Below are 70,256 nucleotides of genomic sequence, written 5' to 3'. Positions count from 1 at the left end.
ATGAGGCTCTATCCACCAGTTCCGTTCCAGCGCAAGTCTCCTATAAAATCAGATGTACTTCCAAGTGGGCACAAAGTCGATGCAAACTCTATCATTATCATCCCTATCTATGTGTTAGGGAGGATGAGATCTGTATGGGGAGATGACACATTGGAATTCAAGCCGGAGAGATGGATTTCAGAGACAGGAGGGTTGAGACATGAGCCTTCCTTCAAGTTCTTAGCGTTTAACTCTGGCCCAAGAACTTGTCCTGGTAAGCATTTAGCTATGACTTCAATGAAGGCCATAATTGTGGAGATATTACAACACTATGACGTTAAGCTCATCGAAGGACAGAAGATTGAGCCAAAACCTAGACTTGTTCTTCAGATGAATCATGGGCTTAGAGTCACGCTTACTAAGAAATATTCATCTTGAAATAATAATCTTATAGTTGCTCCAAAAATCTATCTTGTGTATTGTAAAAAATAAGGTAAATATGTAATGTCATGTTGCCCCCGGTCTTTGGATCATTTTATATGTTCAAGGTCTTGTTTATATAGTTTCCCAAGGTCAGCCGTACGTATTGCCATTTTTCTGTTGATTTTGAGCTCCTATGTTTCCGTATTTCCTCCGATCTTTCCTTGTTATTATTTTTTTTTTGACAACGAAAGGCTATTCTATTACTCAATCTTGAGGTGGTCTGGGTAGCTAGACCGGAATAGAACAACCAATAAAACATAAATCTCTATGGAACGACCTCGCAGTCTTAGCTATAAAGTCTGAAATATGGTTTGCGCTCGTGGGATGTGAGTGATCTTGAAGTCCGGAAAGTATATCTTCAGAGTCTCTATCTTTTCCAATTCTGTTGCAAAGCTTGGCCAGACGTGAGGCTCCTTAATCATAGCGATCAAATCTTTGCAGCCTGTTCCAAAACTCTGACTTGTTGAATGCTGAATCATATTCTCCATCGCCCATCGTAGCGCTTCCACTTATGAATGCAATGCAGACTCTCGTCTCGGGTGATTCCGGGTGCCCATAAGTTGAACCTTCTCCAAACTATCCATCAATACACATCCACATCCACTGAATTGTGATGAAGATGTCCAAGACCCATCTATCATGCATATATTACCCAAGCTTAAGACTTGGGGTTCCTCAACATTTTGAACTTGTGGAATAGGTGCACCGTCTCATTAGCGTCGAACCATGCTTGGCATTCACTCTCTGCATAGCGAACTAGCTCAAGTGGGTCTCGGTCTATTCCCCTAAAGAGCTTATCATTTCGGGCCTTCTAAATATACCAGATTATCCAAGGATAAGGGTCCATGTCTAGTCCTGGCTCGACAATGCTTTTCTTCCTCCAGAATAGATAATCCATATTAGCATAGACACTCGGCACCGGAAAGATATTTGGACTTGTTGGTGTTGCTGATAGGGCCCAAGCATGTATGGCTGGTGGGCATTCGAAGATTGCATGAGTAATAGATTCTTCTGGTTCTCCACATCTCGGGCAATAGTTATGACATCTCGTATTGCGCCGTATCAAATTTCTCGTTACTGCCACATGACCTGTTATCAATTGCCATATAAGATGACATATTTTCTGAGGCGCTTTTATCTTCCAAGCAAAGGCTTGAAGCTTTGTTATGTTGGGCTCCATTACTTCCTTCTCTTCTTCAGCCTTCAATAAATTTCGAGCTACCCAATATCCAGATTTAACGGTGTACTGACCATTTTTAGTGTAGCTCCAACAGAAAGTGTCCCGACGATGAGCTGAGCTTATGGCCAAGCTTCTTATAAAAGGTATATCCATAGGGGCAACATAATCCTCCAATAGTCGAATATCTCATTCCTTCGATTCCTGATCAATAAGATCGCTGACTCTCATATTCGGATGCAAAACTGGGGCTGTAGGGCGAGCCGGTCTAACTGGTATTGTAGGGATCCAAGGATCCTCCCACACCTTGACCTCATATCCAGAATGTACCTTATGTCTAATTACCAATAGCAGTAGCTTCCGAGCAGCTGAAATACTGGTCCACACATAGGATGGGCTGCTTACAGAGATTATTCTCAAAGGAGAACTCATGTTGTAGTACCTTCCCTTTAACACGCGAGCCACTAACGAATCAGGGTATTGAATTAGCCTACATAGTTTTTTTGCTAGTAAAGCCAGGTTGAACTCATGGATCATACGGAAACCAATCCCACCCTCCTCCCTTGGTAAACAGATCTTTTCCCATTTGGCCCAATGAATTCCTCTCTTTGGGGGATTTGAACTCCACCAAAATTGTGCAATGGCACTTGCGAGATTTTCACATATCTCCAGCGGTAGCAGAAATGTAGACATAACATATGTCGGAAGAGCTAGCAAAATGGATTTAATCAAAACTTCATTTCCTCCTTTGGAGAGCCATCTACTCGTCCATCCGTTCACTCTATTCATCAGTTTGTCTTTGAGAAATGCAAAGAGTTTACATTTAGATCCGCTAATATCCTTTGGAATTCCTAAGTACGTCCCCATACCTCCTTCGTTTTGTATTCCAAGCGTATCTTTGATCTACTGTCTAACATTTGCTCCAATCCTCTTACCAAAGAGTAGAAAGGATTTGTCAAAATTGATACATTGACCTGAGGCTTGTCCATATATCCTGACTACTTTCATCACTTCTCCGCATTCACGGGGCTCCGCCTTACAGAAGAAAAGGCTATCATCAGCAAAGAAAAGGTGTGATACCGAGGGACACGCGCGTGTAACGCGCATGCCCGTTATCTTCTCTTGGTTCTCTGCATGATTAAAAAGGCGAACGAGCGCTTCCGTGCATAGAATAAAGATGAAAGGAGACAAAGGATCTCCTTGTCGAAGACCTCTCCCAGGAACAATATTTCCCCTTGGTTGATCATTCATAAGAACTTTATACTTAACCGAAGTATAACAGCGATGAAGAGGAGTCAACAGGTGATGTATAAACAATACTATTTTTCTCCAACACCAGGAGTGATAAAACCCTTCTCTTCACTACAAGAAAAATGGGCTTTACTAGCGGACGAAAAACGTTATCTAACGATTCAACAGCGGTTTAAGGAACGCTGTATCATCGCCCGTCATAGTAGGTATGGCACATTAGATAACACTTTTTTGCGGTGCTATCGTTTCTTCGGAATCGATAGCGCTTTTGTATTTGCAATAGTACCTATTTAATAGTGCGTCATTAATGTTATTAGTTATATTATTAACAGCGTTTTTGAGAAGTTATTTTTAATTCATATATAGCAATTAATAGTTCATGCTATATATATTACTTTGAAATTATAGCAGCTAATATTGATGCTATTATATAGCATATTTAAATAATTATAATATTTATATATTTCATTTTATAATTTATATATATATTTATTTATTTTTATATAGACTCGATTTTTTTTTTCAGATTCAACATTAAAACATTCTTGTCAAATATTACAAAAGTAGAGAAATCAACATTGGTAGTTCAATGTGTGCTGCAACTAGCATAATAGCATAACAAGTTCAAAACCAACAGATCTTTCTTACAATAAAACAAGCTTGTCATTTGGCCAAGCCACCGTGCTTCCAACTGCATCACCAATGAATTCAATTTCTGAGTTTGGCCTCCACACTCGTGCCCCATCGTACTCGGAAACCTCTACCCAAACCTTAGAAGCATTGGGACCTAAAGGGACGAAATGCACCTTCTCTGCTGGATCAGTTGAGAACACACGACCTAAAGCTACTCTGTGTCCAAAGTTATTACAGTCCAAGAGAGCACACTTCTGTTTACCACCTTTGCTGCTACAACCACTGTTGTTACTACCACTCTACAATGAAAGACAATAACAAAGAAAATCAACACAATCATCGTTGAATCCAACTATCATCTAAACAGATGTTCATATACCAACAAGAATCACACTACTTTAGTTAAGTAATAAATAAGATGTTTCAGAAACAATACCAATTATCCCATGTAGGGCATCACCCATCTTGGTCATTTCAGGAGTAGGTCTCCAAATAAAAGCATCAGATTTCACAACCAAATCCACTCTAAGAATTGCAGCATTCGGTCCTAGCGATACTTGGTTTACTAGTTCAACAGGATCAGTCGACAACAATACACCCTCAGCAATTAATTCTTTTTCTGATTTCCAGTAGTCAAAGATTTGAACTTTTCCAAAAGACGCATCAGTAGGCTGAATCATTAAAAAATGATAAATTTCAGTAGTCATGTATTCAATGTATATTAGGGAAGATCTTAACAATATATAATTACCTCTGATCCGGTGATGTTACCATTGCTTGATAAGTCAATATCATCGTCCAGGATTATCTTATAAGCTGGCCATGCAATTTTCACTCCAACTGCCTGAGCAATCCTAGCACAAGTTGTTGTAGGTCTCCATATAGATGTTGTTTCTACTGAGACAGACTTCACTACTACAGCAGCCGCATTTGGACCCAATGGAATTCGACCAATCTTATAATAAGGTTCACTAGAGTGGTATTCTCCTTCAGCAACAATGACATCATCATTTGAAACCCAATCAAGTAGTTGGCACCTTATTCCTCCCTTGCTAATATCACTTACTTCATAACTAGAACGATAATCGTTTTTTTTCTAACACAGACAGAAATAAACAAGATTCTTAAAACCAGATAGCACTTAAAAGGCTATATAGTCAAAACTCTATTGTAAGGAAATTACCTTTTGGCCGGCTAAGTCTTTGACCACATTTTGCAAATCTTCAATCTTGTTGATTAGTTCTGCTTGCGTATCTTGAAGCTTCTGAACATGGGAGTCTCTAACATGTAAGAATGCCAACTTGGTTGCAGTAACCCCTCTCCCCTAACTTCAGTATGCAAGTTGCTTCTAATACTCATGTCTTCTAAATCTTTTCTTGCTTTGAGGCCATCCTTTGATTTCCCACTATGCATCAGAATAGATAGCAATGCATCAGAGACATTCTTCTCCACGTGCATAACATAGAGATGTTATGCCTAACAGGCATATCCTGCCATATATTTTACAAGTCTGTATGAGAACAATTATTCTAAATAACCACGAGAAGTAAAATGTTGAAAGAAAAACATACCTTTCAATAAGGTAAGTCAAAGAAAATTGATTTTTTCTTCCACCACCAGAGATCATCATCTTCTTCGTACTCGTCAGCTGAAACAACATCATCCTCATCTCCTGTTGTCCTTTTTCGCTTACTCTTCTTACTTAACTTTTTCCCAAAGTTTGTTTTTAAAATCCTTAAAACTATCACAGATTTCAGCACCACTCTGAATCCTATTTGCAGTACCAAGCTCCACCGTGTTGTCAAACCATCTTTTCCTTCTTCTATAAGGATGATTAGGCATGAGATGCTTCCTGTTCCCCATGTAAACGTGTTTGCGACTAAACTTTAGCCACCTATGCGGTGTATCCTTGCCATAGACATTACAGGCTTGCTTCCCCTTCACTTTACAGCCAGCTAATGTACCTAAACCAGGATAGTCAGTGATACTCCACATCTACATAGCTCTAAGATTGAAACTCTCCTTCTTAAACGGATCACACACTGCCATACCTTTTGTCCACAAACTCTTCAGGTCCTCTATCAGTGGCTGGAGATAGACGTCAATGTTGTTGCTTAGTGCGGTTGGGCCAGGTATCAACATTGTTAACATAATGTTCTCGGATTTCATGCACTGAGTCGGACCCATGTTATAGTTGACTAAGAGAACAGGCCATGTGCTATACTTGGTGTTCTGGATGGAGAACGGATTCATGCCATCAGTAGAGATACCTAGTCTTAGGTTTCTTGCTTCAGCAGCAAACTCCGGCCATTTGCTGTTAATCTGACCCCAAGTCACTGAATCCACTGGATGTCGCATAGTTCCATCGGTAGAAGCATTTTAGGAATGCCAACACAAGTCCTCCGCCAAACGCTTTGATCTAAACATTCTTTTGAACCTGTCTTTTATCGGAAAATACCTAAGCACCTTAGCCGGAATCCCTTTCTTCTCTTCACCAGTATGCTTATCTTTCTCCCATCTTGATTCACTGCATCTTGGACAGCTGAACGAATCCTCATACTTCTTCCTGTACAAGATACAGTCGTTCTTGCAGGCGTGGATGACATCATACCCAAACCCAAACTGTTTCAGAAATTTCTTAACCTCATCTGTAGAATTAGGTAGCACATTCTCCTTCGGAAGCATGTCATGAATTAACGCCAATAACTGATCAAAATAGCTCTCATACATCCCACTTTTGACGTTAATCCTGTAGAGTCCCATGATCGCAGCAACCTTCGTGTATTTAGCACACTGAGAGTACAACGGAGTTTCTGCATCCTCCAATTTTTTTCTGAACTCAGCTTCTTCTGGTCTGTCAATACCCGCAAACGCCTTTGCACTCTCCTGCTGAGCTGACTGATGGTCTTCACTTGCCATGAAAGCTGTTCTAAACAACTCATACGCCTCATTCTCAGACGAGTTGATATCACATGGCTTATTAGGCCTTATATCTCCGTGTTTAGACCAGAATTTACAAATCTTGTACTTCGGATCCATCCCTCTAATCACAAGATGCTCAAAAACTGTATCACTAGACTGATGGCAGACATTGCGGCAATCAACACAAGGGCAAAACATTTCAGCTGGAACACCTAAACGGCTCGATGAAGAAGACACAAAGTCACTGGCTCCTTTCTCATACTCAAGGCTATTCATGTCAAGTTACCACAAGTGAGAGATATACAGTTTAGCATAATGAGATATACAAAACGAGAAATTAATAGAGTGTGAAGTGAAGTTAATACCTTGGTAACCAAACCCAAGATTTATCCATGTTTCAGCTCCAAACCAAGTTTACATACAAGAGATTAACTTTATCAACCCACAAAGAACAAAACAGAACGAGAGTTCTTAAATGGTTTTGTTACTAATTTTACCTGATAGATTTCTTGAACTTTGATTTGACCTAGCTACAAAAGAAGACAACGGTGTTAATAAACCCAGCAAATTATAATCTTCATTGAGAAACCTAAAGAGCACAAAAACGATACCTTAATCGAAAACTCTGGAACGATATCTCCCTGCAACAGAGAGCACAAAAACGAATCAATTAAACATGCAATTAAATCACTACTACGAAAGAGATAAACGGTTAACAATCGGAATTGGAGACAATGTGAGAAAACCCGAGTTCACCTTCGACTGATTGGAGATGGATTTCGATCAGAGGGGACGTGATTTTGCCGATTCTTGATGAGATAAGTAAAGAGCTTGATAATTGAGAGTGAGATTTGATGTGAGCTAGATTCAGAGAAATGAGAGGTTTTGGTTTCAGATTATCGATCGAATGGAGGAAATGGGGGAGACACAAACGAGAGATGGGAGAACCCTAATTTTTGGGGGTTTCTATTTTTTATTTGGAGCTTAATTGATTTTAGGAGTCAAAAATTTTCTAAGTGTCGCGGGCATTACCGCGCTAACTAAAGATAACAGTTTTATGTTTCTTTGCTATAATACATAAGCGCCTCCTTCAAAACCGTACGATTATTTTAATTTTTTAAGTCGACATTCGAACATAGCGTCTCGTAAAAGGCAAACGCTATGTTTAAAACACGGGTATCGAAAACATAGCATAATCGTAAAAAACGCTATTCTGGTATGCTATTAAAACCCATTATTCTTGTAGTGCTTATTAAGTTGACTACTTTGTATACTTTCAGAACTATTTCATTTGTTTTATTCAATGTTTCCGCAATGATTTCTGAACATTATTTTACGAAAGATTATCTCGTAGATTTTCTTACGAGAGTTTTCTCACGGAAACTTTCCAAATTTTGTTTAATGGAAGATAATGTCATAAAACTCGTCATTTCACGTAAAAAAACTTCGGAAAGAACGTTTTCCGAGCATCTCATGTATGGATAATGAGTTTTTTTATTCCTTGTCCGGGATGAAATATACGAAGTTTGTTCTTTATCCTTATTCAAATGAACTTTGTTTATGCTGTGTAGTTTCTTCAATATTTTCGGCTCATATTTGCTTAAGACACAATTTTTGGAGAATTTTAACCATTGATTTTTCCATGACCGATTTTGACACAATTGTACTCTAATATTTTCAGCTTCCAATTCGATAACTTCCTCCCTCTGTTAAATTGTTACAATAAAGAGGAATCTGATATCGAAATGCAGCAATTGTAATATGGTTAATTTCAGTGCGATAATTCGAAAACAGAACAAACCAAAAACTGAAAAACCCAACCCTTTTAACTCGAAAAACGAATGCCCAAGACTACTCAATAGAATGGATTGAAGAAGGAAATGATCTTAATAGTCAACTAGGATAAGACCTGCGCTATGCGCATGGTGAATTTATATGAAAATTATTTAAGAAATATCGTATGGAAAAATAAAATTTATATTCTTGATCGAATTAATATTTTTGGCCCTTAAACAATTTTTTTAAAAAATTGTTGTTAATTACATAATTTTTTTAACTGATGAGCTGATCTCATTTATAAAAATATTAGGTCAAAAAATTACTTATCGCATAAGAACCTAACGTTTAGGCCGAAGAATCTCAGACTTACTATTTAGTTACAAAGAAACTATGTCAGCTCGGTTTTATATCATGATTTAGCAATTTAAAAATTAATTATGGTCTTGAGAAGTTTACGTTCACGTGCCAATCCTATATATCTTCAATATTTTTCTCATTTTTGTGTCGTTTTTTTTATTTTGGTTATTGCTCGATATAAATATTGTTTTTTGAGTTTATTCTCATTTCGTTATTTTGTTTTGGTCTGAGATTTAGAAAATGTTTAAGATTTAAAATTATTAAAGAGATACATACTTAGGTTAAAATCTGCGCCTTGTGCAGAATAAATATTTTATATTTATTACTTATTTATATTTTTCTGCATATTATGAAATAATAAAATAATAATTATATATTAAATAACTAAAAAATCAGTTACTATTATGTAATAAATTGGCGTGCACATATAAATCAAACGGTCACTCTTGTTTATTCACAATCATTTTATGGTAAATAAATCAAAACAATCAATCGTATCTATCATATATGATATATATAATTAAATTTAAATGATATTAACATAGATATATAGTATACTTTTAATGTGGATATTTATTAAATGAGATTTCTACTCATATGATTTTATGATTATTTGCATATTTGTGTGACAAAAATTTACACCAACGATTTTTTTTGTAATGTGGTATGTTTAGTGGCTTCAATAATTTATAATCATTTAAAAAAAAATAATGAAGATTTCAAAAATTAAAATATTAAGTTTTCAATATATGTTCAACGAAGATATCAAAATATAAGTATGTATTTTCATATGATGTATAGATTAATTTAAACGATATAAAATATATATATATTAAAATAAACACCTATTAAAATAAAATTAATTATTCATATTATTTTATAATCATTGTATTTTATTATAGAAAAAAAAATTAAACCACAAATGTTTATGTGAGACTTTTAATTGTTTTAATAATTTATACTCGTTTTGAAAAATATAAAAAAAATCTAAATTTAGAAAATGTAAAATTCTATTATGACTAATGTAATTGTGTATTATTTTAATAATAAATAATTAAAAAAATAATAGAAAGTATACAGATTGGTAGGAAATCTTTATTATTTAAAATAATTAATTGTCATATATATCTTAATCACATTGTAATTCCGTAGGTTTTATTTAAGGAAATAATATATAATAATTTCAATTTGAAATGAATGGTCCATAATATATATACTATATAATATAACATTTCCTAGCAATTTAATTTTAGACTAACAAAATTTTCAATTTATTTTCAAGCCGCCACGTAAGCAAAATTAGCGTTATAATCATGTGACAACTCGGTATGACATTTTTTAATTAGTACAAATTACGTGTTATAACTTTTTAAATGTTTCTTTATTAATAAATAGGAGATTATTTCATTGTATTCGCAAGGAAAAAGAATTACAATGGAAAAAGCGGAGTATACGATTTCATCACACAATTAATTGCATGTTGGTCAAACAAACTAGTAAACTTTCCCAATATTTGATATCTTATAGTCAATCTTTCTAAACTTATCTTTTCTTTTGTTTGACCGATGACTAGTACTAGAACTCATTTCACTGCTATTTATCTACCCGAATCAAAGGTCTCTTCAGCTCTTACACAATCCAAACCTACAAAATCAATTATTTTTTAATCTTGTCAAAAAATGAAACCCCAACAAATCAAAGTCATGTTTTTCTTGTTAGCTGTAATCTCAGCCTTAATCGTCCAAATATTGGGAGTCCAAAATGTTCAGCCGAATACGACGTTATTATGTCCCAAGAAAACGGCTTTAGATACAGTGGCTGGATGTTTCGAGGCTGTGAAATTAGCATCTGGTAATGATACCAGATTGCTAACAAGAGAGTGTTGCCAAGCAGTGAAAGCACTTCCTGAATGCCTCTTGATTGTCTATCCTACCAGAGCTTTAAATACATTAATCTTTAAAGCCATATGTGTTAAAAAGTTCCCTGGATCTACTTTATAATCTTTGTGTTATCTTTTTAACGAGATATTAAATAATTAGTAAAATATAATTTATAATTCTATGAAGAGAATCTTACTCCTTCCGTTTCTCCCTCCGTTTCTTATTGTACGTAGTTAAAGAAAAAAAATTTTGTTTCAAAATATAAGTAGTTTTTAAATATTTAGATAACTTTTACATTTATTGGATATAGTGTAACCAATAAAATAATATCAATGTTTTATATAATTGGTTGAACTAATTAATTAAATATTTTTTTTTTAAATACTAATTTTTTTAATATTAGTGTTTTTAATCTAAACTAGTTATATTGTCAAACGGAGGGAGTATCATTTTACAAATCCCAAACAATCATCGGGCTTGATGAATGTTTCATTGTCCTTTCGCTTTCTTCGAGGACCATGTTCATGATCTTATTATACTCCGAATTCTCCGAAACTCTCATGATCTATAAGCAATATTCCGAATTCTTACAAAAACAATAATTAGCAGAGGAAAAAAATAATTCCCCATTTATGGTTTTGGATGCCTTAAGTCTGTAATCATTGCTTTGTTTCTAGTAATTTACTGTCGACCGTGTAAGTTATTATCAAGATTTTTTTTCATCTCTTTACTGTAAAATATTTTTGTGAATAGATGTGATCGTATAATGAATTTGATATTCATGGGTCTAAATGGAAAGGTATGTGAAAATTAGGGGTAGATATGTCGGCTTTTTTTTTGGTTTCTTTAATCTTCAATGTACTATATACTGATTTTTATGTGTTTGAATCAGTGTTTTTAAAACCGGACCGGAAGCTGAACCGGAAATATTTTTGGTCACGGTTCAATATGGTTCGACCGGATCAAATCTGGTTCAATAATATGGTTTAATATTTTTTTTAGTATGTAAATATAAAAGTAATATTAGTAAACATGATGTATAGTTAAAATATAAATCAATTTTGAACATAAAATATTATAAATATAAATTAGTTTCTTGTTTATATGGATGATTTATAGATTTTCGATATTTTTAGTGGTTTTTATTGGTTTAATAACTTTGAAATATAATCCGGCTATGTGGTCGAACCAATTACTAGACCAGCCTGGCTATATAACCGGTTCACGGTCGAACCAGGTCCAACAATCGGGTCGGTCCGGTTTTAAAAACACTGGTTTGAATTAAATTTGGTTTGTTAAATCAAAATCCCCAGTGACGCCTTATTGGCTAAAGTGGCTGGGTGATTGATCTCGAACTCCTCTTCCATACTAGGCCAGATTCTGTTTGGAAAATACTGTCATACCAAGCAGTTTTTGGAAGCCAAAGCGCCAAAATCAGACACGGATGGCACCGAATTTTAGCGGGGCAAAAAATGCTTCAGAAGGTCTAGGATGGACATTTGGTTCGGTTGCAGACATCAAATTGGCAGGAAATGCTCCCAGCTTAAGCAACATGGCTGAGTGGCAGCAGGGCCGGCTAAGTGGGAATAACAAACAGTGGACCCGGGCCCACCTAAAACCCAATAAATTTTAATAACATAAAAGACCCATATATATATATATATATATATATATATATTCTTTTTTTCTTTTTATAACAAGTGCCTAGATTTTTTTTTCTGATACTTAGCGTCTGTGTTCGAAAACGCGCCGCGTTAACCGAGTTCTCGGCCGGACAGGTGCTGCTCGTGTGGCCACCGTAGCGAAAAGGGTCTGATCGGGGTGACCAGGCGGTGACCCGACCCGACGTTTCTCCGAGTTCAACGTAGAACTGAAGAAATCAGCGCACAAAATCTCTATTCCAAACTGTTTGAATCTAATAATATTGACCCCAGATCTCCAAAATCGAAATTAATTGACTAATTTACGCTGTAAACATCAAGAAAAGTAAAAAAAAAATGAAAGACAATCTGTATTTGGAGAAGAAACACGGCTAGGGTTGCAGAAATATTGGGGAAAGAGACAGTGGCAATAATTAATTATAATTTAATAAAGCAAAGTGTAAAAAACGAAAAATGCGATACATGTTCTTCGAACCGGCGACTTCTCGGTGTAACAAAACGTTCCTAACCACCACACCACACGCTATATATTGGCAATAGATAACATTAAATGTATAATAGTGTTAAAACTAGGCGTCGATTAATCCCCGTTTAATCTCCGCTTAATTGATTCGGCGCTAGGCCCAGGTCAACCGCACGCGTTGCGCCTAGCGAAATTTCGAACATGGCTTAGCGATCTAAATTTTTAAAAGTTAAAAATTGAAAAGGAATATAATAAATCTAGTTACTTTGTTTGAAATTTTTAATATTAGTTTTAATAATATTTTATTTATAATATTAAAATTAATTAATTAAGGGGCCTAGAAATGTTACTGTGAAAATGTTCGTTGCAAACACCAATGTGACTCTGGCGTCCTTGTCTCTTCTTTTTGATCTGTAATCGATTTATCAGAGAGAGAGACAGAGACTTTTCTAAACGTGTCATTTTAAGCTTGTTTGGTTAAATTTTAAAACAAAGAAATAGTAAACCAACTTTAGACTGCTATTTGTGAGTTTTAGTTTGTCCTTTAAAACTCTATAGGTGAAATCGTGTTTCGATCTTTCCAATTAAGGAGGGGGAGTAATAGATTTATAGTTAAATTGTGCGTAATTAGGATGAGGTTGAAAAAGATAGTGTAGATTTGTTATTATAGAGAAGTTATGGTGTGTAAATGTGTCATAAATCCTATAGAAAAAGATCTTTGTGTATTTTAAAGACACGAGGTGTTCAAAGAAAACACACATTCATGAAAGGAAAACAAAAATTTACAAATGTTTTGTATATATTTAAGAAGATTTCTTAAAATTTATATTTGTTCATATTATAACTTAAATTTAGGAAGTTACATTCATAAAAAAATATTTTGAAAACAACTTTTTTTATAATAAAAAGTTGGAAAATATATTTGAAATTTTCTAATTTTTTTTTAAAAAATAAATAAATAAATATATATATATATATATATATATATTTTGAAAACAAAATTTATATTTTATTTTTAATAAATACGAGTTAGTATTTCGAAAGATTTTCACTCAATTTTTGAATATTACTATTTAGATTTGACTAATTTTAATAGATTTTATATATTTTTCAAGAATATCGTTTATTTTAATATGAGAAAATCGGACGGACTCTCGATCAATTCCAACAAAGCCACAATTCAGATAATGGATCCAACATTGTAAACATAGCCCATAGGAAACAAATTAAGCCCAATTCACCCACGATAAAAGAAAAAAAAAGAAAAAAAAAAGGTTTTCTCCAACCTTCGTTTCCTTCGCCGTGGTGAAAGATATGGAGGCCGAGAAGATGGAATTGAAGCTGTACAACACGATGACGCAGCAGAAGGAAGTTTTCACTCCGATCAATCCCGGGAAAGTCGGATTGTACGTCTGTGGAATCACAGCTTACGATTTCAGCCACATCGGCCATGCTCGCGCCGCCGTCTCCTTCGACGTTCTATACAGGTATCTTCTTAATTAGGGTTTTAATCTCTTAGATCGATGAGGTTGATTTTGGATATATCCGATCTCTCGTAAACTTAGATTCGTGTTGTTGGTTACGCAGATACTTGAAGCATTTGCGTTATGAAGTTAATTTCGTCAGGAATTTCACAGATGTTGATGACAAGGTATTGTCTTTATGCGATTTTACTCCATTCAATGTAATTCTAACCGTGTGAAGGCTAACAATCTCGGCAGATAATCATACGTGCTAATGAGAATGGAGAGGAGCCGTTAGAGCTGAGTAATCGCTTTTGCGAGGAGTATTTGGTTGATATGGGTGCTCTTCAGTGCCTCCTTCCCACCCACCAGCCTCGTGTCAGCGACCATATGGATCACATTGTAGAGATGATTCAAAAGGTACATTGGTGTTAGTTGAAAGATGAGTAGTTGGAATTTGCAGTTATGTGTATGATCTTTATGGTTTACTGTCACAGATCATTGAGAAAGATTGTGGGTATGATGTGGACGGCGATGTCTTCTTCTCTGTCGACAAATCACCAAACTATGGTAAGTTGTCGGGTCAACTGCTGGAACATACACGAGCTGGTGAGAGAGTTGCCGTTGATTCGAGAAAGCGTAACCCTGCTGATTTTGCATTATGGAAGGTATGAGATTCGAAATCCTTTTAACTTTTTCATCTATGATGAATTGTGGTTTGAACATAATATTGTTGCAGGCTGCAAAACCTGGTGAGCCGAGTTGGGAGAGCCCGTGGGGTCGAGGAAGACCGGGATGGCACATCGAGTGCAGTGCCATGAGTGCTCACTATCTGACTCCGAAATTCGACATTCATGGTGGTGGTGCAGATTTGAAATTCCCACACCATGAAAATGAGCTTGCTCAGACATGTGCTGCGTGCGAGGATGGTGGTGTGAATTACTGGTTGCATAATGGGCATGTCACTATCAATAACGAGAAGATGGCAAAATCAAAGAAAAACTTCAAAACAATCAGAGAAGTATGTTTCTTATTTGTTCTAAAGAATAAATGAATGTTCTCATGTCTTAAACGCAGAATTGTTGACAGGTTCTTATCTTTCTTTTTTCACAATCTTTTGTAGATGACAGAAAGTTACCATCCACTGGCTCTGAGGCACTTCTTGATGAGTGCACACTACCGGTCTCCTCTGAGCTTCTCAGCGTCACAGCTGGACAGTTCATCAGAAGCTTTGTATTATGTTTATCAGGTGCAGTGCTTCAAATATGTTTTCAAAACTACTCATCAGTTTGATTAGCCTCTCTTAAGTTGTAATGATTTATATTCAATTACATCTCTAACTTGTGATATTTGTTTACTAGACATTGCAAGATCTTAATGATGCTCTCTTGCCATATCGAGAAGCAATGTCTGAAGACTCTGGAAAATCTGAACAGACTGCAGAAGCCAAAGACATCATTAACAAGCTCAAAAGTGAGTTTGAAGGAAAGATGTTAGACGATTTGAATACTGCCCATATACTGACGGGTGCCTACCAAGATGCATTGAAGTTCATCAATGCTTCCATCGGCAAGCTCAAGGTTTTCTGCTTTACTTTTCTAATCTTTTGTGCCTCTTGACATTCATAACCATTACATACCGAACTTGTCTGGTTTTGTCAAATTTTCAGAAAATGCAGAAGAAACAGAGGATGTCTCTGCTTGTGTCACTCGTTGAGATTGAGAAAGCAGCCAGGGAAGTTCTTGATGTGCTTGGTTTGCTCACTACCCTGAGCTATGCCGAGATTTTGAAAGAAATGAAACAGAAAACACTAACAAGGGCAGGATTGAGCGAAGAAGACATTTCACAAAAGATAGAAGAAAGGATAATGGCGCGGAAGAACAAAGAGTTTGAGAAAAGTGATCAGATTAGAGCAGAACTGACAGTTAAAGGAATAGCATTAATGGATATTGGGAAAGAAACTGTGTGGAGGCCATGCTTCCCTCTTCAGGCTAATTCCAGTGATTAAGCAAACAAAGAACAGAGAGATGGAGGCAAGTCAACACTTTCTTCATCTCTTTCATTCTTCTTCTTTAGCCTTTGTTTTAGACTCTCTTTATTACTCTGTTTTTAGAGTTGTCCCAGTGACTCCTAATAGACACTTGTTGCTGTTTTTGTTTGTATCTGAATATTCACAATGACAATTATTCAATTGTAACTATGTTACTTTGAATATTGCTCTAGCGCCGAACATGATCTAGATTGTTCACAATGACGGGTGTATTTAAACATCTTTCATTTCTCAAGTTTTCATCTAAAGACATTATTACAAATAAAACTCTTCATGCATGGTCAGATTGCAAGTGTGGATTTGTTCTTCTTGAATAAGGCATAAGCGTCACTGTAAATGGCGATTGCATTGGAGAAAACCGCAAGAACAATCACGAAAATGGCTAGAGACTTGTCCCTCTTTGTTGCTCGGTTATGACGATCCCTGATAAAACACGAGATACATTCAGATCATTTATAGGTTCCAAAACCAATCTATCTTATGAAGCAAATGGACTTTACTTTAAGATAACAGCAGCAGGGAATATGAAACCGATGCAGACAGAAGCTGTAGCTCCAGTGAACTGGAAAGCATCCCAAATGCTTGGAATGAAGTTTGCACCAACGAAGATGACAGCAATGAGACCGGCAGTGATAGAACCAAATCTCAGGTTTGATGTAGTAAGCGATGGAGCCTTAGGGAATAAGAGACCATCGATGTTGACCCTCAAAGGGTAAAAGACGACGGGGAACACAAGCATTAGATGAGCTGCATAGCTGAATCTGACTGCGTCATTTAGGACAGAACCAAAAGGGATTTTAAGATCGGTGTCAAAGTTTGCAAGAACATCATCAAGGGTAGATTCACCGAACAAGAGGTATCCGAAAAGGCTTGTCATTACGTAAACAGAAGAGCACACTGTCAGAGCTGATCTAACAACAGGTTTGATCTGAGTGGCGTCTTCTAGCTCGTTATGTATGTTGTGAACTGAAAACAACCAAATGGATAAGATGAGTTCTTGTTTCATTCTTGAAATGTAAAATTTAACAAGACCCGTTCTGAGTGTACCATTATAATGACAAATGTATGCGTTGACAAGCACCGGAACAACGGTGAAGAGTCTCCAGAAAGATGACAAGTCAGTGACATTTGGTAAGAGTCTAGGCATCATCAAACCACCACTGAAAAACTTCGTGACGACGATTCCCGCAGTGATGACAAGAAAAACAACGGCTAGAGCAAGTGATATTGCAGATGTGAATCTCAAAGAATCTGCAATGAAGCATAAATCAACAATATTACATAGTGTACAACCAAACATAAAGACACATTCTCCCTTGCATTCTAAGCGCATAAAATATCATATAGTAAGTTCTTATGTCAAGAAGCAAAAGCCCTTTAAAAAAGAAAACTTGAAGCTAACATTCTCTATTGCATTCTAAGATGTTATGCCTTCATCTAAGGAACTATATGCAACACAAACACAATGTTTGAAAGTACTTATGAATCTGACTTTTAGAAGAAGATGAAAGATAAATACTTACCAATCCGCTTGAAGGATGTCAATGGAGCAAAGACAAGGAGAGTTGTAATGAGAAGAACAAAAGTTCTTGTGTTCCACCAATATTCCCCAAACCATCCTTCAAGTATACCCGCATGGTGGATTCCAAATTCATCCTTTCCAGCCAATACATCACCTTCAAGCCCAACCAAAAAAAAAAAAAAACAGAGTTAACCACTAAACATTTGGAGGCCTGAGACGAATGTTTCATCTCGCTATGCCCAAGGCCGTCCTGAGATTTATGGCCTTAAAACATTTACAGACTCTATAATCAACACATATATTTTTTTTCTTAATCAGTTTGGGGTCGGTACATATATTAACCACTAAACATTTGGAGGCTGGGGTGAATGTTTCATCTTGCTATGTCCAAGGCCGTCCTGAGATTTATGGGCTTAAAACAATTAAGACCGGAGGCTCTATAATCAACACATATTTTTTCTTAATCAGTTTGGGGTCGGTACATATGTTAACCACTAAACATTTGGAGGCCAGATGCCAATGTTTCATCTCGCAATGCCCAAGACCCACCTTGGTTCTTTAATGTCAAAACCAAAGAGCAAAAGCTATAACACTATCAAGAAACTGAGACCAAGCCCGAATATAAGAAAGATGAGATAAATAATACCAATGATAATCATGTAAACGATCAAAACGCCAATGTTGCTAACAAGAACAGAAAATTGCAACACAGTCCTTCCGGTTTTGCCGAAAGAATCTTCCATCAAACCACCGTAAGATCTCGTTTTCCCTATTCTGCTGAACCTAAGCAAGAACTCAATGGTGGAATCAGTCAATATAGCCATAAGAACGATCATGGCGATTCCGGGAACAAGTCCGAGGATCTTCATCGTTGCAGGCAGTGCCATGATACCAGCACCGATGATCGTCGTTGCGAGGTTGAAAACCGCTCCGGTAAAAGAAGCTCCGTTGAATTCGTCGTGACCAATCTCGCCATCTCTCCCTGATTCCGGCAACAGTGGAGCGGTTTCATTATCTTTCTGGATTTCATCTCCAATCGACATTGTTTCGTTGACTTAGAACTGAGGAAGAAGCAATTAAAAAAGAGAGAGAATCGGAGGTGAAAGAAAAAAAGAGGGAATAGTTTCGTGATTGTTGGCGGTGAACAAATTAAAAAAGACATTTTTTGAACAAAAACATATTTCTATTAATTTTCAGTTATTTTAGATTTTTTTAAAAAATTAGTCTCAAACAATATTTTGTTTCACTACCAAAATAATATGAAAAATCATTGAATCGAGATTTATTTCAATTTTTACTATATTTTTATGGAAACATATTACCAGATAAATACATGAATGAGATTCATCTTATGGTCATTCCGAAAAACAAATTGTATTGGATAATATAATTCCTTAAACAATATCAATAATTTAATATGTTATTATATATTCTCGGTTATATAACATTACATAAACGTCCGGGTCGAAATATGGCTTTCAAATTGATTTGAACATATTTTTATCTGTAAGATGTATTTATGATTTGCTTTTCAAAAGATTTTTTAATCATATTTGGTCATATTCCAATTCTCATTTACTTTTATAGTTATCAAAACTTTGTTGATGGTGTTAACAATATAACACATATTAATTTATAAATATTGTCATGTGATTTATATTATAATATATATAGCTTTCAGTTCATTATTTGTATTCAGATATATGATTTATGTTAGTGTTTATTCGTATAGCTATTTCTAATTATATATATCATATTTGTTTAAAGAATAATATGTAGTTGTCTTAAGACACCCACCTTTTAAAAAAAGCTCAAATGCCATTTCAAATATAGAGTTTGGACTATATATTTATAGGCAACTAGGTGGTTGTCCGCGATTTCGCGGATATAAATATTTATGAAAATTATATATTATGTTTATAATTTTATAATTTTTAATAATAATCATAAATATTAAAAATAATATTTTTTATTTTAAATAGTTTGAAAATCAAAGTCTTGATATTGTATAATCTTAGAAGATTATTGAGATATAGTGTTAATTTCTATAAATTTTATTATAAGTTTTCAAAAGTTTTTTTATGACATAATTTTTGATTAATAAAAAAACAAAGATTAATAAACAAGAAGTTATTTTATAACACATTCTATTTTTTCATTATTTTTCTACCACTTTATTTTATTTAAAAGTAAAATAGTTACAAATAATTAATTAACAGTTACAACACTACGTAAAACATATGTATTTCGGCAAACATATAAAACATTAAGTATGTAAAAATATAAAAAAAACAAAGAATGCAACCAAGAATACAACAAATAAGTTTTATTATTCTTCAGTGATGTTTATATATGTATCCTTTATTTTTTCCTATTACAAAATAAACATGTCAATTTTATTATAATCAAAATAATATATATCAATAGAGTCTTAACTCTAGTCTCTTATTAATATATGTTTCTCATTTTCAATTTTTATATTATAATAAACTTTTTCATTGATTAATATTATTTTAAAAAATTTACCATATAATTTTATCATAATCAAAGCTGTAAGAATTATATTAATAGAGTATATTAACTTTAGTATCGTATTAGTATAATGTTCCAATATTTCAGTATTATATTATAATAAATATTTTCATTCATTAATATTATTTTAAAATAATTACCATATATTTTTCTGTTTTTAAATATACAAATATTTTAATCATTTCTAAAAATAATAACTCAACTATACAATCAACATTTGTCACTGAAACAACTCTTCTAAGCTTTTAGCATATTTTGCCAAAGACATTTGTTGTTAGAAGTGCTAAGATAGCCTTAGACCTGTTAGTAATGATTGCTTCCATATTATTCAACCGAAGACATTTGTTGTTTGAAATGTGTTAGTAAATGAACATTCATTTAGACATAGAGTTTGTTTAGGATCGTGTCTAAGCTTAAGGTTGATAGTTTGATTGTTCGTTTGCCATCCTTAGTTCAAAACTTGATCACCCAAGGTCTAATTCCTATGCCCATGAGTTCTCATTTTCCTTAGTTAAGAAAGTCAACTTATTTACCGTTTTTATTATTCTGAAACTGCATTAGTAATAATCATTAATTTAGAAAACCCTTAAAATCATCGGTTGCACTTAGATTAAGTAAGTATTTGCATTCTCAGTGCTTGAAATCCCTTAGAATTGGTTCGACAATCATTTATACTACAACATTTGTCTTAGGAGCCTTGAAAACTCCTAATATCAAATTGGCGCCGTTTCCGGGGATTCTAAGTAGATTTGAACATTGAGATTTAGTCATTTGCTTGAGACTAAGTCATTTTTATTTTCTTTAGTTACTGATTCTCCTTCTTCACCTCCCTTAAATTTACAGGTGTATGAACTTGAGGAGCAGGGGTCCATCAAACCTAGTTCCAAGAGCCGCAGACATCAGAGCTTTAGAGAGAGAGTGTGCTAGAAAGAGAAGAGAAAAAGAGCAACAGTCTCACTTGCAGAGATTGGATACTGATATGGGAGACATACCTCAAAATGATGCCAACAACGTTCCACAAAACCAACAGCGAGCAGCTCGACCCATTGGCACTTATGACCGCCCCAACATTCATGGTCATAGATTGGGAATCCGAGCACCAGCTGTAGCAGCCAACAACTTTGAGATCAAATCAGGACTCCTCAACGTGATCAAGAACAACAAGTATCATGGCTTGGCTCTAGGGGACCCATTTGATCACTTGGACAGGTTCGACAGCTACTGTGGGTTGTCAAAAACCAATGGTGTGTCTGAGGATGCCTTAAAGCTGAAGTTATTTCCTTTCTCTCTGGGGGATAAGGCACGACAGTGGGAGAAGTCTCTACCAAGCGACTCAATCACCACTTGGGATGACTGCAAGAAAGCTTTCTTGGAGAAGTTCTTCTCTACTTCAAGAACTGCTAAGCTGAGAAATGAGATCTCCAGCTTTCAACAGAAAGGCTTGGAAGGATTCAGTGAAGCCTGGGAGAGATTCAAAGGCTGCCAAGCTCAATGCCCTCATCATGGATTCTCTAAGGAAAGCCTGCTGAGCACATTCCACAGAGGAGCTCTTCCTAAGTACAGAGCCAGATTGGATACAACTAGCAATGGGTTCTTCTTGGGAAGAACAGAAGAGGATGCAGAGCAATTGGTAGACAACATGGTCAAGAGTGATGCAGTTTACAGTGGAGACCACGACAGAGGTAGTCGAACAGATGACAAGCAGACGAGGAGGGAGTTAAAGGCTCTCCAGGATAAGATTGATATTCTCACTGCTGATAAGGCCACCCAGGAGCAGCTGCACTTTGTTGGTAACTCAAACAAAGAAGCCACACCGGTTGTCCAGGAAGTTGATGGTTTGGAAGGGCAAGAAATGTTGTGCTTCATCAACAAAAATGGTAGCTGGTACAAGAAAGAGCCAAACTTTCAGTACAACAACTACCAACAGAGATCTTACCCCAACAACCAACAGAGTGGTTATCAGCCTCGGAACAACTAGCAAGGCAGCTATCAGCCTCAACAAAACCCTCTTCCTGGTTTCAACAACAAAGGACAACAACCTGCCCAACAACAACCTACTACTTCTACCTCTACTTCTCCCGTCAGCAGCACTGATGCCCTACTAAAACAAATCTTGGAGTCTCAGACAAGAAGTGAGAAGCATGTTGGCTATGAGTTGAAAAACCTTCACGCAAAGATTGATGGAAGCTACAATGAGCTCAACAACAAGTTCAGAACCTTGGAGAACCAGTTTGCTGCCATGAACACTCAACAAAATCGCTAACAAAGTTCTTTACCTGGAAAATCTGAGCAAAACCCCAAGGAGACCATGAAAGCTATCACCCTCAGGAGTGGTAAGGAGCTACCTCAGAAAGCTCTCACCAAGGATGCTGAGAAACAAGGTGAGGGGGTTGCCATCAACATAGATGATGAAGTGGTGATTGTTGATGAGAAAATCAATGATGAAATCTTGGAGAAGATTGTGGAAGCGAAAGGTAAAGGAAAGGTTGGGGAAGAGAAGAAAACAGTGAAAGATGGTGAAGTTGTTGCTCCAGCAAGTGAGAATTCTTTTGTTCCTCCTCCCTATGAACCCAAACTACCATTCCCTGGTAGATTCAAGAGGCAGCTGCTAGAGAAGTACAAAGCTCTATTTGAGAAGCAAATGAGTGAAGTTCAAGTCACAATGCCCATCATTGATGCTTTCATGCTAATTCCTCAATATAGCAAGTTCCTGAAAGATGTTGTAGCTGCAAAGAAGAAGGAGATGGAGGGCATGATGATTCTCACTCATGAGTGCAGTGCCATCATCCAGAGGCTTGTTGTTCCAAAGAAGCTAGAAGATCCAGGATGCTTCACATTACCTTGTGCTCTTGGACCTATGGTATTTGATAGATGTCTCTGCGATTTGGGAGCTAGTGTCAGCTTGATGCCTTTATCTGTTGCTAAGAAGCTTGGTTTCACTCAGTACAAGAAGTGTAGACTGTCTCTGGTATTGGCTGATCGTTCAGTGAAGTACCCGGTGGGTATCTTGGAGGACCTCCCCGTTATGGTTGGAAAATATGAGATCCCTACAGACTTTGTGGTGCTTGAGATGGGTGAGGAAGCTGCAGATCTTTTAATCCTTGGAAGGCCTTTCTTAGCTACAGCAGGAGCAATTGTTAATGTGAAAGAGGGCAAGATTGATCTCCACTTGGGTAAAGGGCATGTTCTTCACTTTGACATCAAGGAGGTAATGAAGAAACCAACAGTTCAAGGGCAAGTTTTCTACATTGAAGAGATGGATGTCCTTGCTGATGAGCTCCTTGAAGAATTGTCAATAGAAGACCCTCTACAGCATGCTTTGACGATAGAGAGGCCAGCTGAAGTGATTCAGAACCTGGAGAGTGCTGCCTATGGGATGATGTTGGATTCACACAGAGGATTTGGTAGTAAGGATCAGTATGAGGAGCTGCCTCAAATTGTCCATCAGGAAGCCTCGGTCATTCAACAAGGGGACACCCAGCAAAACGACTGGAGCGAGCTTAAGGCGCCTAAGGTGGAGCTTAAACCTCTCCCCAATGGTGTAAGGTATGCATTTCTTGGTCCTAATGGAACTTATCCAGTCATTGTGAGTAGTGAACTTACTGAAACTGAGCTATCTGAACTTTTGAAAACACTTAAAAGATTTAGAAAAGCAATAGGTTACTCACTTGATGACATCAAGGGAATATCACCCTCTTTGTGTATGCATAGGATACATCTTGAGGATGAATCAATGACTTCTATCGAGCATCAAAGAAGGTTAAATCCTAACCTGAAGGATGTTGTAAAGAAAGAGATTCTTAAACTCTTAGATGCTGGTGTTATCTACCCTATCTCAGATTCTAAATGGGTATCTCCTGTGCATGTTGTGCCAAAAAAAGGTGGTATAACTGTGATTAAAAATGACAAGGATGAATTGATACCAACAAGAACAGTCACTGGGCATAGGATGTGTATTGATTACCGCAAACTGAACTCTGCATCTAGAAAGGATCATTTTCCACTTCCATTTATTGATCAGATGCTTGAGAGACTTGCAAATCATCCATTCTATTGTTTTCTTGATGGATATTCAGGATTTTTCCAGATCCCCATACATCCCAATGATCAGGAGAAAACAACATTCACATGTCCTTATGGTACCTTCGCATATCGAAGAATGCCATTTGGTCTATGTAATGCTCCAGCCACCTTTCAAAGGTGCATGATGTCGATCTTTTCTAATCTGATTGAGGATGTTGTGGAGGTGTTCATGGATGATTTCTCTGTCTATGGATCTTCGTTTTCTGCTTGTTTGTCAAATTTGTGCAGGGTCCTACAGAGATGTGAAGACACCAACCTTGTGCTGAACTGGGAGAAGTGTCACTTCATGGTCAAAGAAGGGATTGTGCTGGGGCACAAGATTTCAGAGAAGGGGATTGAGGTGGATAAGGCCAAAATCGATGTTATGGTTGGTTTGCCCCCACCAAAGACAGTGAAGACATCCGAAGTTTTCTTGGTCATGCTGGGTTTTACAGGAGATTCATAAAGGACTTCTCCATGATCACTAGACCATTGACCAGGCTGCTGTGCAAAGAAGCCACCTTCAGCTTTGATGTGGAGTGTCTAGAAGCCTTCAAGAAGCTGAAAGGTGAACTCATCAGTGCTCCAATTGTCCAGCCACCTAATTGGGATCTCCCCTTTGAGATCATGTGTGATGCTAGTGATTATGCTGTGGGAGCTGTTTTGGGGCAGAAGAAAGATGGCAAGACCCATGTGATCTACTACGCGAGCCAAACCCTGAATGATGCTCAGATGAGATATGCCACAACAGAGAAGGAGATGCTAGCCATTGTCTTTGCCTTTGAGAAGTTCAGAAGCTACTTGGTGGGATCTAAAGTCATTGTCTACACAGATCATGCTGCGTTGAGACACCTTTTGGCGAAGAAGGATGCAAAGCCCAGGCTCTTGAGATGGATTCTTTTGCTGCAAGAGTTTGATTTAGAGATCAAGGACAAGCCAGGAGTTGAGAATGGTGTAGCTGATCACTTGTCCAGGCTGAGAGTGGAGTGTGGCATTCCCATTGATGAAGGACTCCCTGAGGAACAGATCATGGCTATTGGAGCAGTGATAGCAGTTTGTGAGACTGGAAGGAAGCTTGAAGAAGTCAAGGCAACAGAAGAGAAAGAACCTTGGTATGCTGATTTGGTGAATTACCTAGCCACAGGAAAAGAGCCTTTGAATCTTGTGGGTTATGCCAAGAAGAAGTTCTACAAGGATGTGAAGAGATACTACTGGGATGAGCCCTACCTCTACATTCTCTGCAAAGATCAACTTTATAGGAGAGTGGTTGCTAATGAGGAGATTGATGGGATCCTTACACAGTGTCATGGATCATCTTATGGAGGCCACTTTGCTACCTTCAAGACTGTTGCTAAGGTGTTACAAGCTGGATTCTGGTGGCCACACATGTTCAAGGACACACAAGACTTTGTTTCAAGGTGTGATTCATGCCAAAGGAGGGGAAACATCACCAAGAGGAATGAGATGCCTCAGAATCCAATCCTTGAAGTTGAAGTGTTTGATGTGTGGGGTATTGACTTCATGGGGCCATTTCCATCATCACATGGCAACAAGTACATCCTGGTAGCTGTTGATTATGTCTCAAAATGGGTGGAAGCTATTGCAAGTCCCACCAATGATGTAAGAGTGGTAATCAAGATGTTCAAGAGCACCATCTTTCCAAGGTTCGGAGTTCCAAGAGTTGTAATCAGTGATGGAGGGTCTCATTTCATCAACAAACTGCTTGAGGGACTTCTCAGGAAGAACGATGTTAAGCACAAGGTTGCAACTCCTTACCATCCTCAAACAAGTGGTCAAGTTGAGATTTCTAACAGAGAGATCAAGTCCATTTTGGAGAATATTGTGGGGATTACAAGGAAGGATTGGTCAGTTAAGCTTGATGATGCGCTTTGGGCTTACAGGACAGCTTACAAGACACCTCTGGGGACCACACCTTTCAACCTATCGTACGGGAAAGCTTGCCATCTACCAGTGGAGCTTGAGTACAAGGCACTTTGGGCAGTAAAGTTGCTGAACTTTGACATCAAGAGTGCCACGGAGAAAAGGCTTTTTCAGCTACATGAGCTTGATGAGATAAGAATGGATGCCTTCGAAAACTCAAGGATCTACAAGGAGAAGACTAAATCTTTCCATGACAAGAATATCCTAAAGAGAGAGTTTAAAGAAGGAGATCAAGTTCTTCTCTACAACTCAAGACTGAAGTTGTTTCCAGGAAAGCTTAAGTCAAGGTGGTCCGGCCCTTTCAAGGTCAAAGAGGTTAAGCCATATGGAGCAATAGTTTTGTGGAGTACTGATGGAAGAGACTTCACAGTCAATGGGCAAAGGGTTAAGCTCTACATGGCTGATGCACCTGAGGAAGATGGAGTTTCAACTCCACTGTCTGATCCTACCCCAGCCTAATCCAAAAGGAGGCAAAGTCAAGCTAGAGACTTAAAACAAGCTCACTTGGGAGGAAGTCTCATGCGTATCCTTGTACATATTGCATTGGTATTTTTATTTTCATCATATTTCATAAAAAAAAGTGGGGAAAGTGTTGAAGTAGTGTTCAGGTGGTTCATCGATCCGGTCAAGGCAAAGAATCGAGCGTGGGAGTGAGGTTCCGCAGCGACGCCACGAGGTCGCTCCAGCTGGGAGCGACGTGATCAGAGCGACTGGTCCAAGTCGCTCGCATTTTTGTCTCCGGGGCTCGAGAATCGCTCTCGGAGCGACGTCTCGCAGCGACCACGTGAGGTCGCTCGCATTTTCTGTCGATCAGAGCGGCGTGACGCAGCGACCACGTGAGGTCGCTCGCGTTTTCTGCGACCCAGAGCGGCCTATCAGAGCGACTACTCCAGGTCGCTCCCGAGCCGGTCCAGGTAAGTCCCTCTTCGATTTTGTCCGGTTTAATTCGAGTTAACCAGCCCTAAACCTAACCGGACGACCCTAGATCTACCCATACCCACGACCTTCGTCTCTTTCACTCTCCCTTCCTCTCACAAACACTCATACTCTCTCAAACAAAACCACACCAAAAATCTCCTAACTTTCTCAATTCTCACCCAAATCTCCTAGTTCTTGTTTCTAAATCTAAGCTTTCGCCCCAACAGTCTATTCCTCACCACCCATTCCCCATTTCCTTCCATCCAAAGCAAGGTATTGTGTTTTTAAATTCAAATTCGTAGGTCCATGAACCCTAGAATTTGAAAATCGAAATTTGGTCATTTTCTTGCTTGATTGTGGTAAAATAGACTAGGAAAAGCTTATATATCAAGTTGGGTTGTTGCATTGATTGTGAAATTGAGCTTAATTTGAACTTTGGCAAAATTAGGGTTCATGGATTTGGGGTTTTTCGAAATTGATCCTAATTGAGTGTGTTAGTGGGTGGGTTAGTATGTTAAGGTGTTGAAAGGTTTGATTAGAGAACTCTCTCATTCTAGAATTACTTTGATTATTGAATTTTACTTGTCTTGTAATTTTCACATGATGAAAAGATTGAGAATTGTGATTCTTTACGTTGCTTCTTGAAATTTACATTTGCAAAGTCAATCGACTTATCCCTTTCCAAGTTTTGTATTTCTCAGGTACAATGGTTAAGAAAACTAAGGGAAAGTCGGATGCTGAGAGGCAAGAACCTGAAAGACAAGAGTCTTCGTTGAGAGAAAAGGCTTGAGCCTTGGAACGAGCTGGTTCTGGGACACAAATGACTTCTCGACAGCAAACCGTGGAGGCAAAGGAGCAAGAGAAGAGGGCAGGAAAAAGTATAGCAGTTGCCACAGATGAGGAGAGTGGCGATCAAAGTGCAGATGAGCAGGCTCCTACAAAGAGGGCCAAGATGTCCAAGGGGAAAGAGGTTGCTGAGGATAGAGACAGGGCGAAAACTCCATCTGAGGAAGAGTTGTATCATCATTTGCTGAATGGGGTAACTTGGACTCCAACCAGATTCGCTGACCTTGATTTGCTGAAGGAGGTGGGTCTCGATTCTGATATTGAGGCAATGCTGGGGCACCTGAAGATGCCCAAACTCCTCACCATGGCCTACCCCGCCTACCGGGATGTCTCCTGTCAGTTCTTGTCATCCCTTGAGGTCACTTACCATGACAATCCGCACGTGAGGCAAGGATGGGGCAAAATAAAGTTCAAGGTCAATGGGAGAGAGTACAACATGAACTTCAAAGACATTGAGAGAGTCATGGGTTTCCAAGACTTGGCAGATTACTCCCTTCCCAAGTGTGAAAACCTCCCCACTCAGCTTTGGAAATTAATCACTGGAAACAAGCACTCTACCGGGGCTGACTCTTTTTTTATTAGTTTTTTTTTTTTTTGAACTTTCCAAAGGTTTTTCTTAGAACAAAAGATAATCTGTCTGGTGGCTGCCAAAAGTACTTAAAACATAGGTTTTCAGAAGTAAAAACGTGCATAATGAAATGACCAAAAGACCCTTATGTAGAAATGAATTCGAGCAAACAGAAGGCGCGCAGCGACCTCCAGTAGTCGCTCTGAGAGGTCGCTCCAGGCTTCGGGAGCGACCTGGAGGGGTCGCTGCGAGACGTCGCTCCGGGTCGCTCTTCGCAAGCGACCTCGCTGTGTCGCTCCGGGTCGCTCTTCACGAGCGACCTCGTTGTGTCGCTCCGGGTCGCTCTTCGCGAGCGACCTTGCTGTGTCGCTCCGGGTCGCTCTTCGCGAGCGACCTCGCTGTGTCGCTCCGGTCACGTCGCTCCGGGTGATGGAGACGCGAGCGACATCGAGGTGTCGTTCTGGCCAAGTCGCTCTGAAAGGGTGTCACAGCGACTTCACGGTGTCACAGCGACTTCACGGTGTCGCTCCGGTGAGGTCGCTCCCAGGCACTGCTCGTCCAATGATCACCTTTATCACCTCTTTTGAGCTCCAAATGCACCCAAATGTCTCCAAGAACTCCATGTGGTACTCCAATACCTGATAAGGACTCATGTATGCAAAATGCAACCTAAACATGGCTAAATCCTAGTCTATATGATCAAAATGCACATGGGTGAATGGATAAGACAATGGAAATATGCAAGATATCAAGTTATCTAACATTCCTTTCAAATTCCATATGTATTTCATACCAACTAATTTTTTCTATAATGGTGTAGGACCAATGAAGGTGCAACAACCAAGCTGAGGACCGTAATAGGAGCAGATGATCTTGACATGGAAAGCACTGTCGACCAGTGTTTTGGTATTGACGATTTTTCTCCTCAAATCAACGACAAAAAAAAAGGACAACTTCTACCAGCCATGGGGAAGGATGGAAACAACCATATTTACCCTCGTGCTTGGGCTTTTGTTCATGTAGAGAACACTGAGAGTTAGGTGTGGTTCTTCCAGAAACTGAAGATGGATTTGAACCTTGGAAATAGTGATGGTTCACACTTAATTTTGGTAGTCAAAAAGTAAGTTCGTCTTGCAAAATCAAATTAATTCTCAGTTTCAATTTGCTTATATTTCTCACTTGGAACGTTGGTAATTCAAGGATTACTAATTGATGTGGATCAAGAATTGCACAAAGTGAAGCATAGAATGTATGCTAGACACATTTATGGAAATTTGAAGAAGATTTTTCCCAAGAGTCCTCTGATGAAGAAGTTGTTTTGAAAGATAGTGAGAGTTTCAACGAGCCTGATTATAAAGATAACTCTTTGAAGGAGTACGACAATGAAGTATATGTGGCATTGATGGTTATGAGGCCTAAAACGTGTAGTCGCGCATTCTTCAGTATGTCATGTACTCGTAAATTATTGATATACCATGGATTTTACCAGTTTTTAGCTATTGTATATAAGTGTTTTACGAGCTATTTATTATGTTTTAGTCTTTTTAGAGTATTTACAGATTTCATGAGTGTTTTGGAGCAATGTGATGATTTTGGAGCATTTTGGAGATAAAGTTAGAAGAAATTCGTAACTGTCCATCGAACCAGTCTAGAGTCAGACATTCAGAGTCAAACGTCGATCGGCAAACACCCTGTGTCGTCGATCGACAGGGAAGCGCGCATGGCCCGACTTGGTTCCCAGCCGACTTATAGCCCAAGTTTCGCAGCAATTACAGAAATACCCCTGGCCGACTTTAACCTAATATTTACGTGCTCTACCATTGTTTTAGGCAACACACGCTTTTCATACTTTCATATTTTCACAGCAAACATATTTAGGATTTTAAGTAGTGTGGAGAGAAGATCCAAGCCTGCTTCAGAGCTTTGTATCGGAACTTCAATTTTTCTACTCTATTCTATTATATGGTTTATATTCAGATTTATTTCATGTCTTGCTTGAAATTCACATGTTAGATTTAGGGTTTAAGTAAGGTTACGAGGGATTAGCCCAAACTATAGAACTGCTAAGGTGATAGACATCCTTCAAGGAATTGTTTGTAATGCTTGTGTTCTAGAGTAGCTAACTAGAACCCTGATTTTAGAATTGTGAACAACTACGACAGTAGGTTCCGCACTAAAATAGATTCTCTTGAGCTAGGATTGCTAGAAACAAGCGATAGCCGATTTAGTTAAGACTAGTGAACCTATCGATCAACTCGCTAAAGCTTGCCTAAGGAAACATCGATCGACGCTAATCTCATAGCATCAATCTACGTTCGATCCGTATCAACAAGTGGAAGCTAAGATATTGAACTTAGTCAATATGATTGATTCACATGCGGAAGCTGAAATACTTTTTCATTAGAATTCGAGTTCTAGGATTGACAACCTAAGATTCTATATCATTATAATCTTGATTACCTGAAACCCTAGATCTATCTGCTTTCTAATAACTGTTTACAACATCAACCAATCAATCAACTGAACAACTACCTTGTTCGCCTTTGTTGTTTATTGATTTACTTTGTTTGTCTAGCTTAATCATAAACTGATTAGGATCTATTGTGTCTCCTAGCTCCTTGTGGATTTAATCCTTAAGTACTACGAATGAACCTCTTATTTAAGAGAGTAAAAACCACTCCTTGGGTAATTTGAATGATATCAATAACAAATCTGAGTCTTAAAATCGTATTCTAGAGAAATCAAGGTCAACGTCATTAGTTGAGATGTTAGAAACCATGAGGAGGTAAGCGATGGTCCGTTTCGGTCTTAGGAAAGTTAAGTCTACCAACCATAAGAGAAAGTTCAGTAAAAAGTTGGTAAGGTCATTCCTTAACAAACAAAGTATAGGAAAGATTGTCAAATTTACCCTGGATCTACTGGTGAATTTGATGTGACTGAGGGTGGGATCTCTTACTCCGTTAATATGAAAGCAAAGACGTGTATCTGTATAAGTTGGAATTTAACTGGGAATCCTTGTCAACATGCACTCCATGTTGTGCATAATAGGAATAATTACAAGATAGAAAATTTGGTTTCTAACTGGTATTTGACAGAGACTTGGCGGAAGCAATATTCAGAGACGTTGAAACCTGTTAGAGGAATTAAGTTCTGGAAGGCAACCGGTAAATCATCTCTAGAAGCCCCACCAAGAGAGAAATATATCAAAAGGTAAGAAGAAAAAGCCTCAGAAAAAGAATCAAGGGTATCAATGAATCTCTAATTAAAGACAAATTGGTTACAAGGCACTCACGAATAATGCATTGCTCACACTGCAGTAGGGCTGGTCATAACACAACTTCGTGTGCTAGTCAAGGAGTTCCCCTGAAATCTATAGACTTAAATTTAAATCTACTATTGAATAACATCCCCTAAGATACAATCAGAGGGAAAAGAACCTTTACTCAGTTCATTGTTTTGTATCCAATGGCTCATAAAATAATAAAATTATTAAACTATATTTCTGAAAATTGATTTTATTCTTGAAGTAAAGTTGACTAAAAATGACTATAAGTGGCTGTATATAGAGCAACATTTATTAAATGTTTTTTTCACTAAAATCCAATTTTAAAATCAAATGAATATTTATAAAGATAAATATCATAAACTCATGTTTGATATTAAGGCTTTTAGATTTGTTGAAAATATATCAAAGTTTGTCAATAAATATGACATCAATCCTTTAAAATGTATATAATATATTGTTAACACTTTGTACCATTATATTTCTATAGTTCAGTTTTAATTATTATAATGGTCAGTTACGTAGATATAATTAATGAATAAACTTTTTATGACGTAGAAATCCTATAAATTTTTAGTTAGTAATTTTTATTATATAATATTTTTTAGAAACAGAAAAACGAAAAATCTTTTAAAATATTTAATATACTTGCTTCTTACGAATAGCACTTAAGTTAATTTTTCTAAAGCCAGTTATATAAGTATACTCATTAATCAATATCATTATTCTAACAACTAAATTACTATACAAAATAGTCGTTTAAAAATAATAATAAACTATTGTTATAAATATATGTGATTTTATTTATTTAAAAAAAATAATTTTAGATTTTTTCTTTACAAAATATTAACAGATTTGAGTAAAAAAAAATTATTCTTTTTCCAAAATAATTAAATTTTTGGGACTAAAAAATTATAGACAAAATCGGTACTCTCCTTAGAGGCAAACCGAGACAATATAATATAGCTCTTCTTTGGAGAATAGACATATCCCAACGTAAATCGGTACTCTCCTTAGAGGCAAACCGAGACAATATAATATAGCTCTTCTTTGGAGAATAAGAGCATCAATATCGCCGTTTCTTAAAGCTGTTTCTTAGTATTATTAGGATTTAAAGAAAAAGAAAATTGCCTATTATTAGATGAAACGTTCCTTAATTAAGGACAATAACAAACGTTCCTTATGAACACGTGTCTCTTCTTCTCTTGAAAGAAAATTGGACGGTACTTCTCCCACCGCAATCACTCCTACCACCACCGCTTCCCTCCCTTTCCCAGTTCCCACGATTAGTCGCCACTGCTAATGAGAGCTTTACTAATCAATAGCTAGGAGCTAGAATCTGCTTTCCTTCTGGAGATATCGGCGGCAATAATGATTACGGAAACTGCATTGGCAGAGACGATGGTTGGTGGCTTAACGGTGGTGATAAGTCTTGTCCTGCTTCTTCCAATTACGATTAACTCTGATGACTCTTCTTACCACGCTTGATTGAATTGGGTTTTCAGTTTTAATGGAATTTAAGTTTCTGGGTTTGATTGTTTGTCCATAAAGCTTTGATCTTTGATGATATCTCTTTTTGAGTTTTGCTTCAATAGATCTCTGTTCTTGCCTTGTTTATTTACTAAGAGACAACAAAAGTATCTACCAATAATATATACATTTCCTATTGTACTTTAGCATTGTCTCTTAGTCTTCAAATATTAATAGAAAATGCTAAGAGACCAAAATTTTGTCCCGGTGATAATGTTGCTCTAAGGTCTCTACACTATCGCCAACTATGGGGTCTGATCACTAGGCCAACTCAACATTGGTAGAAAAAAACATTAATCATTGATTATTTATAACTTTTATACATGTGAATAAGCCTAGAAGAGTCGCTTAGTATTTTATAAATGTCTTACCTTCGAATGAATGGAAGTCATGTTAATAAATAACTCTTGAGCAAAAATTTCGGTTAGTTTGCAAGACACTTGTTATGCGTGCTGGATGATTTGATATGCCAATTTTTAAAATAAATAACAAAATTTGTAATTTCTTTATTTCGGTTGCACAATGTCATAGACTGGTACTTGGAAAATCGAATAACCTTTAGTTTGGTGCTACACGTTGAAGATATTACCCACGAAACTAAAGCATCGAACAAAGTTCGGGAAGGAAGAACAGAAAATTTTGTCTTAAGGAGCTTTGATGTAAATTTGATTTACTTTTATGTAATATAAGATAAAACAATAATTAGATGCATGTGAATTATTAAAAGTATAAAAAATCGAGGAAAGGAAGTTCTTTTAAAATCCGGATGTAACAAATTATTCTGAACATTGGATCTTTACAAAATAATGATTGGTGAAGAATAGTATAATCTATTGTATCATGACAAACTTAACCACATTATTTTTAGCTTTAATCTGTGAAATATTTTATTAATAAATATTAAATATTAAGTTTGTGTGGAAGAATTTCCATGTTGGTGGCATGTGTTGCGATGGATCCATTCTCTTTACACCCAGACTATTCACATCTTATGGTTTTCAGAGAGTTTTGGCCAAAACACAGAGAGCCTCAATATATATGACAACAAATAATTGAAACTTGTTTCCGAAAATATACATAATTCACGACAACATTTTTATTAGACATCATCATCAGTCATCACAATCATTACATAGTTTCTCTCTCTCAGAAATATCGATTCACAAATTTAAGGACAAGTGACTACTATGGAAAACAAAATTATACACATCAATCAAAACACTTCCAGAATAAAATAAAGTACATAGTAAAAGAATGAACCTTCGTATCCTTGAGACATGAAACCCCCACCACCCCCCCCCCCCCCCCCCCCCCAAAAAAAATAATAATAATGTATACAAACAGTAAGTTACATATATTAAAACAATAATATACAAAGATTAGTCACTTCATTCTATAGGTCTTATCTTCTTTCGTTTTCTTCTCTTTTTTCTTGTATGAACTACCAGTTTTTTTATGATCATTATTACTCTTACTATTACCTTCACTTTTCCCGTTCTTCAAATTGCACGCCTCTCTTCGTCCACTTTTGTTGTTCTTTTGGTGATAGCGCTGATAACTTGGCCCAGACGAAGCATCCGAGGCCATTGAATCATCGCTATCTTTATTCTTCTCTTCTTCATTTTCTCCTTTTCTATAGTAGTTATAAATGTTATACCCTTCATAATACCCCTCATCCACAACGTCATTTTCATCTACTTTAATCGGCGACGAAATATAAGTCGTCCAACCGGATTCACTACTGCTGCATTCTTCCTTCTCCATCAAGAACTCAAGAACCCTAATATTGATGTGAGAGAGGGAGAGAGAGAGAGAGAGAGAGAGAGAGAGAGAGAGAGAGAGAGAGAGAGAGAGAGAGAGAGAGAGAGAGAGAGAGAGAGAGAGAGAGAGAGAGAGAGAGAGAGAGAGAGAGAGAGAGAGAGAGAGAGAGAGAGAGAGAGAGAGAGAGAGAGAGAGAGAGAGAGAGAGAGAGAGAGAGAGAGAGAGAGAGAGAGAGAGAGAGAAAAGGAAGGTTTGTGTCTTAGAGAGCTGTTGCTGTGCATGTCTTGGACTAAGAAGTGTATATATGTGCATGTGCTAGGAATAAGGCTGCTCGTATTTTTTTATTAGTTTATTGCATTGAGCACAGCTTATCTCCAACGTTTAAAGCTATATCCGACATGATTCAGAAAAAGAATTATTGTTCTTCTGTATGGAAATGTTTCTTTCTATTTGTTTTATGTGTAGTAATGTCTTAATTGCCCATATAATTAGGTTCACCAATACTACGCTAGTTGCGGAAAGTATATTTTTAAGTTCGATGTTCTCTACCTGTTAAAATATAACACTAATTACGTTGTATAATTGTATTACAAACAAATTAATTAAATGGGGTTAACCAAAGAAGGTGAGGCCATTAGTTTTAGTTTTACATTATATATAGCATGAGGGGAATGTATCTTTACACTCAGAATTCTCTGTATATGAAACCAAACACGAAGCTTCCTGAAAAATGGTGTTAGAGGTTCTGATCAAACCCATGTTCTATAACATGTTCGGATAATGCCACTTTTTTATCTTCTTTCTAAGCTAACGTCACGATCTACTATTTTCTATGATAAATGTAGAATTATGAACAATTCTCAACGAAAAGAATTTTTTTTTTTTTAAGTTTAAGAAACAGACTGAACGTTCACTATTGAAAAGATTGTGGTATCATTAAATCTATACTGCATCTAGGCCTGGGAATATGAGTTTTTCCCTGCGGGGCCCGGCCGTTTGACCCGCCGCGGGGCGGGTGCGGGTCGAACAATTTAGAAAAATCGATTTGCGGGTGCGGGTGCGGGTTATGAGCATTTTATGCGGGGCGGGTGCGGGTTGGTGGATTTTGAAACGCGGGTACCCGCCAACCCGCAATTGTTTTTTTTTTTTACATTTTTTTAAAAAAATATTTTTTTTTTTTGTAAAAATGTATATTTTGTAAAGAAAATATGGGAATTTTAAAAAATAATAATCAAAATATTTTAAAATATTTAAAATTTTAATTATAAATATATTATTTATATTATATTTTACAAAAATTAAATTAAATAAATATTTTTTAAAATAAAAATATAATCCGCGGGCCCCGTGGGTTATCCGCAAAATTAAGCGGGGCGGGTGCGGGTACAAATTTATTTGTTCGCGGGTTGTGCGGGTCGGATTTTTTAACAAAAAAAAACTTTGTAACCCGCGGGTTGGCGGGTCAGCGGGGCGGGTTTGACCCGCAACCCAGCCCTAACTGCATCCTTTCTCCGCGTTACGCGCGGATAATATATTTAAATTTATTATATTTATCATTTTTATTTGTATGTGAATTTTTGTATATTAAATTATATATAATTAATTTTTAAAATTTTTTTTATATTTTTAGTTTGAAGTAAGTATTTCTATTATATGTAATACAATTAACTAATAAAATATGAAGAATCAAGTCCGAGATTTTAGAGTTATGTAAAAAAAATATAATTATGTATAGAACATAAATTATCTTAGTTTAAAAGATCGGAATCTCATCTTGAATAAATTCACGAAAAGAAAAAGTACTCCAATAACCTACGTAAAATATAAAAACCCATTTTCAAAAAAAAAGCGTACTTAATAATATTTTTTTACATGTAATAGTTGAAAACTGACAATTGAATATCGATCTTGAATATTATTTTAATATATCTAATGGTAAAATATTAATTGTAATAAACAAATTTTGAATTTTGTAATATCAAATGAATTCGAATTCTTTAAAATCTAAAATCTATTTATTAATATAATATATTTTTTTATTCATTTATTATTTTGACGTTACAAAATATTGCTTTAGTTTTATTTGTATATTAATTTTTTAATAATTTAGTTTCTTTTTAAGTAATTTTAAAGTTATCAAGAATATAATATATTTAAAATTATGTATTTAAATATATCCAAATATGATGTCTCATTTTTATGTGTGTTTGCGTTGAGCATATTTAATTTGTAGTTTGTATATGTAATAACACATTGTTGCGTGCCGTTCTATGGTTTTAATAAATGTGTTGTCATTTCATTTTTATTACTACTAACATGATTTTTTAGTGATCAGTGAGAATGTATTTTTAACGTTATGTACTATATTTTATCGTATATTTTCTAACTCTTCATGCTGGCACTTTTTTTTTTAGAATCATTTTAATTAGATAATAGGTTTAAAGATGTTAATAAAACTGTGTATGTTGTAAATTTGGACTTTTTAGTGTAACTGGGCATTATCAATTATGGAAATTATATTATGATTTTATTTTACTAAATCTTTATTTCTGTGTATATTTTTTGTTTTATTTTGTATTTTTACAATTTTATTGCCTTATTCTTTAATTGCATATAATTGATATTTCCAATTTTTGTTTCATATACCTTAAAAATCTTCGGTAGATTTTGTTTCTTTCTCCAATTACAATGTACAGGTCGTCCGTTTCTTTTTTTTTGGATCAAACTACTAATATCATCATATAGAAAAGCATAAACTCTAGGAATGAAGTGAGTAATTGTGCTAGAGAAAACTGATTTAGCCACTAATATAGTGAGATATTATAATATTAGAATGTATGGAAATTCTTCTCTGTTGTCCTACGCTGGACATAATTAAGTTGTTGTCAATTGATTCTATATTTGTGATAACTCGAAATACATCTTTATGTCTTCCTTACATCATCCTTAATTGGTTTACGGTTCGACCATTTCTAATATACTGAGAGTAACATAATATTAGATGTTGATTATCTCTTTCCAATTAGGAATGCATAGAATGAGAGAAATTCAAGGTGAGACCACTTTACAATTTTGTCCTCATATCTATATAGAGTTAGTTTATAGATTATTCTATCTGTTTCAAAATGTAATCAGTTTTAATTAAAATATGTAATATTTAAAAATTATTACTTTGAAAAACTGTCATTTAATATATAAATTTAATCAATTACACAGTAATTTACATAATTTAATTGACCACACAATATCCAATAGATATAAAGTTACATTGAAATATAAAAAAAATCTATATAGTGAAACAAAAAATACTTTTAGACCATTCTATTATAAAACAAAGGGAATATTCAAATTATATTGAAACATTAGAATAGTAAGAATCAGAAAAGCTGAAATATCAGCGTCGATCATTTACGTCGGTCTTGCCTTAGACCATCTCCAATGTATTCCTCTATTTTTCTCTAAAATAGAGGAATTTCATAATAGAGATGAATTTGTCTCCGATGTATTTTTCCCTTTTCTCTCCTAAAAAGAATATTTTTGATATATTCTTTTCTAAGTTTACAAATAATATTGTTTATTTGTGAAAGTTGAAAACCAGCCCAATTTATTATAGTATTTTATAAAATTATGATATTATTTACACTAAATATTTCTTTACAAACTATTATGTAAATAAAAATATATAATCATATTTATATAAATAATATATTTCACTAAAAAAATATTTTTGGTTATAATTGTTTAAGTAAAAAGTTAAATGATCATTTTGTTAAAACAAATAGAGGAGGTGACAAGGCAAAAATATAGTTTCTCATTGGCCGATTATTTTCGCATACGTGGACACTCTATCTGAGGCTTATATCCTCCATTTTTAATTAAAATATGTAATATTTAAAAGTTATTACTTTAGAAAAATGTCATTTAATATATAAATTTAATCAATTACACAGTAATTTACATAATTTAATTGACCACACAATATCCAATAAGTATAAAGTTACATTGAAATATAAAAAAAAATTATATAGTGAAACAAAAAATACTTTTAAACCATTATATTATAAAACAAATAAAATATTCAAATTATATTGAAACATTAGAATAGTAAGAATCAGAAAAGCTGAAATCTCTACATCGATCATTTACGTCGGTCATGTCTTAGACCATCTCCAATGTATTCCTTTATTTTTTCTCTAATAGAAGAATATAAAATTAATAAAATAGAAAATGCTAAAATATAATTATATTTTTTCTCTAAAATAGAGAAATTTCATAATAGAGATGGATTTGTCTCCGATGTATTTTTCTATTTTCTCTCCTGAGAAATAATTTTTTTGATATATTCTTTTCTAAGTTTACAAATAATACTTTTTATTTGTGAAAGTTAAAAACAAACCCAATTTATTTTAGTATTTTATAAAATTATGATATTATTTACACTAAATATTTCTTTACAAACTATTATGTAAATTAAAAATATAATTATATTTATATAAATAATATATTTCACGAAAAAAATATTTTCGGTTATAATTGTTTAAGTAAAAAGTTAAAGGATCATTTTGTAAAAACAAATAGAGGAGGTGACATGGCAAAAATATAGTTTTTCATTGACCGATTATTTTTGCCTGCATCGACACTCTATCTAAAGCTTATATCATCTTTTTATTACTTCTTTGATTTTCCAGTCTTCGTATAGTTTACTTAAATATTCATTTCTTATATCTTAGTTAATAAATACTATTTTTGTGGTATTTAGTAATATTTGTATCTTTCTCTACGTCGTATTGGTAGTGCTTTTAAAATTAATCAAATTTACACATATCTCCTAGTCATGCTTTTACATATAAGTATGCACCTCTATACCATATCCAAATCGTAATTGTATAAATTCGCTTTCACCGAAAAATATAATGGCATCGGATCGAGCAACAGAAATAGAGAGAGTGGTCTGTTTTTTTTTCTTTTTTTTTTATATAAAAACATAATTTGATACGCTCCTTATTTAAAGCATCAACTACATGACGCCATTCTGGAAATGTGCTTTTGCATGCTGATCTGTTTTTTTTTTGTAATGTGATTTTTTTAGTCACAGGAAAGACTCAATTATTATCTACTAAGTACTGTATATTTAAAATAGTTTCGACCGAGACATTTAATTTGGTTCAATATTTAAAATCAAGATGTTCATATGCAACGGACTTGTGTACAAATAGATGTCCTGATGTCCAAATTTGTGTGCTACTTTTGTTTGCATTCGCTTGTCTCTTTACGAGGATGATGAGTCGGTGACCTCTTTGCCTTTGATCTAATATCTATTAGATGATTTAGTGATAATTTAGAAGAGACGTAATTTGTGTTCTACACACTACTGTAGATCCAACCAATAATCATAGCATTGACAATGTCTTTTTCAGCATCATCGAAACTGTTTACGATTGTTTGAGTAGCCCATGGATGAACCCAGGTTTCCATATGGTGCAAAATCAATATTTCATCATCAATTTGATCCACCGTTTAGCAAAATCAAAGCTTTAACCTGACCCGTTCTGTCGGATGGGTGCAAATACTAGGGAGCCATTTGAGAAATGATTACAATTCTTTGTTAAAAGGCTTATATGTGTAATAACCAAATTAGGAGTAGAAATTAAGTAAACGTTAGTGCTCTTAACATCTTGTATAATCTAACATTTACCTCACAAGTCATCCTGGTTGTACCCTTCACTTTCCAATTAGCTGGCAAACATGTAATATAGTTGATGACATATCCGAAAGAAAATATGGACAAGAGTTACCGAAAACTTTTCAATATAAAGTAAGAAGAAACCATGCACGTCACTCCTTTATTTACCTCATACATATGTACCAAGTATTTTATTCTATATTATCACCAAGTAATATAGATCTTTTGCTCCACCCACGACTTTTAAATATTAGACCTTACTCCAACCTTAACCCCTAAATAGTAAATACTAAACCATAAACCTTAATATCTGAAACCAAACCTAAATATATACTATAATATGTAATTACAATATTTAAATAAAACTAAAATCTAAAATAGTATATGTAATATCAAACTATACTATATGAAAATTGAAAATAGAATAAACTTGCGATTCAAAAAATAAAATTTATTAATAATCCAATTTCTAATGAATATTTAAGAATAGACTTGTGTGGGTGTGATTAACGAAATAATAAAATTAATTTTGTAAATGCTTAGTTTTGATTAATACACATAAACTAGTATTGCTTTCACCTTGATCATAAACAAGAGTCAAAATCAATCACTAGAAGAAGTTTGATTGTTTCTGCCAATATCTGTTTTCTCTCACATATAATTGTAAGTAGCAATTTCTACAGTTAAATCAAGATCAGGTCAGAAGTATTTAATCACTGAGGAACAAGGTAAGCCACAACAAAACCAAATATGTTGTTTACATGGAAGTTTTCCAAAACATTAAATAATTTTAATTGAATTTATTTTTACGTGTTTTAAAAAGAAATTAACAAATCGGGGATGTAGCTCATATGGTAGATCGCTCGCTTTGCATGCGAGAGCCACAGGGTTCGATTCCATGAATCTCCACTTTAATTAGCAAAAAACAATTTTGACTAAAATGATAAGTCTTCACTTCAATTTCTAATTTTATGTAATGTTATATCTTAAATTATGCAACTTTAGGCTGGGCTTAAATATAATTTTATTGGAATTTTGTTAGTTTATATATTTTATAAGTGATTTATGTGTTTTCAAAATTTCATAAATCCTAAAATAAAGCAAAATAAATAAAATACGAAACTGTAACTAAAATACTAAAACAAAATAAATAAAATACTAAAACAAAATTTCAGATGCTTTTTCAAATGAATTAGTTAAGTTTGTAAAAAATATCATAGCAAAAAATTGAATATTTTGCCAAATCAAGGACTTTAAAACATCAACACTCAATAACTCATAAATAATATAGTTATAACTAAAATGATATAAAATATTCTTTTAAAAATATTTATACATTTTACAATTTAGGTTTTTCATAATATTCGTTCATGCGCATAAACGAAGGTCAGTTACCTAGTGATTAATTATACTCTCTCTGTTTCATTATAATTTATGTTTTAGAAAAAAAATTGTTTGTAAAAGATACATATTTCACATTTTTAGTGTATATAATAATGGTAAATTGTAAACTTCGAAGACATTAATTTTGTTTACTGAATTTTGATTGGGTAGAAAGTATGGGAAATAGCTAATCACAAAACAATAATACATTTAATAACAAGTTTTCTTAATTTGTTTGTAAAACATACATCATTTAGAAACGGAGGGACTATAAGGAAATTAAAAAATCATTTTATTATAAAGAGTTTAAAGTTCAAATATAAACAAGTAAGGAGCAGAAAGAAGAAAGAAAACCAAAACAATAATCTAGCGGTCTTGTACTGGTCATGCATTGATCTTGCTTGGCTTGGCAAAGAAGGTAGGATTTTCATTACCGGCCATTATGACAACTATCTTTGGTTCCATGTCTAGTGGCTTCAATACTTCCTTCTTTATTGGTTTATCTTGCCCTCCAGTGCTTGGATTTGAAGCGTTTTGCGTGTAATAGCAAGCATAAGCCATGGCGATTATTGAAACAACAAATAGCCCTAACATTACTCCCCATGCACAAACCTTAGAGAGAACGGGAGAATTCAATTTCTCTAAACTCGGGTGAACCGGAACCATTGAATCACTAATCATACTCATTGCCTCGTTTATATTGAAATCTGATCTCCCCTCTTCCACTGTTTTTTCCTCTTCACGAATTTGTGAAGGTTTTTTGATATATATAGTTTACCAAAAGTGAGCGTTTTGCACTGTATTTGGATGCCAAGTTGCATTCTGAGTCTTTGTCTAAAAAGGAGTTATTCTTTCTTGAAGACTTGCAGGATTCCTTGCCTCTCTTTTCTTACAAAGGTTAAATCCTTCGTGAAGATACAGTTTTGTTAATCATGGATTTGTTACGTGCTTTATAAATTAAAAGGAGTTATCAGTATAATGGTTTTAATTTTTATCTTCAAAATCAGATAGACTATAAAACATGTAATATTGATGTAAATTAATTTAAATATTTATTTATAGAATGGTATATTTAAATTGAGTTTATTGTAAAATTAGTATAGTTAGAAACTAAAAATTGTTGAAGCTCAATAATCCAAATTTCTACAAACTATCCATAAAAATGTAAATTACATTATACTATTATTACTATAATCTCACCTTGCGCAAAATGCAAGTCTCTACCTAGTTATTATATTATTGGTATAGCTTTTCATAATTGAAAACTACGATGGACTGAAATAGAACTCGTGAGAGCAGCCTACATACCCCCGAAGATGATCAAGCCATCCATAGTTCCTTTTTTTAGCATGTGAAGTTCTCTTACTTAAATTAGCATTTAAGGTTCATGGAATTCCATAACCTCGGCACCGGCTTTCCAGATGATGTTGCAAGTTGGTAGGCGCCGGGTTTGATTACTTTGACGATCTTATAAACCTTCCCAGTTAGTTCCAAGCTTGCCAGACATCCACTCTTTAGTATTTTCAAACACTTTTCTCAGAACAAGATCACCGATTTCCAAAGGTCTTGCTTGGAATTTCTTGTTGTAGTAGTTTTCGGCAAGATGTTGATAGTTCTGGAGTTGGAGAAGTGATTGATCTCGTCGTTCTTATATTTCGTCTACGGCATCGAGCATCATTTCTTTATTCAGTTTGACGTGTTGAGAAATCTTAGATCATCTGAGGGTGGAAACATTGACTTCACAGGCAGGAGCCATTTCTTCCATTACTAGTTTATCCTATTAGTTAATCCTCTCGGTTGTTGTTCTATGTGACCAGAGGACACCATCCAGCTCGTCTGCCCAGTGAACTTTCTTAAGCTCAGGGCATTTCTTGATTCCCTTGATGATGATTTTGTTGGTTCTCCAGCTTGTCCATTTCCTTGGGGGTATCTTGACATAGATGTGCTCAAGCGAATCCTCCATCTTTCACATAATCCACGGAACTTGTTATAGGTGAACTGGGATCCATTATCAATTACTATCTCATATGGAAGTTCATGTCGGAAAATGATGTACTTCTAGATGGAGATATGCACTTCTTTGTTTGTAACATTAATGAATGATTTTTCCTCTATCCACTTTTTGAAGTAATCAGTCATCACAAGCAGGAACTGTTGTTTCCTCGAACTCGATAGAGGACCTACTATATCCATTTCTCAGCACATGCAATGGTATAGTGCAATAGTTGTTCTTAAAAGTTCGGTTGGACAGTGAAGTTCGTAGCATGCATCTGACACTTCTCGTATTTTGAGGTGTATTCTTTGCAATCTGCCATCATGTTGGAAAAAAATGATAGAATCCTTTAACCTTAAGAGTCAGAGCTTGTCCACCGGAATGGTTATCTACTGCTCCTTCGTGAATCTCAGCCACGACCAATCTGGTTTCTTCTCTCTAATGCACGTTAGTAGAACTTTATTGGCTGTTCAGCGATTGAGTTTATCGTCCATGACGAGGTAAGCTTCCCATTTGTTGTCAGGCAATGTGATGTCGATGATGTATTGTATGATCGGAAGCCTCCAATCTGCAGCCGCTACTTTGGTATCTTTGTTAGGAGGATTTATATCCACCTCCATGTTGGTTATCTCTGAGATGGGAGTGACAATTTTGTCTTTCTCAGAAGCTAATATCATGCTCGGCCTATCGATCTTTTGGATCAAAATGGTCCTCTTTATCTGATCCTTAGGATTACTCCCAAACCAGTGAGTGCATCTGCACGTACAATTTTCCTTGAGGACCTTCGTGAGTTTGAAGAACTCAAAGTCTTTTAAAAGATCTTGGACGACTTGAGGTATGCGTCCATACATTCTTTTTTAACATCTAATCTCCAAGCGGCGAATTGCTAGTCACAATAGGCATGGATATGTGATATACCATAGATCTATCAGTTTTTAGCTATGGTATATGAGTGTTATAGGATTTTTATATTATGTTTTAGAGTATTTTTCCGTATTTACAGGTTCATACATATTTTGGAACAAAATAGTTATTTTGGAGCATTTTGTAGATAAAGATAGGAGAAACTCGTAGCTGCTCATGAGACCAGCTCGAGTCAACATTCAGAGTCAAACGTCGATCGACAAACTCATGTTGTCGTCGATCAACAGCGAGGCGCGTGAAGCGGGCCGCATCTCATGACCGACTTGAAGCCCAAGATTCCACATATTTGCAGAACTACCCATGGCCTACTTTAACCTAATATTTATGTGCTCTGCCATTGTATTGTTCAACACACGCTTTTCTATACTTTCATATTTTCATACCACAAAGTTTAGGGTTTTAGTAGTTTGGAGAGAAGATCCAAGACTATTTCAGAGCTTTGTATTGGAAGTCTAGTTTTTCTACCTAATTCTTATCTATGCAGTTTATTCAGATTTATATCATGTCTTGTTTGATTATGTCTGAGTAATTCACTTGTTAGATTTAAGGTTTAATTAGGGTTATGAAGAATTAGCCAAAATTATAGACTTGCTAAGGTGATAAATATCCTTCAAGGAATTGCTTGTAATGCTTGTGTTTTAGAGTAGCTAACTAGAACCCTGATATTAGGATTGTGGACAACTACTACGGTAGGTTCTGCACCAGAAGAGATTCCCTTGAGCTAAGATTGCTAGAAACATGCGACAACTGATTTAGTTAAGATTAGTGAACCTATCGATCAACTCGCTAACGCTTGCCTAAGGAAGAATCGATCGACTCTAACTCAATCCGTATAAACAAGTGACATCTGAGATATTGGACTTAGTCAATAGGATTGATTCACAGCGGAAGCTGGAATACTTTCACATAAGAATTTGAGTTATAGGATAGACAACCTAAGTATTTTATATCGTTTTAATCCTAATTACCTGAAACCCTAGATCTGATGTTTTCTCTTTATTGTTAACAACCTCAATCAATCAACTGAAAATTTACTTGTTCACCCTGCTTTCATTGTTTACTGCTTTTAAACTATTTGTCTAGCTTAATCACAACTGCTTTAGATCTATTGTGTGCGCTAGCTCCTCGTGGATACAATCTCAAAGTACTACAACTGAACTTCTTATTTGAGAGTGTAAAGTCACTCCTTATGGTAATTTGATTGATATCAATCTGTTTCGCCTTAATGCCTTTTCTAACCAAATTCCGGCGATAAGGGCCTTGTATTCTACTTCGTTGTTGAATGCTGCAAACCCTAGACGCAATGACTGCCGGATAAGTTCTCATGTATGAGATTGAAGATAAACTCCAACTCCGGATCCTTTATTGGAAAAAGACATGTGACATGCAAGATCCAGTTCTCACTAGGAAGGATCAGGTCTTGTTCCATTTCAGGAGCTTACTCAATAATGAAGTCAGCAAGAACTTGCGATTTTGCTGCTGATCGACTTTTGTAGCTGATATCATGTTCAATTAAAATAGTTTTACCTAGTAATATGAAATCAAATAAAAACTGAAGTGAATATGGAACCAAAACCAACATAGTTTACCACAATTAAAGCCAACACTTTTTTTTTTCTTGACCTTTGTTGGCCTATTCAGATTGTAGTGATGTCGTTTCATCCTCGGAATCCTGCAACAAACATTCAGTTGACGTCAGTACATTTCTAAGACAAAATTTACCTAGTTAGAACTAGTTACATCTGAAATCAGCAAACACATCACAAAATTATGTTCTATTACTTAAATGCGGTCAATTCCAAATATATTTTTCTTAATAAAACGAAGTAGTTTTCCATAGTTCTACCGAATTATTTGAGTCTAGGAACAAATGATGAGTCAAACTACAAATTGAAATACTTACCACTGAGTCGATCATGTCACTCACGTTTTGGTTAGTACTTTCCTCGTCCTTAATACCTTATTTTTCATTTGTCTGGACTTTCTCAATAGTCGAGTCTGAGATTTTGAGCTCTCTTGAGATCCACTCTCATCTTCTTTAACTTAGTTTGCGTCTTCTTCATCTAATCCAGGGAGCTCTCAGATCTAGGGTTGCATTCTTGACTCTTTTCTTTGTCCATCTTGTTTTAGCCATCTTTGGCAGCCACAACAATGAACCTATTAACTAGAAATTTAGATAATATACACAAAATTGACAAGAATAATAGACTTACCTAGTAGTTTGTAGTTCTAGTTTTTCCAAGTTTCACGAACGGCTTGAAAGAGAGAAGGACGTGGTCGATAATTTTATGAAAATTGCCTTGTGAGAAGGAAGAGAGAGAGAGAGAGATCTAAAATAGCGTTAGAATTTAGGGCTAGAATATATCATGTTAGACCCCATGGGTCGTTGGCAGTGTTTTTAAGACCGGACTGACCCGATGGTTGGACCGGGTTCGACCATGAACCGGTTATATAGCCGGATCGAGTCTAATAACGGGTTAGACCATGAACCGTTCATGTAGTCAGATTGGATCTCAAAGTTATTAAACTGATAAAAACCATTAAAACTATCAAAAATCCATAAATCATCCATATTAACATAAAACTAATTTATATTCATAGTGTTCTATGTTTTAAATTTATTTATATTTTAGTTATGTATCATATTTACTAACACTACTTAAAAATTTATAGACTCAAAATATATCAATCCAAATTATTGAACCATGTTTGACCTGCTCAAATCATATTAAACCATGACCCAAATATTATATGGTTCAGTTTTCAATCTGGTTTTAAAAACACGGATCGTTGGATGGACGGATAATACCCATGTACTCTTTGTAATTTTGTTAATTTATCAGGGTATAAAAGTAATATTTTTGAATTAAAAACAATCAAAACGAAAAAAAATATTAAAAAAAAAAGACATTTGAGATTTTATTTTTTTTTAGATTGAAAGGCATATACAACCGTTAATATAACTAGATTTTCAACTTGCGCTACGCGCGAGTTTATTTTAATAATTTGTATCATTTTATATTAATTGTAAGATAATGAAGTATAATCGGTTTATATACATTTTTATATGAAGTTTTATTCAAAGTATGCTTTATTAATTTTTCTGTTTAGATTTTTATACAATTATACTCTTTAAAAACTAATATTTTGATATATTTTTTGTATATGTAAATGTATTTATAATCGTGTTTATATAATTTATTAATCTTATTTAAAAAAAAATATTGATCATTTTATTCATAATAAATAATAGTACAATTTATAATTGTTTTTATTATAATTTTTCTTATCTATCTTTCTATTTGAAAAACATAAGAAAATTAATGCATATGCACAATATCTAGTTTTACTTATATTTGAAAAACATAAAAAAATTAATGCATATGCACAATATCTAGCTTTACGTCGTATTTACCATAGTTTTACAATGAAAGCAAAAGTATTATATATTTTTGTTAATATTTGTATTTGAAATACCCTTACTGAAGTCGCTTAAATGCATATGTGTTAGTATTTTATTTAGAGTTCAATCATTATAAATATTTTTATGAAATTTAAACAGTAATTTTATTTTAGATATAATAAAAAGAGAAATAAATATATACAACTTTAAACTAATGTTAAATAATTTTTTTTATTAAAATAAAGACATATAAATAAAAAATATTAGATACATCTTCTACTTGATATAGTTACAATATTAATTAATGGCGTGATTATGATGTTTTATTAGTTCACATCATATCTCATAAACTTAGATAACATATTTTCCAATTGACGAATTTATAATGAATATTTTTCATATCTTTATTTTCTGTTGTCGAGAGCCTGAGACTATACTCTAATGTCAATATTATTTGTAAATATTATTTGAATTTCAAACTAATATTTGAATTTTTAGCCTCTTTGATTTTTTCTTATGTTGTCATATATATTAATAACATTTTGTTTCAAATATCATTCATTGATAGAACTCGTGTGAGATCATTTTTAGTTTTACATGTTATGTTAATTGTTTTAATAAAATTTCATAACTATATGTCCTATAAATTTTATCGGTGAATTACACTAAATACTTATGAAAAGTCACCGTATAGTTTGCATAATTTTTAATAACCATATTTTAAAAAAAAAACTTATTTATTATAGAATATTTAGAGTTTTTTCTTAAAAACATATTTGATAAGTTTAATGAATATTTTTATAATGATTTTCTTAAAAACATATATGTTAAAATTTATTAAATTTTAATTTTTGATTACTAAATAACTATGTTTATTCATTTATTGATAAAAACAGCTTGAGAACACATAGATAAATGATTTGAAAAAATATAGATAAACGACATGTTTAACAATATATTTCTTACATAAGTAAATTATTGTTACCATCACTTATTTCCAACAAATCTTTGTAACTTATTGTAAACTAAATAATAAATTGACTCTGTAAAAAAAGAATCACGATCAACCATTATTTTTCTAAGAAACTCATATAACATATTATAAATTTATACTATTTTATAGCTGAGACCAATATAAATAAAACAAAAATACTAAATTTCAGTTTACCTTTATATTTATTTGATCATATTAAGTAAGATGATATTAATTATTTATTTTATTTTGATTTATAAGCTATTTGTATGTTTTGACATACTTTAAGACATAATTTTATAATTTTGACTTTAATTAATGAAGAGTTATCATTTATATCAATCAAGCATTTTTTTATTTCGTTTTGTTTTTTTTTTTTAGAAAATTAAAGATTTATAAAAACATTAACTTAAGATGCTGACTTTAAATATTTTTATTGGTATTTTCAGTTATTTCTGATTTTTAAAACATATAGTCCATATAGTATTAAAGGTTACGGACATAATTAGATTTTTTCTTGTCAATCTCTTATTTTATTAAGTTTTCAATAGTTAGCTATAAATTTCAATCTAACTTTAAAGATAATTTTTTACAAATTTTAATTTCTCTTTTTATAGTTTTGTGCTGATTTTTATTTATTTTTACATACGTGATTATTTATAAATATTTTTTGTAAAACTTTATTTAGTTTTGAATATTTTTATTTTTGTTAATTTTTTTTTAATTTCAAATATATACTTATTTTATATATCAAGTTAATTATTTTTAATAAAATAATCTTTTTATTTACTTTATCAAATTAAAATGCTGATTTTTATATTATTATAATGATATTTATAAATTCTATGTGAACACTTAAATAATATATATCCTCAATTTTGAAATCATATGTTATTTAGATTCATATATAATGAAAAATTGATTTAGATTGACATTGTCTTTATTATTTGAAATCCTTATAGTTTTAAAATTATTTTTGTTACTTAGGTGGGGGTGTTGAATCTAGAAGTTTGATGGAATTTGAAAGAATTATAGTTTCCATTAAATTCTACTGTTATTCAATTAAGGATTTCATCAATTCTTTCAAAATCTTGTGTTATTGGTTTAAAGATTTGTAATCAATTTTCTAATTCCCTTAATAAATTCCAGTGTTATTCAATATTTGGTAGATTTTGTAGTAATGTTATTTGAAAAGAATTTAATGAAAAATGTAATGTAAAAATGTCAAGAACCAATTCCTTCCTCTTGTGAGGAGATTTGGCATCGTAAATCTGAAATTATGTGATGTTCGTCATATATTTTCTTGCGGTCGTCCTCATCTCCACTCTTCTTACAAGTATGGTATTATAATTGACAAGATGGCTATTCAACGGGCCTGGGTAATTCAACGACCACCTTAACGTGATTTCTATCAACGAGATGGTATTAGTCACGTTTCATGTTTCTTGTATCGAGAAATACCGACGTAATGATATTAGTCCAGCTTCTTTTTATTTCTTTTTTCTTTTCTTTTTTTGATAAAAGATTTTCTTTTTATTTCTTAAGTAATGAAAAAAAAGCGACAAAACTGAAATAACACAAATATTTTTCATCGTCAAAGTGTAGCACAACGAAAAAACCCTTATTTTGTTTTATGCAATAAAATTGCTACAATCAGTGAATTTTTGTAGTAGTAGTAACTGTTATATTTCTTTCAGTTTTATAACTAAAATAATGTTTGTTATCTTTTCAATATAATAAAGATTCAAAATTTTCATTGATTTTAGAGAAATTGATATTCTATCAAATTTAAGTGCATTCCTTTAAAATCCTTAAGAAAAGTAAACATGAGAATTATGTAAATGCATTAAACCCTCATCAAAATTTTTAAACTACTACAAAAATTATTATTTATGAATTCTTTCAAATTCTATTAAATTCTTGGATTGAATATCACCCCCTTAATTTTATGTTGGTCTTCCAAACATTTATTTTTTATAATAAACTGATTTTTTTTAGATATTTGACAATTTTGTTTACTAAATTTATTATTGATATTTTTTTTTAAAGAAATAGCTTCCATTTTGAAATCATATTTTGTTAGATTCATATGTAACGAAAATAGTTTTAGATTCATTATTATTTGAAATTCTTGTATTCTTTAAGATTTTTATTTTTAGTTAATTTTATGTTGGTCTTTCAAAGGTTTACTATTATTTGGGAAATTACCAAAAATACCATTTTCAAAATAGTAATTTTCATGTTTACACTAACAATTTTTACCCACATTTTTAATGAAAGGTAAAATACTTTTATAACCTTTTAATTAATTTTGACAAAAAAAAAACATATGTTTAACCAATCTAAACTTAAAACATCAACTCTAAACCCTAAATCATCAACTCTAAACCTTAAACCACGAAACATCAACTCTAAACCCTAAATCCCGAAACATCAACTCTAAACCCTAAAACATCAACTCTAAACCCTAAACGTAAACCCTAAATCTAAACTTAAAACATCAACTTTAAACCTTAAATCATCAACTCTAAACCCTAAACCACAAAATGCCAACTCTAAACCCTAAACCTTCAAATCTAAACCCTAAAATATCAACTCTAAACCCTAAACGTAAACCCTAAACCCTAAATCTAAACTTAAAACATCAACTTTAAACCTTAAATCATCAATTCTAAACCCTAAACCATGAAACATCAACTCTAAACCCTAAACCCTGAAACATCAACTCTAAACCCTAAGCTTTAAACCTTCAAATCTAAACCCTAAACCATATATTTTTCTGAAATGCGAACCCTAAACCCTAAAACCCTAAACTTTCAAATCTAAACCCTAAAACATCAATTCTAAACCCTAAACGTAAACCCTAAACTCTAAAACCCTAAACCTTCAAATCTAAACCCTAAAACATCAACTCTAGGGTTTTAGGGTTTAGGGTTTAGGGTTTAGGATTTAGGGTTTAGAGTTGAGGGTTTAGAGTTGAAGGTTTAGGATTTAGGGTTTAGAGTTGATGTTTTAGGGTTTAGGGTTTAGGGTTTAGAGTTTACTTTTTAGGGTTTAGGGTTTAGTGTTGATAGTTTAGGGTTTAGTGTTGATGTTTTAGTGTTTAGAGTTGAAGTTTAGGGATTATGGTTTAGAGTTGATGTTTTAGGGTTTAGAGTTGAAGGTTTAGGGTTTAGGGTTTAGAGTTGAGGTTTCGAGGTTAGGGTTTAGAGTTGATGTTTCAGGGTTTAGGATTCGTATTTCAAAAAAAAAAAGGGTTTAGGACTGATGGTTTAGGGTTTAGGGTTCATATTTCAAAAAAAAGTAGGGTTTAGGATTGGTGGTTTGGGGTTTAGAGTTGAGTTTTAGGGTTTCGGGTTTGAATTTCGAAATAGTATAATTCGAAAAAAAATTGAAAAAATTATTTTTTTTATTTTTTTATATTTTTATTTATTTAATATTTATTTATTATATATAGAAAGAACAAGTGTATAAGAGTGTTTTGCCACTTAATGAAAAATATATTTTTAAAAATGTCACTTTAGTGGTTGTAAAAATGAAAAGTGATAGCATGAAAGTGGTAGACATGTAATAATTTTGCCTTTTCACTAAATTGAATAGTGGTTCCTTTTTAATTTTGAAATAATTTTTTTTTTTGAAAATCTTGAAATATTTAAAATAATAACTAAAATGGTAATTTTGCATATTTTGGTGCTTTAAAATAATATGTGGATATTTTCAATGATTTATTGCATCAAATTACATATAGTACATATTTTTGTTGAATATTTTCAGCAGTATATAACCTAAATTTTTTAAATCATGTGTTTTAGATTTATATAGTTATAATTGTTTGAAAGTATTGCATTTTTAAATTAAGTATTATATTTGTTTGTTATTTTTATGTTAATTTCGAAACTTTATTTTATATAGTATAGATTTGTACATGATGTTTTTAATTTTGTAAGTTTAACTTATTTGATAATTATTTATATTTTATTTTGAAATAAATTTTTTGTAATATTAACATTTTTAGAAATACCAAATTAAAAAACGATTTGATATATTTTTGGTGCCTTAAAATAACATGTGAACATTCTCAATGATTATAATATCAACTTATATATAGTATATGAATTGGTTGGTTGGTTGTTTGTATAAGAAAGTTTTATTTTTTTTGTTAATTTTAACTATTTAACATTTATTTACCATTCTATTTTTGTATTAAATATTTTAAGATTTATTGTAAATAAAAATATGATTTTTTTTGTTAATATTACTATTTTTCATTTGATTTTCCGTTCTATAGTAGTTGCAATTTTTTATGTAAGTTGTCAAATTTAATATTTATTTTGTTAGTTTAATTTGTATAGTATAAAATGTACTTTATACATAATAAGACATTAAGTTTTTTTGTTAATATCACTATTTTGCTTTTGATTTTTCATTTTACTATAGTAGTTTCATTTGTTAAATAATTGTCAAATGTTAATATTTCTTCTTTTAGTTTAATTTATATTGTATATGCAATTGTTATAGTTTTTTTATTATATTAACATATTTTTAGAAATGTTAAGTTGTCATATTTTGATTGGTTGTTTATATCGTGACACAAAAAAAATTGATTGTTTGTATAAGAATGTTTCATGTTTTATTTTTGTTTTTGTTACTTTTAACTGTTTTAACATTAATTTACTATTCAATTTTGGTATAAAATAATTTTAGATTTATTGTACATAAAAAAAATGTAAGTTGTTTTGTTAATATTAATATTTTGATTTTCCATTCTACTATAGTGGCAACAACTTTAATATTTATTTTGTTAGTTTAATTTATATTACATATGTACATACTAATTTCATTTTTATTAAATATATTTTTTGGAAATATTAACATATTTTTTTAAATGATGATTTGACATAATGTTGATTTGTCAAAATAGCAAACTAAAATGTGTAATTTAATTTTTTTTTTTTATATAGCAAACTAAAATGTTGATGTGTCAAAACACGACTGAAAGTTTTAAATCCTACGTGGACGTCCTCGACGGCTTATAGCCTCAACTTTTATAGAGTACTAGGATAAGATCCGCGCCTTGCGCGGAATTAAGTTATTATTTTTATTATATTTTGGAGAATGAAACAATAGTTTGGCTTCATTTGGATTAGGGGTATTCAATCCAGATATCGGGTTGGTTTCGATTCGGTTCGGTTTTTTTCGGTATTTTGGTTAGTAAAATATAACTACTATTCTAAATCCATATTTACTTTGACTTTAGTCTTTCACATACTTTTGAAAGATTTCAACTAGACAACTAAATTGATCAGCCAATCTTTTTGCTTTAAATCATTAGTATATATATATATATATATATATTATTTAGTTTGAATATTTATTAAATAAAAATTCATATGCGTTATATTTTATGATCATTTGTAACTTATTATAACAAAAAAAATAATCTATTGATCACAAAATTTTCAGGGTGAGAATCTTCAAATTTCTAATAATATATAGACGTTTTGAAAAATTCAAAATATAACATATAAGAAAAAATATAAATGTTTTTATTATATATTTAATGTGATTTTTTTAATATCTTTTAATAATATAAAATTAAAAAAAGAACTAAGATACCAAAATTGTTATCAAATATTTATTATTCATAATAATTAATTTTCATATATACGTTAATCATATTAGGTAATTTCGTAGCTTCTAATTAAGGAAAGTGCAAAAACAATATTTGGTAGATTATTTATCAATTCGAATATTCGATAGTTAGTTTAATAAAAAATATAATGTAAGTTAAGATGGACCAACCTATTTTTTTAAGAATAATATATTTTTTATAGTCATTTATTAAATGAGAATTTATAATCATACACTTCTATGATCATTCATATCGTTTTATAACTGAATATTTAAATCATCGATAACAAAATTTTCAATGTGAAATCTTTAATAAGTTTATAATTTATAAATGTTTTTGAAAATTCATTGAAAGTTTTAATATTAAAATATTTATGTAACCTTATGGTATATAGTTTAATCTATATATATGTATATATATATATATGTTTTATTATTAAATGATATTTTTTACTCATATAGTTTTAAAATCATGTGTATCTTCTTATAATATTAAATAAAAGTTCATATTAATACAATTTTATGATCATTTGTAACTTATTATGACAAAAAAAATAATCTATTGATCACAAAATTTTAAGAGTGGTGATCTTCAATTTCTAATAATTTATAGACGTTTTGAAAAATTCAAAATATAACATATAAAAAAATATAAATGTTTTTTATTATATATTTAATGTGATTTTTAATATCTTTTAATAATATAAAATTTTTAAAAAGAACTAAGATACAAAAATTGTTATCAAATATTTATTATTCATAATAATTAATTTTCACATATATGTTAATCATATTAGGTAATTTCGTAGCTTTTATTTAAGGAAAGTGCAAAACATTTTTTGGTACGTTATTTATCAATTCGATAGTTAGTTTAATAAAAAGTGTAATATAAGTTAAGATGGACCAACCTATTTTTCTAAGAATAGTATATTTTATATAGTTATTTATTAAATAAGAATTTATAATCATACGGTTCTATGATCATTCATATCATTTTATAACAAAATATTTAAATCATCGATAACAAAATTTTCAATCTGAAATCTTTAATAAGTTTATAATTTATAAATGTTCTTGAAAATTCATTGAAACTTTTAATATTAAAATATTTATGTAATCCTATGGTATATAGTGTTTAATCTATATATATATATATATATTTATTTTATTATTAAATGATATTTTTTACTCATATGGTTTTAAAATCATGTGTATCTTCTTATAATAAAAATGTTAAACCATTGATCATTAATTTTTAACATAATAATTTTAATAGTTTTAGTCATTTATTGTCGTTTTTAAAAATTCAAAATAAAACATATATGAAAAAATCTAAATTTTACTTTTATAGCTAATTTGATTGTTTAATTTATTTTAATAATATAAAATTAAACAAAAAATGATGGAGGAGATATAAATTGTTATCAAATCTTTATTATTAAAATCATTAATTGTCATATATATATTAGTCATTTATGGTAATTCCGTAGGTTTGATTTAAGGAAAGAAAATAACATATCATATCATTATATCATATAGTTTGACCAACTTATGTATCTAACAACATATAAAAATCGAATGTGGACCTACTTATTTTTCAATTGAATGTAATTGACTACCTAATTGAGTGTCACCTATGCATTGGGACCTATTTTAATTAATACAAAACTGAGGTTACATCTTTTCAAATGTTACTCAATTAATATATAAGGGATTAGATTATTTTCAGTGTTAATCTAGCTAAGAGATTTAGTATAATCCGAAAACCATTCTTAACTGCAATGATATTGAAGGTTTGGAAATATAACTTTTTGATGTTTTAATTTGATATTATTATTACTAAAGTAATTTATTATTGAAGCAATTAAAAAAAATAATGCATATGAAAGCAAACAGTAAAATTTCCTTTACTAAAGAGAAGTTTGTAAGAATGAAAAAAAAAAGAAAAGAAGTTTGTAATAATAATATATAATGTTCAAAAAAAAAAAAAAAAAAAAAAAAAAAAAAGAATGAATAATATAACTTTGATCGATGGTGCTAAAGTCTTTCAAGTATGTACACCATTCAAAGCCTTAAAATTATCAGGCTTGCCCATTAACTAATTTCTCAAAACAGAGGAAACTCGGACCCTCTTAAAAGAATGAAACTTTGAGTTTAATTCCTACGAGTCCAAGGCTCCAAGCGACTCAGAGTTCGTGATCAACACTGAGCTCATACGGGTACTCACTTCATAAGACCTCGCTTCTGTTCATATCCCGTAAGATGCTTTTCGATATGAGACTTTTATCACCTACATGACTCCAAAAGAATCTCAACACTTCATTATCACCAGCGTAGGAGGCACTGAGAGATTTATACAGTTTCAAGTTTACCATCAACCGTCGATTATACATTATATCAAACAAAGCAGAAGCTTCAGTGACCTTCCCTGTTCTCCAATACGCGTAAGCCATGGTTGTGTATATAACGCTATCTCCCATCAAACCCTTCTTTTCCATTGAGTCAAGCAACACTTTGGCGAGATCCACCTGTTCTAACTTACAAATCCTTCTTATTAATCCTCTGTATAGAGCCACATCAGGACAAAGACCTCTTTTCTCAAACTCCTCAGGAAGTTTTGAGATTTCATCTTGCTTGTTCTGGTCATAGAATCCATCCACGAGCCAAGAATAAGTCGAGTATCCTGGCGATAAGCCTTTCTCTAGCATAGAGAAGAGCTCCTCCTTCGCATTGTCCATTTCCAACACTTTACAGAACCCATGAATCAATGCTTTGTACGAATAGATATCAAGTTTTAGCCCTGAATCAACCATCTTCTTCTTTACCTTCACAGCAGACACCATGTCTCCGATTTTACAATACGCATTGATCAAAGTGTTGCAAGTGATGTTATCAGGTTCTATCTTTTTCCCACTCATCTCAGTCAAAAGCCGGTTAGCTTCTCTTATTCTTCCATCTTCACAAAGCTTACGAAGAATCGAGTTATAAGTCACAACTCCAGGAGAAAACCCTCTCGCCTCCATAACCTCACGTAGCCTCGAAGCCTCATCTATATCATTCGTTCTACAATACCCATCAATCAAAGTAGTGTAAGTAACATGGTTGGCCGTAACAACCCCTTTAATCTCACGGAACAGCCTCGTGGCCTCTCTCATTCTACCTTCTCTACAAAACCCATGTATAAGCGAGTTATAAGTGACGATATCAGGACCAATCCCGCTTCTCTGCATCCTGTCTTGCACTGATAACGCCTCGTAATGCATACCCTTTCTGCAGTACGCCGAGATCAACGTGTTGTAAGTAAAAAGATCAGGAAAGACACCTCTCTCTTCCATCTCACTCAACAGCTTCTCTGCTCTCTTAGGATCTCCGGACTTAGAACAAGCGTGAAACAACACATTGTACAAATGAATGTTAGCCACAACACCTAGCTTACCCATCTTCTTGAACACTTTCCAAACTGAATCAGTCAATCTCTCTTTCACTAAACTATTAAGCAACACAGTACAAGCTTGCAAGTGAGGCCTTAACCCGCAACTCCTGATCTGCTCGAAAACCTCGATAGAGTCCCTGATCATGCCGGATTTAGCGTAATATATGATCATCCAGCTAAAGACGTGAGACAGAACTTCCGGGTCTTCCGAAACACCATTAAGTAGAGACCTTAAAACCAAAGGCGATGACAAAAGCTCTCGTTGAGACAATTTGTCGAGCAGTTGGTGTGCGGTTTTGAAATGATTGTGTTTGGTGAGGATCAGAATCATTTTCCAGGAATACTGTAAGGTGTGTTTGCAACTTGGGATCGAATTAGTCCAGGTGAAGAAGCTTAGTGCGAGAGAAGGTCCGCCATACGATGAAAGCTCGGAGAGTACCTGTGTGGTTATGGATGATGTTAGTAGTCCTGAATCGAGTTTGTGTTTCAGAATGTTTTTCCAGTTTCCTTTCAATATAGTGCCGCAGATACTTTGTGCGATCAAAGCTTCTCGATTTGCGGATGCGATATTCACCATTGTTGTTGTCGTTTGTAAACAGTGAGATTCCTGCAGCGGCAATTTTTAGAAGACTTATTATTGGGTTCACCCCAACCATTAGTATATTTGATATCTTTTAAAAAAAAGAAACAAAATATTGTCAAATTATATTATTTTTTTAAAATTAAAAATAAAAAAGAAATAAATAGAAAATAGTAATAATTACAAAAAAAATATTTTTAACGTCGTCATCAAAATATTAAACCCTAAATACTAATCCCTAAACCCTAAATCCTAAACCCTAAACTCTAGGATAAATCTTAAACTCTAAGATAAATCTTAAACTCTAAATCAAAATCACTAAACACGAAAACACTCAAAGGTTTAGGGTTTAAGATTTAGGGTTTAGAATTTTAGGGTTTAGTGTTTTTATTTAGAGTTTAGGATTTATCCAAGGGTTTAGGGTTTACCCAAGGGTTTAGAGTTTATCCAAGGGTTTAGGGTTTACCCAAAGGTTTAGGTTTACCCAAGGATTTAGGATTTAAGATTTAGGGTTTAGGGATTAGGATTTAGGGTTTAATATTTTGCTGACGACGTTAAAAATATTTTTTTAATTTGTTTTTCTGTAGCTGCTATGTTTTTTTTTATTTTTTTATTTTAAAAACATAATATAACTTGATAATATTTTGTTTTCTTTTTTAAAAAATATCGAATTTGAAATAATGAAATCCTATTGGCTGATGAATCTAGAGGTTTACTCTAGGGGGTGAACCCGTGAACCATGAATAACTCTTTTTAGAAGGCTTTTAAACCAGATCAGATCGTGGACCAACTTCTCTCGACCGAAATAACCCAATCTAATTTTAAAAAATCGTCATTTTTGAAACCCGAATTAGACGAGTTTCAGGGTTTCGCTATGGTAGATGTTCTTCTAAATGGAAACAAACAAATATCTAATAGGGGAAAAAACATATTTTTTATTTTTTGGTGCAAATGTTAAAATTTATACCATTTTTTAGTTTAACATTGTTGCAAAGCAACTTATTACAAGGACAGAAAATAAAAGAGATAAAAAAACTTTCCAAGAAAGATTAATAAATTGATAGGCTTGTATTTTTCGGTATTATGTAAGTATATTTCACTTCGCTTTTATAACTTCAGTTCTGAAGAGCAAAAAATGGTTTCTAGATTTCTCAGTATAATAGCAAAGTAAGAGTGAGTAGTTGAGGATTTTAGTGGATCTACGTAATTTTGGAAAAAAAATTAGATTCCAGATGTTGTAGAAGATTAAAGTTGAATAAACTTCAATTAGTTTAACTTGTAATTAGTTTAAGATATTTTTCTAACGATGTTGTTTTTGAAGAACTCTTTGTGTGAAAGTCATTTTTCTATATTATGTGATTTTTTTCCATTTTTGAGAAACCAACCCAAAAATATTCTCAAATGTAATGTGAGTTCATTCTAGATCAGCTCACCACAAAACTGTATTGTTTCTTGGCTGGACAGTGATTATCATGGTAATTATCATGGTTAGGTTATATACATGGGCGCTCTAGGCAATGTTTCTATTGGGTGCACTATTAATAACAAAACAGAAAAAGACAGGACAAAAGGAATTAAACCCAAGTTGTTGTGGGTGCACAGCTTATATTTTCCACCTGATCTAACCAATTCTCTACATTTTCCATTCCGAAGTTTAAATTATGGGAAGTTTACTCAAATATACAATATTTTAGGACAATTGGCTAGAACCATACATATCTTTTTTTTATTACGGACATTTTTTAAATACCAGCGTGCTTTTTTTTTACGTTATGAGAAAAAACGTATTTACAAAAATGTCATTACTTTTTAATGCCACGTAATCAAAAACCCGGCGCCACGTAGAAATTCGGTTCTGTGTTTTCATTAAGTCGGCCGTAAAGAGCTATATACGTCGTTACGGCTGAGTTATTGATACGTTGCGGCTGAATTAAACAACGCGGCTGACTTAAGAGAAAACGGCTGACTTAAGAACATAAATCAGCTGTTAGTTACGGCTGATTTACAGAAATCTGGCTGATTTATGAGATAACGGCTGACTTACGTACACAAGTTATGGCTGACTTATACATCGGCGGATTGATTTCTGTAAAATTTAGCTGAGTTGTAGTTAAGATACGGCTGAGTTATGTTTCCACGGTTGAGTTAATGAACATCGACTGGCTGAGTTATTGAATTTACGGCCGACTTATGAGATGTTGTTACGGCTGGGTTATATTTAATCAGCCGTCATTGGATGGATTAATAGTAAACTCAGCTTTTTACGGCTGGCTTATTAGCGAAAGATTAATTACTAGAATATCATTTATTTGACGATATGGCTGACTTAAGATTTTTCATCTTAATTACAGCTGATTTATTAGCGAAAGATTAATTACTGAAATAGTATCCACGTTTCGGCTGACTTGCATTGTACATGAGGGCTGATTTATTTAGGCTGAGTTATATATTCGTTTGGCGGCTGACTAACCGATTTTCCATGTCATCCGCTATGTCATCAATTCGGATTTGTCATGTCATCACTAATGTTACAACAATAAAATAAGGGTCTATGTTATTCTCCATTCCTCATCTTCTTTATCTATTTTCTTCAACTTATTCTTTACCTTTCTCTGAGATCCTATGGTTCTGGTAATTATTGTTTCCGCAACTGGGTCTGAAAACATAGATTTTTTAAAATTAAAAATCTGAGACAGATCTACTACAGTCGTCGTCGTTTTCGATGATGATCGGTTAAAGAAGAAGCTTTCTCTCCTCCAGTTTCATGTATGGCGGTCCTATATCCTGCTTCTCCCTCTCTCATTGGATTCGTCGTCTTGCAAAAGAAAAAAGACTCAAAGAGAGAGATGAAGAAGCCAAGTCCTGTAAATTGTAAGAAAAGAAGAGAGTTGAACAAAAAAAATAAGAAAATGAGAGAAGACGAAGAAGATGATGAATTTGAAAGCTGAGTTTATATGTTTGATGACTCAGATGGTGCGTCATCTGAATATGATAACTTTAGTTCATACATTAAGTCTCCAACACATACGTTATGGCTGAATTATCCTTACGTTACGGCTGAGTTATGCATATGTTACGGCTGAGTTTATAATTTTTATAACTTTATAGTTTTAGGGTTTGAATTTCAAATTTAAGAAAAGATTTAAGTTTTAATATTGTTTTCAAATGATTAACTTTATAATTTTTATAACTTTATAATTCTATAGTTAAGGGTTTGAGGTTCAAATTTAAGAAAATATTAAAGTTTCAATATTGTGTTCAGAGTTGAAGGAATGAGTTTGTTCCCGCCCAAAATACGAAACGTCGCGAAACAAATTACACTTGACGGCTGAGTTATAGGACGGCTGGCTTATACCATTCAGATACGTTACGGCTGAGTTATGCATACTTTACAAATGAGTTATGCATACGTTACGGCTAAGTTATAATCAAATTACGGCTGAGTTATGCATACGTTACGACTGAGTTTATAATTTTTATAACTTTATAATTCTATAGTTTTGGGTTTGAGGTTCAAATTTAAGAAAAGATTAAAGTTTTAAATTGTGTTCAAAAGATAAACTTTATAACTTTTATAACTTTATAGTTCTATAGTTTAGGGTTTGAGGTTTAAATTTAAGAAAATATTAAATTTTAATATTGTGTTCAGAGTTGAAGGAATTATTTTTCCCGCCCAAAATTTTTTTTTTCCGCCCAAAATACGAAACGTCGCGAAACATATTACACTTATCGGCTGAGTTATAGGAACATTACGACTGGCTTATACCATTCAGATACGTTACGGCTGAATTATGCACACTTACAGCTGAGTTATGCATACCTTACGGCTGAGTTTAATTATAAACCAACCCTAATCTATAACCTAGAAACAAAAAAGCTTGCAGCCGTGTCGACAAAATCTAAACCTAACTAAACCAACGCGTGTTTCTTCCATATCACGAGAGCCGGGAGGTCATTATTGTCTTCTTCCTTCGCCACCGCAGTCTCGTTACCACGAGAGCTCCGACGTCTTCGAGCCACACAACGGTTTTGTTATCTCCTCCACCATCAAGCTCATCTGCCTTATCCACTTTCTTCTAGTAACAAGAACAAATTCAAAACACAGAGAAAGAGCGAGAGAGATTGAAAGAGAGAGAGGTGACCAGTGTGGTGACAAGCGGTGGTAGTGGCGACTACGGTGAAGATGGAGACCGGCAAAAATGGATCTGAGAAACAGAAACAAGGACGACGTTGGCAAGTATAGATGGCGACGAGCTCAATATCCGTGACGGCGGCGAAGACCAGTCTTCTTCAACACTTTTTCTTTTTCTCCGACAATCTTCTTTTCTTCTTTGATGTTTCTTCTTCTCTCACTTCTAAGATTTACAAACCAAATATACTAAGGCATAAGAAATGAATGATAATGTATGAATCTCTCTTGTTTACAAGACAGAAAGTGAGAGAGATGAAGAAGTTCTGGAACTGTAAAGAACTCTCGAAGGAAAGAGAAGAGGAGAAGGAGATGTCAAATAGAAGAGAGAAAGTGAAGAAAAAAATGCATTTTAAACCATTAGATCAAAACTAATCAATGATCAAGAATTGTAATCCTTGTATTAAAAAATCTAACCAATGAGAAAGAAGTTAGAAGATAAGCACTAGATGGATTTGTAGCCCTTAGATTAAAACAATCAATGGTTAATGTTTTAATTTTGATGGTTAAAATTATATTTTATATTAAAGTGTATTTTTGATAAAACTTGGATTTTATGATTATATGTTGATTTTTTGATGTATGGTTTAAATATGAAGTTTAAAGTTTATGGTATATAACTGAATGAGTTTAGGGTTTGGTATATAGTGTTTTGGGTTTCGATTTAAGATTTAAGATTATATTTTTAAATAAAAAAATATTAGAGTTTTAACATTTGTAGTTAGAATTTATGGTAGATGATTAATTATTTTTTTAAAAAAGTTTGAAGTTAAATGTTTTATGGTATATGTCAAAGTATGTGGTTCAAGGTTTAGGGTTAAAGGTTCGAAATAGATATGGTTTGAGATAATGTTTTGAAAATATAAAACTTTATAATTTTATATTTATATTTGTAGTTTAAATTTTAATACATTATAAAATATTATAATTTTATATTGAAAATATTGAACCCTTAGACTAAAATCAATCAATGGTCATGAAAAAAACAATATAATTTGTAATTTTAGTTCTTTTCAATTTGTTTTAAAAATTGCTTAAACTTAAAAAATGTAGTTACGAGTTTAAATCAAAATTTAAAATGGAACTTTAAATTAAAGATTATTTTTTTAAATGATTAAAATTTGAGTTTAACTCAAAACTACATAAACTTTAAACCTTAACCTTAAACTTTAAATAATTATAAAAATATTGTATTTAATGTTCAAAGTTAAACTTTAAATTTTTATAAATTTATAATTCTATAGTTTATAATTTGAGGTTTATATTTAAGAAAAGATTAAAGTTAGAGTTTTGTAAGTCAGAATTGTATAAGTGATTGTAAGAGAACATATATCTCAAGATCAAGTTAAAGTCTCAACTTGAAGGTTAAGAAACTATACACATTCGGTGGATATATATTCACTTGATATTGATAAGATGATCTTCAATATAACTTCTTAAAGTACTTGAATTCAGTTTTCTGATTTTAGGGTATGTTTGAGTTATTGTTGATTTATATAAACGATACGGCTGAGTTATCTAAACATTTTTTTATTTTAGGGTATGTTTAAGATATGGCTGAGTTATGTAAACGACACGGCTGAGATATATAAACGACACAGCTGAGTAGTGTAAACATAGCATAAATCAAACACACAATACATGGGTGAGTTATGTTTTTTACATTGAAAACCAAAAATACAGGTTTTCTGCACCATTCTGGTATTCGTCCATGTATCCAAGCTTCAATGAACTCCTCTGTGTCGTCTCTGCTGAATCTGTCACTTCTTTTCATCTCCTTCATTTTCTCTTTGTTCAATTTTCTCTCACTCAGATCTGAAAAAAAATAGATTATCCAAATATGGGTATGAAATCACGAACAAACTTAATTAAATACATCCCACAATTGTCGATCTGGGTGTTTTTTGGAATGTATTTGTCTTTTCTCCTCGGAATTCACACTTCTTATAGCTAGGTTTTCGGAGATTGGCGGAAAGTAACTCAGCCACAACTGCATATATAAACGAAACTGCATATATAAATCAGCCGTAAAAGAAAAGTAACTCAGCCACAACATAAATTAAAACTCAGCCACAAACTTGAAATACGCAAATTGTTACTAATTTTGGTGACTTTTATAATTTAACTTTGATTTAAATAAACTAATTTTTTCACATTAACTACGTAAATTGTTAATTTTAAGCCAACTCAGTATTGATCAATATAATATTTATCAATCATGTACAATTTACGTTGAGTCAAATGTCATATACTTCTTCCATTTCAGAAACATACATATTTTTGAAAAAAATTGTTTCCAAAAAAATTGTTTCAAAAAGTACCTTGTTCTTTGCATTTTCTATCACTTTTCAGATAACTCGAAAAAATAATTATTAAATTGATATTGGTTTAAAATTAAAAAAAATACATAATTACAAAATATGTATTATAATCGAAATTTAATATGTTTTATAACTGTGTATACAAACTCCAAAACATACAACATTTTTTTCAAAAAGATGGAGTTTTAGTTTCTAGTGAATCAGTTTGTCATATGTCAAAAAAATTATCAATATGGTAAGTGCAAATGCTTAAAAACATTTGTTCTCTTGAATCGTAATCAATATCTTTTATGAGTCTTCAGTGATGTTCATGACTGAAATGTTCTATAATATTCACCCATCTCTTAGAACAACAAAATATCTACAGATGCCTCTTTTGGTCTGCCTCAAGATTATTTTCTTCCCATATAATATTTTTTACACGAGAATATCCTCCAAAATTATCATAAACTTCCTTTCGGACATATAGACGAAGAATTTAAAGAGATACCGTGATACATAGCATTACACAAACATACAAAATAAAAGGCATTGCAATCCAGAAAGAAGAAAAAAACAAATCCACCTTGGTGAGCTATTTGAACAAATAAATGTTGGAAACCAAATCTTGGTCGTCTCTCCACCACTGGTGTATCCCGTGAGCTTCCTTGTAGTCTTCAGAAGCAGTCCGGTTTACAATCAGCTTAGCAGACGGGATCACGTGAACAGGCTCTTGCACGTCCACTGCGTTACTAACTCCCATCGCATCCATCAGCAAACCTCCCAATGAATGCTGCATCGCCATCCGCTCAACGATTCCAGCCCCATACCCAAGTTGCTCCATGTTTCCCCTGTGCTCGAAAAACCCAATGTACTCGGAACACAAATGGTCCCCTGGATTCACATGAATGTCAGGTAGCCACAAAGACAAAGCCTTTAGCGGATCTTCAGACAAGTTCCGCTCTTGCAGTTGCTGCTGCTGATGCTGAGGCTGCTGCGCTTGCTTGAGGGTTCTTGAGAAAGCCAGTCCAGCTGTAACAAGGCTCCCCGCGATTCTAAGCCCGCTCCTGACACGTTCGTTAGAAATCCTCTCGATAGGAGGAGACACAAAGGGAGGGTTGAACAAGAAGGATTTGACGTAAACTCCAGTCTTCGCCAACGTTTTGCCAGCGAGAAGCGCCATCGCTGCACCCATAGAATGTCCCGTTAGCCAGAGGTTTGAAGCTCCTAAAGAAGTAGCCATGCTTCTCACAGCTTGCATAGCGATGTCGAAACGTGATGTACGGTGAAGGCCGTTGCGGATAATGTGGATGTCTAACTCGAGGTCACGAGAAACGGAGTCAGGTTTAGTCAACGTCCCTCTAAAGGCTATGACATAACGGGGAGCTTTAGAGTCAACGGTGGTGATGGTAGTAGTGTCTTGTTGTGGAGGTTTGAATTCGTAAATGGCGCCGAAGATAGAGAAGTCAGCGTCGTCTATAAGGCGACGGATGAGTTTGAAGTGGAAGGAGTCCCACCATGGAGATGCAAGAGCTTGAGAGCCTTCACGTTGAAGCTGACGGTCGCGCTCAACAATGTAGATCCCTTGAACCAAACAAGCTGCGACACAACGTTGGTGATTTTCGTTTGCCCTGGAACAAAGACAAAACAAAGACATATCATCAACGAGAAGGTTAGAGCATTATATGAGAATGAGATTCAGAGAAATGTTTTACCAATCAAGATTAGTGAGGTGTGAGGGTCCACAGAGAGTAAAGTCTTCTCTATCAGAGGCCATTGATCATCAAAATCCCAATCTTCTTCCTCGCCTCTCTTTTTTTGCTGGATCGTTCCCAAAATTCAAAGATAATAACAAAAAGGGCAGTCAAATCATTCAGATCTACAGAGAAAGAACATTCGACATCAAAGACTCAAAGATCGGAAGCATTGAGAATTCTCCATTGGGACTGTTTAAGCCCTCGCCTTGATTGAAGATTCGAAACCCACAATTCACCAAGAAAATGGTTGCAGACCGAATCGGGATTCAAGGAATCACCAACAGATTCGAATCCGAAGCAAAGAGGAGTTTGTAAGCAAAGAATCTAAGAACTCGAGGTATATGCTTAAACAAAAACTACGCCGTTTTATAGATTAAATTATCCAACACGTGCAATCACATGGGTCTCTTTTCTCTCACACGAGACATTTTTAACATAAAGAACTTCGAGAGTTTTGCGTTTAATAGAGTGAAGATAACGTCAGTTCTTCATCCTGTATAATCTTTTTATTCGATCTAAAGATTCTAAGAAGAAGAAAAAAAATACTCTGTCTTTCCTTCACAAGCAGCTTTTAGCTTCCTTTCTTATGCGAACCAAGAAGATCCATTTCAATACGCTTTACTTCTTCCTTCAGCTCTGCTAAAGAAATAGGACTTGCCTCCATCGTCTCTCTGTTGGCTAACAAAACTGAGAGATGCTTAAGACACGTAACGTATTCGGTCTTTACTTCCGGAGAATCTTGCAGCTGACTTCCACAACCAAACTACAGGCAGCAACAGGAAAGAATAAACAATAATCAGTGTCCCAACATTTTCTTTGGTTAGGATGCAAATGAGCTCTAGATTTTAGGTTCGAAAGCCAGTTTCATTTTCTGGAGAAGAGATCAGTTGTTTTACCTCTGTATAAGCTGAAAGACATTGGAGAAGTGCATCTTCAGCTGCATGTGGGTCCCTTTCCTGCAATGTCATGATTCAACATGTTTACACAGTATTTTATTGCTTTAAAAAGAGTCGACGACCATCAATATAAAGTCAAGTCTAGAACTTGGCTTCGGTCATTCTCATCAATAGGCTGGAAGTTTGTATCTGAACATATATTAATTTTTATTTGACAGCTCTGAAACCTCCTATTACAGTACTAACCTTTGCCTCCGGGATCTCATTTTTGCTCGTCTCTAGAACTGCAAGACTCTCAAGAGATCGTAGCTGCAACGAAACAGAAAGGGTCTAAAACACATTGTTCTTAGGAAATCAGAACACAATTATACCTATTAAGTGTTGCTTTTACCAAGACTTACCAATATGACTAAAGCTGCGTGTTCATAATTCCTTAAAGTCTCACTGGATTTTCCTTGTTTCTGCTCTTTGCCCTTTTGGTTTTTCAGCTTAAGCAGAACGTCTTTTGCTATCCTGGTTTCCACCACAAACAAGTTTTCCTCGTCACATTCTTCTATGTTAAGACAAAAGAACAGTAGTTTAAGCTGAGACTAGGGAGCTAATAGAGAAAGATAACAACCTAGATGAGTCTCCAAGATAATCCTTTGCTTTATCTAGTTTAGATAGAGCTTCACTGTTATTAGTTCCTCTCAACTGAGTAGCCTGAAGCATAAATGTCTTCGCCATGTGCAGAAAATTTCCACCTATCTGGATATGTCCTTCTGGAAGTAACTTCTTTTGGGTATTGAGACACCTGAGATGAAAATTGTCATAAAGCTTTAGTTCTATACATTTGAGGATCCTCATACTACTTCGACACACCGATCAAGAGTCTATTATACGCTTACTTTTCAAACAGTTCTTGAGCTTCACTCAGCTGCCCAGATAATTGTAGAGTAACCGCTAATGCTTCAGCTGCAATTACTGTCTCCATTGAGTTCCATCCCTGTGAAAGAATTTATTCATCAACAACTTTAAACTAGAAACATAAAGAACACAACAACTAAGTTTATCCATGCAAAATTCGCAGTGCATAAGCATTACTAAGTCCAAACGTAACCAAAGTACTAGCTTTCCAATTATAGGACTTAAACTTGCGCATTCTATTAAGCATATATCAGCAAGTTGGAACTTTTCTCTTTGGTCCTAGATTAGAAAATGGAGTTTGCAAGGAAAGGAAAAAGATACTATAAAACAGAAGAAAAGTATAATATGTTGAATAAGCTAAAGGAAAGTTAATGTAAGACAAAACCACACCTTTGATAATTCCATCATGTGCAATAGTTTCCTATGTATGTTTTCAGCATCAGCCAGACGATTGGATCGTATATATATCTGGAGCAGCACACGGAAAAAGTGAAACACAAATTCAGATTCACGATGGGTCACTATTCAACAAAAGTCGATGCATTATAAAAAATAGAAAGGAACATTCAAATAAGATGTCAAAACCTGAGAAAGGTATCTCAGTCTCCTAATATATGTCATTGACTCTCCTTGACCATTATCCTACATCACAAAACCATAACTGATAATACAATAAATACAACTGACATAGTGAAACATCAAGATAGCACACATTTCAGTTTATCATGTAAATATTGACATGCCTCAATTATTTTAAGAGAATCCAGGATAAGAGCCTCCGCATCTGTGTCTTTTCCTTGCAGATGTAATACCTGTCGATCACATCAAATAATATGTTACAAAGGAAGTTTAAAAGAAAGATAGATGACAATAACTTAAGATGAACAGATTTCATGGTTATGTGGATCAATATGCTAAGAACTTAAGAACCAAAATAACAAAAAAAAAAAGCATACTGTTTATTACAAGTTTAAAAGAGCTAGTGAAGATTATTAAGGCAACAAGAAAAATAAAACATGACAATACCGTTCCAAGATGATACATTGTCTCTGCATAGTCCGGATGATTATGTCCCAGGACTCGTCTTTTCATCTAGATTAGTATCACAAGAAATAATAAGAAAAAAAATATAGAAACTGCCAAG

At 33.6% G+C, this 70,256-nt stretch overlaps 11 protein-coding genes and 1 non-coding gene across 14 annotated transcripts in view; 4 read left to right on the top strand and 8 right to left on the bottom strand.

Annotated features, from left to right (window-relative positions):
* LOC106409882 (alkane hydroxylase MAH1-like) overlaps positions 1-417 on the top strand; it is a 1,095-nt gene extending 678 nt beyond the window's left edge. Inside the window, exon 1 of the mRNA XM_013850432.3 lies at positions 1-417. This exon is cut by the window's left edge and continues 678 nt beyond it. Within this exon, the coding sequence (XP_013705886.2) occupies positions 1-417 (417 nt within the window).
* A 1,411-nt stretch (positions 418-1,828) lies between these two features.
* Positions 1,829-2,506, bottom strand: LOC125586097 (uncharacterized mitochondrial protein AtMg00310-like). The gene has a single exon (XM_048755903.1). It carries the CDS (start codon positions 2,504-2,506, stop codon positions 1,829-1,831), a length of 678 nt encoding a protein of 225 aa, XP_048611860.1.
* A 7,292-nt stretch (positions 2,507-9,798) lies between these two features.
* On the top strand, positions 9,799-12,476 carry LOC125585528. The gene has a single exon (XM_048754782.1). The coding sequence runs from the start codon at positions 10,261-10,263 to the stop codon at positions 10,579-10,581; it is 321 nt and encodes a 106-aa protein (XP_048610739.1). The 5' UTR covers positions 9,799-10,260; the 3' UTR covers positions 10,582-12,476.
* Positions 12,477-13,819: 1,343 nt separating this feature from the next.
* Positions 13,820-16,262, top strand: LOC106410917 (cysteine--tRNA ligase 2, cytoplasmic). Its single transcript, XM_013851554.3, has 8 exons — positions 13,820-14,072; positions 14,173-14,236; positions 14,307-14,468; positions 14,546-14,716; positions 14,788-15,069; positions 15,172-15,297; positions 15,410-15,628; positions 15,718-16,262. The coding sequence occupies exons 1-8, from the start codon at positions 13,900-13,902 to the stop codon at positions 16,054-16,056; spliced, it is 1,536 nt and encodes a 511-aa protein (XP_013707008.1). The 5' UTR covers positions 13,820-13,899; the 3' UTR covers positions 16,057-16,262.
* Positions 16,110-19,288, bottom strand: LOC106410919 (amino acid transporter AVT6B). Its single transcript, XM_013851555.3, has 5 exons — positions 18,267-19,288; positions 17,622-17,774; positions 17,146-17,349; positions 16,599-17,064; positions 16,110-16,521 (listed from the first exon to the last, which is right to left on the bottom strand). Exons 1-5 carry the CDS (start codon positions 18,661-18,663, stop codon positions 16,380-16,382), a joined length of 1,362 nt encoding a protein of 453 aa, XP_013707009.1. The 5' UTR covers positions 18,664-19,288; the 3' UTR covers positions 16,110-16,379.
* Positions 19,289-21,554: 2,266 nt separating this feature from the next.
* Positions 21,555-21,661, bottom strand: LOC125586641. Its single transcript, XR_007323178.1, has one exon. It is a non-coding gene; the product is annotated as a small nucleolar RNA R71 (small nucleolar RNA).
* Positions 21,662-23,408: 1,747 nt separating this feature from the next.
* Positions 23,409-26,617, top strand: LOC125586096. The gene is made up of 7 exons (XM_048755901.1): positions 23,409-23,495; positions 23,601-23,738; positions 24,300-24,544; positions 24,658-25,267; positions 25,304-25,396; positions 25,709-26,037; positions 26,071-26,617. The coding sequence occupies exons 1-7, from the start codon at positions 23,409-23,411 to the stop codon at positions 26,612-26,614; spliced, it is 2,046 nt and encodes a 681-aa protein (XP_048611858.1). The 3' UTR covers positions 26,615-26,617.
* Positions 26,618-34,615: 7,998 nt separating this feature from the next.
* LOC106410045 (protein SOB FIVE-LIKE 4) lies at positions 34,616-35,188 on the bottom strand. Its single transcript, XM_013850553.3, has one exon. It carries the CDS (start codon positions 35,062-35,064, stop codon positions 34,684-34,686), a length of 381 nt encoding a protein of 126 aa, XP_013706007.1. The 5' UTR covers positions 35,065-35,188; the 3' UTR covers positions 34,616-34,683.
* Positions 35,189-42,315: 7,127 nt separating this feature from the next.
* Positions 42,316-44,238, bottom strand: LOC106409505 (protein GLUTAMINE DUMPER 7). The gene has a single exon (XM_048754780.1). The coding sequence runs from the start codon at positions 42,812-42,814 to the stop codon at positions 42,512-42,514; it is 303 nt and encodes a 100-aa protein (XP_048610737.1). The 5' UTR covers positions 42,815-44,238; the 3' UTR covers positions 42,316-42,511.
* A 12,796-nt stretch (positions 44,239-57,034) lies between these two features.
* Positions 57,035-59,142, bottom strand: LOC106409151 (pentatricopeptide repeat-containing protein At5g38730). The gene has a single exon (XM_013849827.3). The coding sequence runs from the start codon at positions 59,059-59,061 to the stop codon at positions 57,280-57,282; it is 1,782 nt and encodes a 593-aa protein (XP_013705281.1). The 5' UTR covers positions 59,062-59,142; the 3' UTR covers positions 57,035-57,279.
* Positions 59,143-66,004: 6,862 nt separating this feature from the next.
* On the bottom strand, positions 66,005-67,642 carry LOC106353015 (GDSL esterase/lipase At4g10955). Of its 2 annotated transcripts, none has more exons than XM_022711540.2 (3): positions 67,501-67,642; positions 67,269-67,393; positions 66,005-67,184 (listed from the first exon to the last, which is right to left on the bottom strand). In XM_022711540.2, exons 2-3 carry the CDS (start codon positions 67,328-67,330, stop codon positions 66,149-66,151), a joined length of 1,098 nt encoding a protein of 365 aa, XP_022567261.2. In that variant the 5' UTR covers positions 67,331-67,393; positions 67,501-67,642; the 3' UTR covers positions 66,005-66,148. The 2 variants fall into 2 exon arrangements, with proteins under 2 accessions (XP_022567261.2, XP_048610736.1); XM_048754779.1 differs by having other exon boundaries at positions 67,269-67,374; positions 67,501-67,636.
* Positions 67,643-67,652: 10 nt separating this feature from the next.
* Positions 67,653-70,256, bottom strand: part of LOC106353014 (kinesin light chain-like) — a 4,622-nt gene continuing 2,018 nt past the window's right edge. For both annotated transcript variants that reach the window (XM_022711539.2, XM_013792685.3), the window contains exons 8-17: positions 70,139-70,204; positions 69,856-69,924; positions 69,698-69,754; positions 69,503-69,580; positions 69,094-69,191; positions 68,826-68,999; positions 68,608-68,719; positions 68,453-68,515; positions 68,207-68,266; positions 67,653-68,073 (exon numbers count right to left, since the gene is read on the bottom strand). In XM_022711539.2, coding sequence (XP_022567260.2) covers positions 67,882-68,073; positions 68,207-68,266; positions 68,453-68,515; positions 68,608-68,719; positions 68,826-68,999; positions 69,094-69,191; positions 69,503-69,580; positions 69,698-69,754; positions 69,856-69,924; positions 70,139-70,204 — 969 coding nt within the window. In that variant the 3' untranslated portion in view covers positions 67,653-67,881. The remainder of the gene's footprint in view (positions 68,074-68,206; positions 68,267-68,452; positions 68,516-68,607; positions 68,720-68,825; positions 69,000-69,093; positions 69,192-69,502; positions 69,581-69,697; positions 69,755-69,855; positions 69,925-70,138; positions 70,205-70,256) is intronic.

Source organism: Brassica napus, chromosome C4, assembly GCF_020379485.1.
Source record: "Brassica napus cultivar Da-Ae chromosome C4, Da-Ae, whole genome shotgun sequence".
Lineage (NCBI taxonomy): Eukaryota > Viridiplantae > Streptophyta > Magnoliopsida > Brassicales > Brassicaceae > Brassica > Brassica napus.
This window is presented reverse-complemented; position numbering and strand designations above follow the sequence as displayed.

Coding starts and splice junctions, on each gene's coding strand:
- LOC125586097 (XM_048755903.1), bottom strand. CDS start 2,506: ATGGGGACGTACTTAGGAATTCCAAAGGATATTAGCGGATCTAAATGT.
- LOC125585528 (XM_048754782.1), top strand. CDS start 10,261: ATGAAACCCCAACAAATCAAAGTCATGTTTTTCTTGTTAGCTGTAATC.
- LOC106410917 (XM_013851554.3), top strand. CDS start 13,900: ATGGAGGCCGAGAAGATGGAATTGAAGCTGTACAACACGATGACGCAG. Junction 14,073..14,172: donor TCCTTCGACGTTCTATACAG/GTATCTTCTTAA, acceptor TTGGTTACGCAG/ATACTTGAAGCATTTGCGTT. Junction 14,237..14,306: donor TCACAGATGTTGATGACAAG/GTATTGTCTTTA, acceptor CAATCTCGGCAG/ATAATCATACGTGCTAATGA.
- LOC106410919 (XM_013851555.3), bottom strand. CDS start 18,663: ATGTCGATTGGAGATGAAATCCAGAAAGATAATGAAACCGCTCCACTG. Junction 17,775..18,266: donor CGTTTACATGATTATCATTG/GTATTATTTATC, acceptor TTGGGCTTGAAG/GTGATGTATTGGCTGGAAAG. Junction 17,065..17,145: donor ATACATTTGTCATTATAATG/GTACACTCAGAA, acceptor GGTTGTTTTCAG/TTCACAACATACATAACGAG.
- LOC125586096 (XM_048755901.1), top strand. CDS start 23,409: ATGGATGTCCTTGCTGATGAGCTCCTTGAAGAATTGTCAATAGAAGAC. Junction 24,545..24,657: donor GTCAAAGAAGGGATTGTGCT/GGGGCACAAGAT, acceptor TCTTGGTCATGC/TGGGTTTTACAGGAGATTCA. Junction 26,038..26,070: donor ATTTCTAACAGAGAGATCAA/GTCCATTTTGGA, acceptor GGGGATTACAAG/GAAGGATTGGTCAGTTAAGC.
- LOC106410045 (XM_013850553.3), bottom strand. CDS start 35,064: ATGGAGAAGGAAGAATGCAGCAGTAGTGAATCCGGTTGGACGACTTAT.
- LOC106409505 (XM_048754780.1), bottom strand. CDS start 42,814: ATGAGTATGATTAGTGATTCAATGGTTCCGGTTCACCCGAGTTTAGAG.
- LOC106409151 (XM_013849827.3), bottom strand. CDS start 59,061: ATGGTGAATATCGCATCCGCAAATCGAGAAGCTTTGATCGCACAAAGT.
- LOC106353015 (XM_022711540.2), bottom strand. CDS start 67,330: ATGGCCTCTGATAGAGAAGACTTTACTCTCTGTGGACCCTCACACCTC. Junction 67,185..67,268: donor CACCTCACTAATCTTGATTG/GTAAAACATTTC, acceptor TCTTTGTTCCAG/GGCAAACGAAAATCACCAAC.